The sequence below is a fragment of the Microchirus variegatus genome (assembly GCF_963457635.1).
Source record: "Microchirus variegatus genome assembly, chromosome: 5".
Classification (NCBI taxonomy): Eukaryota; Metazoa; Chordata; class Actinopteri; order Pleuronectiformes; family Soleidae; genus Microchirus; species Microchirus variegatus.
Genome location: NC_139806.1, coordinates 4,816,579 through 4,877,526, shown reverse-complemented (window position 1 = coordinate 4,877,526; position 60,948 = coordinate 4,816,579). Strand labels below are relative to the sequence as shown.

General features: G+C 38.0%; 6 protein-coding genes and 1 pseudogene across 7 annotated transcripts; 4 read left to right on the top strand and 3 right to left on the bottom strand.

Annotated features, from left to right (window-relative positions):
• Nucleotides 1-6,995: 6,995 nt before the first annotated feature.
• Nucleotides 6,996-7,406, bottom strand: LOC310927494 (histone H3.2; the record flags this gene model as incomplete). The annotated part of the gene is made up of 1 exon (XM_083889795.1): nucleotides 6,996-7,406. One exon carries the CDS (start codon nucleotides 7,404-7,406, stop codon nucleotides 6,996-6,998), a length of 411 nt encoding a protein of 136 aa, XP_083745921.1.
• Nucleotides 7,407-15,804: 8,398 nt separating this feature from the next.
• Nucleotides 15,805-16,179, top strand: LOC310927504 (histone H2B-like; the record flags this gene model as incomplete). Its single annotated transcript, XM_083889805.1, has 1 exon — nucleotides 15,805-16,179. One exon carries the CDS (start codon nucleotides 15,805-15,807, stop codon nucleotides 16,177-16,179), a length of 375 nt encoding a protein of 124 aa, XP_083745931.1.
• A 2,631-nt stretch (nucleotides 16,180-18,810) lies between these two features.
• On the top strand, nucleotides 18,811-27,013 carry LOC310927492 (annotated as a pseudogene). Its single transcript has 2 exons — nucleotides 18,811-19,451; nucleotides 26,701-27,013. The product of its transcript is annotated as an uncharacterized misc_RNA (transcript).
• Nucleotides 21,170-21,556, bottom strand: LOC310927158 (histone H2A; the record flags this gene model as incomplete). Its single annotated transcript, XM_083889442.1, has 1 exon — nucleotides 21,170-21,556. The coding sequence occupies one exon, from the start codon at nucleotides 21,554-21,556 to the stop codon at nucleotides 21,170-21,172; it is 387 nt and encodes a 128-aa protein (XP_083745568.1).
• On the top strand, nucleotides 21,939-22,349 carry LOC310926656 (histone H3.2; the record flags this gene model as incomplete). Its single annotated transcript, XM_083888840.1, has 1 exon — nucleotides 21,939-22,349. The coding sequence occupies one exon, from the start codon at nucleotides 21,939-21,941 to the stop codon at nucleotides 22,347-22,349; it is 411 nt and encodes a 136-aa protein (XP_083744966.1).
• On the top strand, nucleotides 23,172-23,546 carry LOC310926946 (histone H2B-like; the record flags this gene model as incomplete). Its single annotated transcript, XM_083889162.1, has 1 exon — nucleotides 23,172-23,546. One exon carries the CDS (start codon nucleotides 23,172-23,174, stop codon nucleotides 23,544-23,546), a length of 375 nt encoding a protein of 124 aa, XP_083745288.1.
• An 813-nt stretch (nucleotides 27,014-27,826) lies between the features above and the next one.
• ankrd45 (ankyrin repeat domain 45) lies at nucleotides 27,827-31,689 on the bottom strand (the record flags this gene model as incomplete). Its single annotated transcript, XM_083888894.1, has 4 exons — nucleotides 27,827-27,973; nucleotides 29,170-29,255; nucleotides 29,345-29,512; nucleotides 31,422-31,689. The coding sequence occupies 4 exons, from the start codon at nucleotides 31,687-31,689 to the stop codon at nucleotides 27,827-27,829; spliced, it is 669 nt and encodes a 222-aa protein (XP_083745020.1).
• Nucleotides 31,690-60,948: the final 29,259 nt, after the last annotated feature.

Genomic DNA, 60,948 nt, shown 5'->3' with positions numbered 1-60,948 from the left:
AACCTAAAAGACCTCAGTGTTTTGAATTTGAATGTAGAAACAAATCCGTGTGTGTTTATTTTCTACCTTACTACTTTAGCAGAATGACACACATTTTGGCTAATTTGTCGTCGACTGTTCTATTTCATTCAGGGATGGTTGTTCATGTGTGCTAATACGTTTTTAAATTGCTGTCTTTTGTAGGGTCTTTATGACCTATTTGTACCTGGCAAATACTCCATATGACAAAAAAACTAATACTAAAACAAATTAAAACTAAAACGATTGAAAAATCACCCCTTAAAAATAGGCGACATGAAACAACATGTTCCTTTCACAGTTTAGTACTATTATATTATATAAATACATCTCATGTGTGACCTTGTCGTTTAACCCTTGAACACCGAGTGTGTTGCCAATGACGCCTTTGCATAAGCGCACTTTGCATTTCTGTAATTACGTGACGGTTTGTGCTCTCGTGCAGTAAATTGCAAATAATTGTCAGATTGTTCAAAGTTATTCTGAACATTTTTTTTGTTGGAGGCCATGACTATGACTACATTGGACACAAAGTCCCTCCCTGTTTAACTCCTCCTCTCGTCCTGAGTCAAGCTGTTAAATAAGATGAACTCTTATGTCTCATCATCACTCTGGATCAACACACTTTCCAGAAGCAAGAATGTCTCTTTATCGTGTGGCCTTCGTGGTTCTCATCGCTCTCCTGCTGCTTTACGGTGAGATTAACAGAGAACAAATTGTATAAATTAAAGGATTTCTTGTGCACACAAATCAAATGTTTTATAATTTTTTTATGACAGTTGCAGAGACTGAGGCTTGCCGAAGACCTGGAATATGTAGATCCAGGTGTGGCGTTTATGAAACAAAGTCAACAAGATTTTCCTATTGTCCATCTCGCAAAGTGTAAGTTGAGATGCAGCATTCCAATATTGTCTACATTTATTTGTTTGTATAGTGTGATTATAAGAATGGGTTTTGTTTTGTTTTTTAACACCAGATGCTGTCATAACTGGGGCTAATTCGTCTGTTCGACAACAAGACTCACCTGGAATCAGATGTCGTTGATTCTTGTAGGTCAAATGACTAAAATGGAATAAAAAATAAATATTCCCTTAACATCTTTGGATTTGTGTGGCAATATTTGGTTGACATCACGCATGTGTTTATCTGTATGTTTGTAGCTGCAGTGTGATATAATGTTGTTTATGAATCAAATCAGATACAAATTGAGGGATAAACACACACACACACACACACACACACACACACACACACACACACACACACAGAGGGAGAGACAAGAAAAGAGTTGATGTTCAAATGCACCAAAAAAAGTGGAATTCAATGAGACTTCAGGAAAAAGACTGCAATCAATGAAATGCACTGACAATAATATAATATAATGCCAACTTTATTTATGTAGCACCTTTAAAACAAATACATGTCAGTAACACGTACAAACAAATCAATATGGAAATATATAAGGCGACAAAATAGAGAGTAGCAGCAAAATAGAAGTAATAATAATAATAATTATTATTATTATTTTTTATATTTTTATATATATTATTATTATTGTTGAGGCCAATAATGAATTCTCAGTTGGGTAAAAAAAACAAAACAACAACAATATATATACATAACCTTAGTTAGATAATAATAGTAATAATATAATCATAATAAAAATCATTATATTATACGATAAAAATAAAGCACAACAGAGACTTCATGTCCTCAGGGTGATAGTGTGGAGGCTCATAAGGCAGATCTGGGCCCTTCCCAGAATCAACATCAATGCAAATAAGTACAAATTGTGCACGCTTTTATTTTAAAGCATCATTTAATTAAAGAAAAAAACAAACAAAACAAAACAAGGCCATAATGTCTGCAGAAAAGATCACTGTCTCCTGGAGGAACCCCCCCCCCCCCCCACTAACCCTTTGAAGCGTTGCTAGGTGACAGAGCTGCCAAAACACAAAACCACCAGATTCAGAGGCAGTTTCTTCCCCGCAGCCATCAGCTCATCGAATAAACCAGTTTTATGACTTTGGTTTTTAACATTTAAAAGAGATGTGCAAATGTCAGACCGTACGTAACTCAACGGGCTATCCAGCTCCTAGCACAGGCTCTGGTCATCAACACCCTGCTAACAGGCCTCCCGACCTGTGCTGTGAAACCGCTGCAGATGGTCCAGAACGTGACGCCGCGCCTGGTCTTCAATCGGCCTGAACGGGCGCTTGTCACCCCTCTGTTCATTGAGCTCCACTGGCTACCCTTAGCCGCCCACATCAAATTTAAATCACTGATGCTAGCCTACAAAGTGCTACAATGGCTTATGTTACCCCTCGACTACTCCGTTCATCAAAGGATTGTCGTCCAGCTTTTCACGCTGGTGGTACGAACTACCGAGAGCTACCAGAACAAGGGCGTCCCAGTCTGTCTCCAGCTCTTCCAAGAAGAGCATCTTCTGTCCTAGCACTAACCCTACCCAGACCCCTCTGCTCTGGAGAACTGAGAAAATACCCTCAACATGAACAGCAAGATCACGACAAAGATCTAACCAGGAACACTCTGCAGACAAATGTGGGGGAGCCAGGATTGCACGGACTCTCGTGTCTCATAATCACAGTTGCAGATCCGAGAATGTCTCTTTATCGCGTGGCCCTTGCGGCTCTCTTCTTTCTCCTCTGCTGTTTTGTGGCAAGTTTAACGGATTTTGCATGTATTCCTGGTTTCCCACGGTCCAAAGAGTTTGTAGGTGATCGTAAAAACTAACTGCAGCAACTCATTAAATTAATAGCTAGCGCTGCTGGTGGTGCAGATACCTGGCAGGAGCAGTGACACGTATTATATCATAATACCCTGGCAACATTCTTTCCTTTTCTGTAATGGTTTAAACATCATCTACGATCTGGAAAACCAGTCTGTGTTTGTGTTGTCGGGGTGTGAAAGTTGAACAGTGGGCATAGAATATGAGCTATTTTGAATTTGAACCAAATGTTCATTTTTATTTTGTCTGATACGCTTAGCCAGGTCGTAATAAGATCATAAATAAGATCATTTGTTCTGTCATCGTCCTCCTCTTCCTCACATACCTCTCACACTGGTCAAGGCCACTTTTGTGATTTCCCTGCCCTCTACAAGAGTGACACAGGTTTAGTGTAAATACCAAGAAATCCTAAATTCTGTCGGGGAAACTTAGAGCACAACTGTATTAGAAATGTCACAATTCTCCAAATCCTGGATTCGATTTCATTTTCGATCTTTTCCCCCCTCTCTTTTAGCACAGATGGGTCTGCCATTTTTAGACCCATCTACTTTAGAATCATTGGCTCGATGTCGTCAAGTGTCCTCTTTCTCATACGACGATGAAGTTAAAAGAGAACAACAAATAGAAGTGAAGGATGTGGACAGAATAATATTATTTTTATGATCCTCAGGCTGTTGTATCATCGTTCAGGCACCAAAGTCAACGTGTCACTGTCACTGCCAGGTATCTGCACTGGAAGCAGAATTAGTTATTATTCAATGAAGACATGAGTGTTTACTTTTGTTGAATCTGCACGTCTTTGGACTGTGGGAAAACACACACACACACACACACACACGCACACACACTTTTTTAACTTTAGAGGGCAGTAAGATCACAAAATTGGCCTTGACCAGTGTGTGAAGTCTACTTATTGCTCGGTCTATTTACACCACTCTATTTTAACGTGGTTGATAACGGTCGTTAACATCGAGAGCTCAATATTTTCTCCGGTGACACTTGGTGCAAAAAGTTTCAGAACCACTGCTTTAGTAAAGTCAAAGAGACAGCAGAGGTGTTTTCATGTGAATCAGGTGACAGAGAACGAGCAGCACAACGTACAATATACACGACAATTGTGTGTAGAATAGAATAGAATGCCTTTATTGTACAATGAGATTAAAAGCAGCTCCAATAGCAGCAAACAGAAAAAATATGGCACTGCACTGTAAAAAAGAAAAAGTTGAGAAAACTCAAAATTTCAAGGCAACTTTCTGCCATACATTTTTTAGTTAACAGCAAAAGATCAAAACAAAAGATCTCAAGAAGTTCCATCAACTAATATTATTTTGTCAGACAAACTTGTAAGTTAGAGTTGTGCCAACTCAAAATTCAAAATGACATTTTTTAATTCCATTTTCAAATGATCTGAACATGATTAGTTAGCCAAACTGTTTTTGAAAACAGAATTTTACAAGTTTGTCTAACAAAATAATATTAGCTAATGGAACTTTTTCAAAAGCTTGAGATCTTTAGTTGGGCTGTAAACTCAAAAAATGATTGCATTAAGTTGCCTTGAAACGTTTTTTTTTACACTGTATATACAGTGTTTTATTGCACATGATCCTTTTTGCACAGTGGTATGTTATTTTCCAGTGGTGGGTCTCTGTAATAAGTGCATATTACAGTTGAGGGTGGCCATTGCTTTGCTGTTTTTGAATCTGTTTGTTTTCGTCCTGATGCGCCTGCAGCGCCTCCCTGAGAGCAATGGGTCAAACAGGTAAACGCCAGGGTGGAAGCTGTCTTTGGTTGATGGTTTTAGCTAGTTTTATGACGTGTAAATGTCCACCACTACTCTCTGGAGCCTGTGTGACACAGTATGTCATGGATGAGCGGTAGAAGGTTGGAGTTTAGGTTGTGCTTCTTGAGTTCTCTGAGGAAGTGTAGACGCTGCTGAGCCTTCTCGATGACTGCCGTGATGTCCTGGAGGAGAGGTTGGGGTCAAGTCTCACAGTCTGGGGTCAGTTGGTGAGAATGTCCTTTATCCAGGCACATGTGAGAGAGTGTCCAGTTTTGTCATGACTTTGTCCGGGATAATAATTGTGTTAAAGCGGAACTAGGCCGGAAATTCCGATTAACGCTGTTTTTTGGTGTGTATCTGCGTCATTACCTTGTTTATGAAGCCCTGAAGGTTCAAAACAAACATTTCAGCCACTGCTGAGAACGTTGTGTTTTATTGTAATCTCGGGGCTCAACGAGATCACCGAAAATCCTGTAATAGTTACGTAAGCAGCGGTTCTCCTGAACAACCGATCGTCCTGCTCCGGGCACTAGTCCGGGCACATCCGGTTGCGTACATTGAACCGCAGAAGAAGAAGAACGTCCGTTGTGAAGGTGTTTCACGAGCAACAGTGTCTTCTGACTCTGGGTCTGACTCCGGTTTAAAGTCATAGAAGGGACTGCGGCGGGGAGTCGTGACGATGCTACACTGTTAAAACAATGTTTTGATAATGAGGAGCAGTGCATCCACCGTTCCAGAGGGGGGCGTTGCGCTTCTGAGAACGGATGTGCTGGATAGTACTGGCCAATCACAAGACTCAAGGATTTCTATTGGCTCGTTTACACCAACTAGGAGGTTTTTGAGCATAAAAACAAGTTAATATATGTAAGTAGACCTCCATAACTAACATATATGTGCAACAGGACCATTCTATGTGAGCTTTAAAGGCTGAACTGTGATCCACAAAGAGCATCCGGACGTAGCTCTGCTGCTGCTCCAGGTGGTTCAGCCCAGAGTGGAGAGCTACGGCGATGGCGTCCTCTGTGGATCTGTTTGCACGACACGCACGTGTACGTGTTTTAGTTAAACGTGAATTCATCATTCAGATGAGAAACAAAGTCTCTCCTCTCACCCGTTTAAACTCCACCCGTCATCAAAGTCGAGCAGTTAAGGTAGAACAACTCTTGTGTCTCATCATCATCATCACTGTGGAGGAGCAACAGTTCCAGAAGCGAGAATGTCTCTTCGTCGTGTGGCCGTCTTGGTTCTCGTGCTTTATGGTAAGTTTAACGCGCACACACACACACGAATGTGTGTTTTGTGTATTTTTTACTACAGCTCATAAATTGCACAACAAAAAGTCAAAGCTTCTGTTTTATGTTTTGCTTTTGTGATTTTTTTTCGTGATTCCAGTTGCAGAGAACGAGGCTTTTATAATATGCACTGGTAATGAACAGTGTGAAGAAGGTGGTTGCAAGGAACATCAGTTACCCATACAAGCCTTTTGCCCATCCGGCAAAGTGTAAGTAGAGATGTTCAGCAGTTGCACCATAACAATAATCTATCTATTTATTTGCTTGTGTAATGTGATTATCTTGTTTTTAATTATCATTATTATTATTTGATTTGATTTAAACCAGATGTTGCGGAAACATGTATGGCTAATTCAGCCGTGACTGGACGACAAGACTCACCTGGAATCAGGATTTGCCTCTGAACTCTGCTGACCTGAGAATGTTCAAATAAAGTCTTGTGGCAGAGGTGGAATAAGAATTAATATTCCCTTAACGTCTTTGCCCTTTTTTTTAATTTCCATGTTACTCTGGATTATTTGTTAGAATATGACTTAATTTACAGTTTATAATGGAAACTGTTACACAAAGGCAGATTCAGTTCTAAATTCTCACACACAGTGTGACACTGTCCTTTTATTCTTCTGTGGCGCCCCCTGCTGGTTGCACGAAAACCAAAATGATTAATGGTGCAACGTATGATCCAATTTATTCACTTAACATACAAACTTCTCTCGACCTACCTGGCTTTTCCTAAATTATTTTTATAATGAAACTAAACACTTTATTACCAAATTAACGGATGATTCATGGTTAAATGTGCTTTCTTACACCCCACATCATGTATTAGATAAACTAGTGTTATTTGTGGTCTGTTTGATCAGTTTTCTGTACCCAATAATTTTCCTTCAAGTAGAAATGGGTGTAGATTTTTATGAGATGATGTAAAACACTTACAGATGGCATTTAGTAAATAAAGGAACACGACTTTCTAATGAAAATTATAGCTTTAATCTTCATGATAGTGTAACTGTTCGTAATGGAAGACATACCTGTAAAGGAACTTCTATCTAATATTGTTTAAATAATGTTAAATCAGCAGAGGTTTCTTGTCTATAGTTCAGAGTGAGGTGGCTCTTAAAAGAGCCTTTTGTTTAGTTTGTTGTTGTTGTTTACTTTAAGCTCTCTCTCCACGGATGCGTCGGGCCAGCTGGATGTCCTTGGGCATGATGGTGACCCTCTTGGCGTGGATGGCGCACAGGTTGGTGTCCTCGAACAGGCCGACCAGGTAAGCCTCGCTGGACTCCTGCAGAGCCATGACAGCGGAGCTCTGGAAGCGCAGGTCGGTCTTGAAGTCCTGAGCGATCTCTCTGACCAGGCGCTGGAAGGGCAGCTTGCGGATCAGCAGCTCCGTGGATTTCTGGTAGCGACGGATCTCTCTCAGAGCCACGGTACCGGGCCTGTAACGGTGAGGCTTCTTCACGCCGCCGGTGGCAGGCGCGCTTTTACGCGCAGCCTTGGTGGCCAACTGCTTCCTGGGAGCTTTACCTCCGGTAGATTTACGAGCGGTTTGCTTGGTTCTTGCCATGTTTTTACGCTTCTTGTTTCACTAACAGAAGAATAAGTGAAGCAGACACGAGCGACTCTCTGCTCTTAAACTGTGGGAGCAGCTGTGAGACGGTGACGCTGCTTCAGTCCTCCGGCTCCTGATTGGTGGTGAGCGGCTCTTCCTGGAGCGCAGCGCCGCCCAGAGGAGCCTGAAACCTCGCTGCTTATTGGACAAAAGTCCCCTCCCTCTGCTGCTCTGCTCTGGTTGGTCTGGCAGGAGTCTCCCGCTCTTTCTTGGACATATAAAGGAGGCTTTGAGCTGTTTGAGTCACAGACAAGCACAAACTTCTATTTAGTCACAGTTTCTCTGATTTTGTCCGAAAAATCCTATAAAAGTCACGATGTCCGGAAGAGGGAAAACCGGCGTTTTGTCCCATGTTTAACTGCAGCGATGATGAGACACAACAGCACCTTTTAATAGACTGTTATCGAGCACAGGAAGTCTGGGGGAAACTTAAAGGCAATGGTTTTAATATAGACATCAACTACAAAACAATCATTTATTCACTTATCGATAACAAAATAAACCAGAAAAATAAAGAGCTCATGCAGTTAATCATCTGCATTGTAGGCTCAAAATTATGGAAAACAAGCTGTGCAATGGTCATTAAACAAACGATTATAGACAGTAATACAGTATATAAACAAGTTTTAACAGAACTCAGGAGGAGAAAATCTCTTGATAGAGATCAGCTGCTCCCATGGGAAAATTTAAATCTTTAAAATGTGGTTCTTTATATGTATTTAGCACTGTTTTGCAATTTTTTATATTGTTGTTTGCACTTTATACACTGTCTTGTCTTTTACTGTTTATGTATGTTTGTTTTTGCATCTCCGGTTACTCATGTGACGTAGAGATGTGTCATGTGTTTTATTGTGTGAAGACGCAAACAACAACACAGAGGTGTCCAACATATGGACGAAAGGTCTATCAATAATATCTATAGGGGAAAATAGTGCGGATGGTGTGGGTATCTTTTTTAAATCCATGGACGTTACTGTTATTAGGAGACGTGACTTTATCCCGGGCAGATTGATAATGGTTGATTGTTTTTATAAAGGAGAAAAATGTAGGATTATTAACGTGTATACTGCCCCTGAAAGAACCAATAAGGTTCAACTTTTTAAGAGACTCAGGGAAGTATTAGGGGTTGGTTATAAAATAATATTGTGTGGCGATTTTAATACAGTAACAGAGCCAAACGATAAAGTAAGCTCAAGAGCTTTTAAACTCGGCACAGAGGGCAGATTGTTAATGGATATTTGTAAAGAAGCCGAGCTGACGGATGTCTGCAGACGCATAGATCCTGTCGGTATTCAGTTCACACGTTTTGACTCTCAAACAAAAACACGTATCGACAGGATTTATGTGTCCAAACATTTTAAAGTGGTTCAGTACAACACCATTTTAAACAGTCTCTCTGATCACCTGTTGGTTAAAACCTCTTTATCTTCAGGATCCTCTGAAACCAGAGGATTTTGGAAACTCAACACTCATTGTCTCACAGATAAGAATTTATTAGTAGAGTTAGAAGAAGAAATTCATAAAATAACACAACTAAAATTATTAACTAAATCTAATATCATATTATGGGAACTGTTAAAACATAGAATTAAAGATTTTTTCAAATTTAAATGTAGAGAAATAAATAAATAAAAAAACATTAAATATAACAGATTAATGGAACGATATATAGATTTCAAACAAATGAAAAAAAGATCAAACTCTGAGGACGAAATCATGTCAAAAATAAAAACAGAAATAGATCAATTAAATCATGAAATATTATATAACATGTATAAACAAACCAATATTGATAATAGAGGAAATCTGATCCATACCCTTAAGGCGAATCAGAAACAAACTCAGAGTAAATTCATCAAATCAATTAAAAACCGTGACGGCGATGAAGTTTACGAAGAGAAAGAGAAAAGACAAGTGATCAAAGAACTCTGTGCTGAAGATTATAAGAAAATTGAAATAGACACTGAATGTACAGATATTTTACTAGAAGAGATTCCATCCTACAGTTCTCTGGACTTTTCACAACTCGTGGGAAAAATAAAAAATGACGAAGTAAAACTAGCGATTCAACAACTGAACGTGGGTAAAAGTCCCGGCCCTGACGGTCTGCCCACTGAATTCTACCAATTATACATGGATGACGTCATTGACCTGCTCACGTCCATGTATAATGAAGGTTTGACCAGAGGCTGTATGGGGGAATCTTTTTATATGGGAATAATGAATTTAATGTATAAAAAAGGAGAAGATAACGATATAGAGAATTACAGACACTTAACGTTAATGAACACTGATTATAAGATTTTAGCTAAAATAATACTGAACAGATTAAACGATGTTCTGGAGGAAATCATAGAAAAAGAACAAACCTGTGCCGTTAAAGGTCGACTCGTGGGATAATCTCTGCACCTTGAGAGAGACAATCTATAAAAACGAAAAGGACAATTTTTATATCATCGGGCTGGACCAAAAGAAGGCATTTGATTACATCTCTAGAGACTATCTGTGGGCAGTCATGAAGTCTTATGGTTTCCCAGAAGCATTTATACATTTAGTTAAGTGTCTGTATCAAAAATCAAATGTTTGCGTAAATGTTAACAGGGTTTTAACAGACTCTTTTATAGTAGAACGTGGAGTAAAACAGGGCTGTCCTCTGAGCGCCTCTTTATATATTTTAGCGATAAATCCTTTAATCAAAAGCATTAATTCTGACAGACTAATATCTGGTACATGTGTTGGTCGTTCCCTGAAAGTCAAAGCCATGGCATATGCTGATGACGTCACTGTGGTTATAAAAAACCAATTGGAGATGGATGTTTTAACAAATATTTTAAGTCTGTACGAACTCGCCTCTGGAGCCAAACTAAACCATAATAAAACAGAGGGAGTTTGGATCAGGGAAGAGTATAAAAAGACTGATATTAACATCAAAGTAAAAGACGAAATCAAAATTTTAGGCCTGACCATCTGCAATAACGACTGCAGTGGAAAGAACTGGGAGAAAAAACTGGGTGAAATTAAAGAAGAAGTAAAGAAATGGGAAAATAAAAACACTAATTATAAATCAAGAGTTAACATAATTAAAACCTTCATCCTATCAAAACTCCTTTTTCTGGCCAATATTTTCCCTTTATTTAGTTTGGGTAACAACTAGAGAATGCACGAAAAGAGAATTTCTTTTTAAAAGTAAAGAGTACGGAGGTCTAGGAGCTGTGGAGATGGGCACAAGGCTTTGTGTAGCTTTTGTTAAAAATGTGTCCGTCTCCATCAGCAGAAATGCTCTGTGGGTTGGTGAACTCAATCACTGGAGGAAGAAGAGAGGAAGAGCCAGAAATGGCCCTGAACACAGACTCATATATGGTGACTTTATTGATAAGTATAAACATCTCAACATAGACTGGAGCGGCCTTCCGGCTAAAATGATTTTTAAGAAGATAAATGACTCCACATATGGTGGTTTTATTAACTATAAGCATTTAAAAAGTGAAGAAACACCAGAGCTTTTGAAAATGTTTAAAAACCAGCATTTATCAGAGAGTATCAGAGACCAGAGATGGCTTCTGTCTCTGAACAGACTCCCTGTCAGAGCTGTTGTGTCTTGGAGCTGCTTTGTTAAAACTAAACAATGTCCGATGTTTAACTGCAGCGATGATGAGACACACCAGCACCTTTTAATAGACTGTTATCGAGCACAGGAAGTCTGGGGGAAACTTAAAGGCAATGGTTTTAATATAGACATACTACAAAACAATCATTTATTCACTTATCGATAACAAAATAAACCAGAAAAATAAAGAGCTCATGCAGTTAATCATCTGCATTGTAGGCTCAAAATTATGGAAAACAAGCTGTGCAATGGTCATTAAACAAACGATTATAGACAGTAATACAGTATATAAACAAGTTTTAACAGAACTCAGGAGGAGAACATCTCTTGATAGTGATCAGCTGCTCCCATGGGAAAATTTAAATCTTTAAAATGTGGTTCTTTATATGTATTTAGCACTGTTTTGCAATTTTTTATATTGTTGTTTGCACTTTATACACTGTCTTGTCTTTTACTGTTTATGTATGTTTGTTTTTGCATCTCCGGTTACTCATGTGACGTAGAGATGTGTGTCATGTGTTTTATTGTGTGAAATTCAATAAAAGTCTTTAAAAAGCAAAAAAGAAAGCGCGGAAAAGGTCTCGGTAAAGGCGGCGCTAAGCGTCACTGCAAAGTTCTCCGTGATAACATCCAGGGAATCACCAAGCCCGCCATAAGTGAAGCAAATCTCTGGCCTGATCTACGAGGAGACTCGCGGTGTGCTCAAGGTTTTCCTGGAGAACGTGATCCGTGACGCCGTCACCTACACCGAGCACGCCAAGAGGAAGACTGTGACCGCCATGGACGTGGTTTATGCTCTGAAGAGACAGGGACCCTGCTGAAAAAAACAGCTTAGACCAGCTTAGGATGGTTGATGGTTTTAGCTGGTTTTAGCTGGTCTTAGCTGGTCATAGCTGGTCTTAGGCTGGTTTAGTTGGTTTACCAAGCTGGACAAGCTGGCCAGGCTGGTGTGTCAGTCGCTGGCCAGCTGGTATGGCTGGTCACCCAGTCAGGCTAAGCTGGTGTCAACCTGCCTGACCAGCAAAGCCCGGCTGGTAGGCTGGAGTCAGCTGGTCTGTCTAGCTTGTCAGCTGGACAGACCAGCAAAACCCGGATTTACCATCCGGGCAAGCTGGTTGGATGGCCAGCCTCTTAGACTGACCAGGCTGGACTGGGCAAGCATGGCTCATAATTGTCATGATATGTATAAATAATACATCCTGATATATATATATATATATATGCATGTATATATATGTATATGTATATGTATATGTGTGTATATATATATATATATATGTGTGTGTGTGTATATATACACATATATATATGTGTATATATATGTATATATATGTGTGTGTGTATGTGTGTGTAATAGGGAAGCCACAAGGCAGTGCTGGTTAGTAGATTAAAAGTTATGGCTAAAACCTATGGCGGGGGGGGGGGGGGGGTGTAAGGGGGGTATGTTTCGGCGTTGATGGCAGACTAAGTGCAGTGTTGGGAAGGCTGAATATTATGTATGTATGTGTATATTACATATATATATATATATGTATGTATATATATATATATACAAGGGGTATGTTTCGGCGTTGATGGCAGACTAAGCGCAGTTATGGGAAGGCTGTATATTATGTATGTATGTGTATATTACATATATATATATATATATGTGTATATATATATATATATATACACATGTGTATATATATGTGTATATATATACATATATACGTGTATATATATATACACGTATATATATATATACGTATATATATATATATATGTAAGGGGGTGTGTTTCGGGGTTGATGGCAGACTAAGCGCAGTCTTGGGAAGGCTGTATATTATGTATGTATGTGTATATTACATATATATATATATATACGTATATATATATATATATGTGTATATATATATATACACATATATACATGTATATATGTGTATATATGTATACATGTATATATATATATATGTGTATGTGTATGTGTATATATATATATATGTATATATATATATGTATATACATATATATATATATACATATATATATATATATATATACATATATACATATATGTATATATATGTAAGGGGGTGTGTTTCGGGGTTGATGGCAGACTAAGAGCAGTGTTGGGAAGGCTGTATATTATGTATGTATGTATGTGTATATTACATACATTTATATATACATATACATATATATATATATTTTCATATATATGTATATATATATATATATATATATATATAGGGCGAGAGGGAGGATTGGTTTCTTTCACACACAAACAAGCTTGTTATCTTCACATTGGATTACATTCTGCTGCTTGAATGCATTGCTTTTGGCATGGTGATATCTGAATAGTTAATATAGAGCTGAAACAATCTATTGCTAAATTAATCGTCAACTATTTTGATAATCGATGAATCGGTTTGAAGCTTTTTTCATTATTAAAACAAGGTTTCTGATTGTTTTAGCTTCTTAAATGTGGATATTTGCTTTGTTTCTTTGCTCCACATAACAAATAAATCATTAAAACTGAATTGTTAAGGTTTGTGGAAAAAAACAAGAAATTTTAGAGCATCGTCATTTCCAGGTTTGACAAACACTGATCAGGTTTTCTGTCATTTTATGGAGCAAACAATTTCTTTTTGCGTTTGTTTCAGATCAATCGCGCATTGTCACCAACACTCTGACAGAGTGGCAACTGGCAGAGCTTATAGTAATATTTAAAGGTAAGAAATACCATTTTTTCCCCCATCCACAGCATATCAATTCTGCACTACTCATAGTGATAATTTGGATAGTTATGGAGCTGACTGCATTCCTTTTTTGTATAAATTCTTATTAAATATAATTTCCTTTTTTTTTTTTTCCCATAGGTGGGCTGCACACATTTTCAGAACATGTTTATTGTTATGATAGACCCTCAATCAATTTGTGGCTTCTTAAGTCAGTTCAGGTCTGAATCCTTTATTTAATGGTTTTCTATAATGTGAGCTATATGCCATAACCATTAAGACAAACAAAAAAAGTTTGGAATATTTTGTTATGTGCAGTGAAAGGTAGACTATTAAAGTTCAACTTTTTGAATTATAAATGCACTGAATCTTTTCCAAATAGTAATCCTAACAAAGACTCATTGTTCTTGTGGGCACCAGGAAAATGGTCCTCACAATGTCTAGTTTTAATTCTACTATAACATCCCAGCTCAGGCTGGTCAGGCTGGCAGACCAGCCTAAGCTGGGATGGTTTGCTGGTTTAGAGGGGTTTTGGACACTTTAGCTGGTTAAGCTGGTCACAGTGGTCCAGCAAACCATCCCAGCTTAGGCTGGTCAGGCTGGTCTGCCAGCCTGACCAGCCTAAGCTGGACCATTGTGACCAGCTTAACCAGCTAAAGTGTCCAAAACCCCTCTAAACCAGCTTAGGCTGGTCAATCTAAGCTGGTTTTTTCAGCAGGGGAAGAACTCTGTACGGCTTCGGCGGTTAAACTCACTTCACTTTGGCCTCAAACAAAACAACAACGGCTCTTTTAAGAGCCAACCACTTTGTCTCTGAGAGATTACAGTCCTAAATATACATTCACGTGTTTTTCTATATGTTCTAATCCTTGTAATTTCCATCAATGATGACGGTGTTAGTTTATAGAGGTCAGGTTTAGGGGACGCATTATGACTATGCTATCATTGATTGGAAACTACTAGCTATATTTAAGGTTAATGCTAAGTTTATTTCTAATGAAGTGATTTGGTAATTTCAAAGATAATGAAATGATAATGTAATTTTAAGAATAGTTAGATAATGACAACCAAGTCAAGTCAAAAACAAGTGCTGCACAGTTATTAAAATACAATATAATCACAGACAATATAATAATAAATAAAAACAACCAAGGAATAGTAAGAGCTCAATTTAAAAGCTAAAATTAGAATAAAAACAAATAAAAAGTAAAAAAAATAACTTTAAGAAACAAATCTGTTCCTAAACAGGTTTGCTGTATGAAAAGTTAACAAAACTGTATAAATACATACTAATGTCTACTTGACTTAGATTGTATGTAATAATAATCATGAAGATACTGAGGCAGGAAAATGTTCAATGATTTCTGTCCGAATAAACAATTTAACGATAATTAATGAAATATATAACGTCTCTTTTATACAAAACCTGATAAAATGACTGTAAAGCATTCTTTCTTCCTCTTGTTCGTCATGATTTAGTTTCCACTTGATACAAAAGCAGAATTTTTTTATTTAAAATAATATTTATGTCTTCAATTTTTTCTTATTTGTTTATTAATAAAATATATCATGTAGTGCTGGGAAAAAAAACTACTCAATTATTAATCGATAACTAAATCAATTGTCAACTATTTTGACAATCGGTCAATTGGTTTAAGCTTGGATCAGAATAGTGTTTTATCTGGTTGCTTTGCTCCATGGAACAAATAAATCATTCAAACTGAATAGTTTTTGTTATTTTGGACAAAACATTTTATGGACTTCAATTAACCGAGACAATAATGAACAGATTTTAAGAAAATAATCGTCAGTTACAGCTCTAGTATCATGTATGTTTTCTTAAATGTCTCCAGTCTGTTTCTAACAAAGACAACAGTCTCCTCCTCATTCAACCGCAGTGAGAGATTCAACCAATCACAGGAGGGGGATCACACAGTAGTATTTGCATGGAGCCTGAATAAGAAGAGTCTCCTCCGCCGCCTGTAGTCACACATTCATTTATGTGTATTAGTGAACTCTCATAATGCCTGAAGCCGCAAAGTCAGCGCCCAAGAAGGGCTCCAAAAAAGCCGTGACAAAGACCGCCGCTAAGGGCGGAAAGAAGAGGAGAAAGAGCAGGAAGGAGAGCTACGCCATCTACGTGTACAAGGTGTTGAAGCAGGTCCACCCCGACACTGGCATCTCGTCCAAAGCCATGGGCATCATGAACTCGTTCGTCAACGACATCTTTGAGCGCATCGCCGGTGAGGCGTCTCGTCTGGCTCACTACAACAAGCGCTCCACCATCACCTCCAGGGAGATCCAGACCGCCGTGCGCCTCCTGCTGCCCGGTGAGCTGGCCAAGCACGCCGTGTCCGAGGGAACCAAGGCCGTCACCAAGTACACCAGCTCCAAGTAAACACGGGACTCCACGACAACAAGAACAACACAACGGCTCTTTTAAGAGCCACACACTTGATCTAAGAGAGTCAATATAATCTTTTATACTCCGAGATTGTTATGTAGCTTGTCTAAAATATTAGTAACATTTTTTTTATTGTGTGATTTCCCAATCTACATACCTGCAAATGACCCTAAATAAAGTGTGGTATCTGAATACTTTTGTTGATCCCTGGGGGGATTGTTTTTGTTCTGTGCAAATGGGTAAGAAATGCAACATGAGGAAAGGATGGCTAAATATACAGATCTAAATAAAAACGGCAGAATAGGCTGTTTATGGCGTAGTGTCTTTGCGCCCTTACTCCCTTAATTTCTGTAGACTGACTGTTTAATCCTAGATATACGGTATCACGGAAGTGACGTTTTCTTTGTTTTCCCGCTGTCGGATGTTATGACTGTTGTTCTGCTACTAGCGTCAAGACTGAGAGCCTGCACGATTTTGTGTTGTCCTTTTCCGCTGTTATGAAAATATGCCAAGTGGCTAAAAGACAAAATAATCTTATCGTATGCAATAAAATAATTTGAAATTTGAAAAAGTCCAAACATGAGTAATATGAGGCATGTCCGTGTCGACTTTGTTATTCGGGGCTTTTATTTTGAAGGCAGTTTTGTGTGACTGTACTACGCCAGAGAAAATGAGACGGCAGTGAAACGCTGTACCGGGTAAAATCATACTAAGGTTGCGGAACCCCACAGCTCTATCGTCTGACTGGAAGTGAACAAGGTTTGACTTCTGTTTCTTTGACAATAAATGTGATGCACAACATATTTGTATCGTTCTGTGTTAGCGTAACGGCGCTAACGCTAACCGCGTTTAGCGCTAATGCTAGTCGCGTGGGGCTGCTAATTTAGCTTAGCCCTAACAGTGCGTGTGTGCTTGTGGGTTTGTCACATTATTACAGTTGTAAGGTGGGCTGTGTTGCCTGTGACTGTCTGTTTTTGGTTTAGTGTCGTGTATTGTTGATCTTTATGGCTATTTTATTATTTTTTCTGTCATCAGACATTTTCAGTCTTGTGAGAGTATTTGTTTTCCCACTCGGCTCTAACGGTGTGTTTATGATTACGGCTGTGAATACAATCTTAATGAACCATTAGTTTGAGAGTTGACCGTTGCTCGAGCTGGAGATTCTACACGACCTGATGACCTATACGTTGAAATCAACACCCTCCCTTTTACCAAACTATAAATATATACAACATGGATCAAACATTAGATTAATCGTTTATTTTTTCCTGGCAGAATTTAAAAAAAAGTATGGAGTACATGTAAGGCTAACATAATTAAACATATTGTAATGTATAGCAATAGATACTTTGTTGCTCGGATGTGATGAGAACAAAACACTATATATAAAAAAAGAAGCTATTAAATAATTATTAAATTAAAATAAAGGCATGCACCAGAATATATTCTGAAAATGCAGCATCATGACTACATTGTGTATGTTCATGTTTCTTTTTAACGTCTACAGTAATAAACACCTGGATCGGCAACAATGTTGCTTTGAAAGACATGAATGAAAAAGATTCTACTGAGAGTCAGGACTATACAATGTAAAGAGTATTTGTGTTTACTTATCCATTCAATTATTTCAGGTCACATTTGAGTAATAATAATAATAATAATCCCATGAATTTCAATAGGTCCTGGCACCACATGGCATTGTTAAATGTTCATTGGGAGAACGTTGTTAACTATATTTATCTAAACAATTGCCTCAATTACTTCAATAGTTGCATGATATTGTATTTATAATAGAATAAGAAGGAAAGCAGAGATTTGACACAAATCACCGAACGCATGAAGACATTTTTCCTCATCTGAATGACGTCTATTATGCTGAATTATTTGCAGTCTCTTCAATACAAATACACTGTTGTTGTTTTGCTGTGTGTGAATGAGGCTGAATGGAGATTGTTTTTTTAATTGATTTTATTTTGTAAACAGCTGTAAACAAATGTCTTGTATTGAAACAGTGACATAAATAAAGTGTGTGTTTGTAAATGTGTCCAATAATAAGCTCAGCATGAACGGAAGTGTGTGTGAGCTTCACCATCATCAGTGTGTGTTTGCTGCTGCACAATAAGTGCACTTTATTACACAGTGATCATCAGCAGCTGCTTGTTTGGACTCGGACTCTGTGAACAAACGAGTGCAGCAGCAGAGAAACACGTTTGTGTCAAGTTGTGCTGTTTTTCACCTGCTTTTAGGAGACAAACGAGTGAGAAAAGCCGCCGAGCAGCGCTGCTCACCGCGGTGAACAGCTGAGGTTTGTTCGCTCCACAGAGAAAACACAGAGAACATCAGAGCTCTTCATGACTTGAATATGAAGACAGACGAGTCCTCTATGGACTCCGTTCACTGTGAGCCTCCAGCTCCTCTCACACGCTCATCTGGACTCTTTTGAGAGTGAAAAGAAAACACAAATGTCCCGGTGTTCACGCTGCACACAGGAGCCGCGGCTGCACTGAGTCTCCACGGTTCTCATGGTGCCTTCAAGTACCGCCTCCTCTCTCAGAACTCTCCAATAATCCGCTCTCTTTCACTGCGATCGTTGTCAGTCTGAGCTCAACTTAGAAACCACCAAACATGGCAGAAGTAGCTCCAGCTCCAGCCGCCGCCGCCGCCGCCGCTCCGGCTAAAGCAGCCAAGAAGAAGGCGGCTTCCAAGCCGAAGAAGGTCGGCCCCAGCGTCAAGGAACTCATCGTTCAAGCCGTGGCCGCGTCCAACGAGCGGAGCGGCGTGTCAGCGGCCGCTGTCAAGAAGGCTCTGGCTGCCGGAGGCTACGATGTGGACAAGAACAAGGTCCGCGTCAAGACCGCCATCAAGAGCCTGTTGGTCAGCGAAACTCTGGTCCAGACCAAGGGAACCGGAGCCTCCGGCTCTTTCAAGATGAGCAAGAAGGTGGAAGCTAAGAAGCCAGCAGCGAAGGCCGCTCTTAAACCCAAGAAGTCCGCAGCTAAGAAACCCGCAGCGGCCAAAAAGACCAAGGCAGCGGTAGCTAAGAAGCCAGTAGCTGCTAAAAAGTCTCCTAAGAAGGCGAAGAAACCTGTAGCGGCCAAGAAAGTAGCCAAGAGCCCCAAGAAAGTAGCAAAGAGTCCCAAGAAGGCGACCAAGAGCCCCAAGAAGGTGGCGGCCAAGAAGGTGGTGAAGAAGGCTCCAGCAGCCAAGAAATCCCCCGCTAAGAAGGTCGTTTAACCCAAAGTGAAGAAGACAGCAGCCAAGAAGAAGTGAGCTGTCCTCACTGTGAGACATGTCCATCCTGTTCAAAGGCTCTTTTAAGAGCCACACACTTGTCCTCAAAGAGCTCAACCATCTTCTCTCAGAATTATAATTATATTTTCAAACATTATTTTTTAACATTTACCAACATGATATAAAATGCATGTGTCTCTTTCTATATTCATTAAATATGTAGCACAAATGATGAGGCATTTTAATATTTATGACATATTGTTGATGTGTGATGTCACCACCACATTTATTACATCGTAGTCACTTACGCTGATTTTGTCCACATCGTGCGTCTATGGCCGTTTTTACATTTAATCGAACCACACTCTGTAATGACAGTTTAGATAGCCATGATAGCATTTCTCCTAGTCAAAAATTGTATTCTCACTAGTCAGAATGGTAACTATATATAAGATATAAGATATCCGCAATAACATTCCTATGAGTAGAAATGTTATTTCAAGATATCTACAACTTTGATTGTACTAGTCAAAACTACATTTAAGATATCTAGAAATCCTTAAAAAGTACAAGTGGCCGTTTTAACATTTAATGACTAGACTGGATAAGTATTACATATATCTGTCATTCGATTCCTAGTCAAAAAGAACATTTCAGATATCCACAATGTCATTCTGGATATCTAGAACGAACATTCTGGATATCTGCAATAGAATTCTTACTAGGAGAAACTCCCATTTCAGATATCTTCAATCCAATTGTTACTGGACATACTTTTAATTTCAGATATCCAAAATGATAAACTATTCTAGATATCCAGAATGTCATTTTGAATATACAAAATACACATAAATGGCAAAAGTGACGTCATTTGTCCTAGGAAGAATGACGTGGATATCTGAAATGTTCTTTTTGATTAGGAAGAATCAGATGACAGATATCTGTAATACATATCCAGCCCAGCGATTAAATGTTATAACATCCTTTATTCAGACCTCAGATCAATCCGACTTTGTGTTAAACTAAAGAGACAAAGTAATATTTGTTTTTATGTTATTTGATGTATTTGTATTTGACAAACAAGGAGCGGCCTTCATGTGTTCATAATCAGACATTTGAAGGATCACATAATGATTGAATCACATGTTCATGTTTATATTTGAACTAAACTACAGTATTATAGTAGAATGGATCATGGTCATCACTAAAGAAACACAAGTTAAAGGCATAACATACAGTTATTAATCATTTACTGTGACTGTTAATATGTTGTTTATCATTATAAATACAACATAATTACACCTGCAGATCAACAGTGATTCAGACAAAATCACAATGTTTTAAAACAATGAATGAAAAACCTTTAATAGAATGATATTGATACTGACGTTTGTTAGTTTTCAATGAGTTGTTGATATGTTTTAAAAGGTTTCAGTAGTTAAAAACCTGCATTGTTTTTGAAGAAATAATTTGTTGCGTTAGAAGATATGCTTGGAAATATTAAGATTTTCTTCCTTATTCAGAGGTTCACAACAGGTTTCAGTTCGGCTTCACAAAAACAATGGATTTCATCTGGTTGCCTTTGTAAAATAAGATATCGAAGCAAGTGAGCTTTACTGCTCATATATATATGTATCTATTGACATTATTTTTTTTTAACGAGCAGGTTGAGGAACACATGAGGATGAGCTTCCCAGAGTGAGTGTGTGGCTCTTAAAAGAGCCTTTTGTTTTGTTTGTTGACGTGTTGTTGTTTACTTGGACTTGGCGGCCTTCTCGGTCTTCTTGGGCAGAAGAACAGCCTGGATGTTGGGCAGCACGCCGCCCTGAGCGATGGTCACTCCGCCCAGGAGTTTGTTGAGCTCCTCGTCGTTGCGGACGGCCAGCTGCAGGTGGCGGGGGATGATGCGGGTCTTCTTGTTGTCGCGGGCGGCGTTTCCAGCCAGCTCCAGGATCTCAGCGGTCAGGTACTCGAGCACAGCCGCCAGGTAGACGGGGGCGCCGGCTCCCACACGCTGAGCGTAGTTGCCTTTGCGCAGCAGTCTGTGAACACGACCGACCGGGAACTGGAGTCCAGCACGAGAGGAGCGGGTCTTTGCCTTAGCGCGGGCCTTTCCGCCGGTTTTCCCTCTTCCGGACATCGTGACTTTAACGGGATTTTTCGGAAGTATCAGAGAAACTGTGACTAAATCAAAGTCTGCGCTTGTCTGTGTCTCAAACAGCTCAAAGCCTCCTTTATATGTCCAAGAAAGAGGGGGAGACTCCTGCCAAACCAACCAGAGCAGAGCAGCAGAGGGGGGGTTCACCCTGTGCTTTTCAAAGGGACTTTTGTCCAATAAGCAGCGGGGCTTCAGGCTCCTCTGGGCGGCGCTGCGCTCCAGGAAGAGCCGCTCACCACCAATCAGGAGCCGGAGGACTGAAGCAGCGTCACCGTCTCACAGCTGCTCCCACAGTTTAAGAGCAGAGAGTCGCTCGTGTCTGCTTCACTTATTCTTCTGTTAGTGAAACAAGAAGCGTAAAAACATGGCAAGAACCAAGCAAACCGCTCGTAAATCTACCGGAGGTAAAGCTCCCAGGAAGCAGTTGGCCACCAAGGCTGCGCGTAAAAGCGCGCCTGCCACCGGCGGCGTGAAGAAGCCTCACCGTTACAGGCCCGGTACCGTGGCTCTGAGAGAGATCCGTCGCTACCAGAAATCCACGGAGCTGCTGATCCGCAAGCTGCCCTTCCAGCGCCTGGTCAGAGAGATCGCTCAGGACTTCAAGACCGACCTGCGCTTCCAGAGCTCCGCTGTCATGGCTCTGCAGGAGTCCAGCGAGGCTTACCTGGTCGGCCTGTTCGAGGACACCAACCTGTGCGCCATCCACGCCAAGAGGGTCACCATAATGCCCAAGGACATCCAGCTGGCCCGACGCATCCGTGGAGAGAGAGCTTAAAGTAAACAACAACAATCTAAACAAAAGGTTCTTTTAAGAACCACCTCACTCTGAACTATAGAAAACAAACCTCTGCTGATTCCAAGTTAATTAAATCAATTAAGTTTAATAATAGATAAATATGTGGTAAAAATATCGCATGAAATCACGGGCCAGCATTTAATACATGTTTTAACACGTCATTGTTATGCACTCGTTTTAACTGATCATTTCAAAACCAATTTAGTGTTGGGAGATTATACTGTTAAACTGCAATAAATTGTTATGATTATATCCCATTTTCTGCCTTAAAATAGTTTATTTTCATTCTGCAGTGTTAACTATTGAAATCGATTAATGAGAGTATCATTATCGAACAATAACAACTCTCATAACAACCGAGGTACAGAATGACGTCAAATGAAAAAAAAAAAATCAGTATAAATGAAACGCATAAAAACAAAACATTTAAGACGATACAGATCAAAGTAAAACGCATACAATCTTCATGGTAATAATTTTCAGAAGATACTGAGGCACAAAATTGTTACATGTTTGTCTGAAGAAATAACATTATATAATACGATAATAATAATAATAATAATAATAATAATAATAATTGTGATTTGTTTCTATAAAAAAAAGTATCATGTGTGTTTTCTAAAATGTCTCCAGTCTGACAAAGACAACAGTCTCCTCCTCATTCAACCACAATGAGAAATTCAGCCAATCACAGGAGGGGGATCACACAGCGGTGTTTGCATGGAGCCTTTATAACAACAGTCTCCTCCTGCTGCAGCTAATTCATTCGTTCATCACTGTGGTCAGTAGTGAACTCTCAGGATGCCTGAAGCCGCAAAGCCAGCGCCCAAGAAGGGCTCCAAGAAAGCCGTGACTAAGACCGCCGCCAAGGGCGGAAAGAAGAGGAGAAAGAGCAGGAAGGAGAGCTACGCCATCTACGTGTACAAGGTGTTGAAGCAGGTCCACCCCGACACTGGCATCTCGTCCAAAGCCATGGGCATCATGAACTCGTTCGTCAACGACATCTTTGAGCGCATCGCCGGTGAGGCGTCTCGTCTGGCTCACTACAACAAGCGCTCCACCATCACCTCCAGGGAGATCCAGACCGCCGTGCGCCTCCTGCTGCCCGGTGAGCTGGCCAAGCACGCCGTGTCCGAGGGAACCAAGGCCGTCACCAAGTACACCAGCTCCAAGTAAACACGGGACTCCACGACAACAATAACTACACAACGGCCCTTTTAAGAGCCACACACTTGATCTAAGAGAGCGAATATATTCTGATATATTTTTACTTTCTCTTCCATGCACACAGCCTTAATTGGCATATAATTTTTGTTAAAAAGAGAAAATAACATGACATTGGGAATTGACACAGTATTTACTAAACTGTTACTGTGTAGAAGTTTTAACTGGGTCTGGTCATGACAACAGCTTTAATTCACTTTTTACAAGAACTGATTCCAGATCAAATGTGATTATGTCGTCCAAAAAGCAAATCGAGAAGGAAAACATTTTGAACGACAGTATAGTATGACTTACTGCATAGTATAGAATGACGTTTTTGTCAAGTTTTGGACCAAAAAAATGGTCAGATTTTGGACGACATATTATAGTATAGTATGTCCATCCATCCATTATCTACCGCTTCATCCTCCCCCAGAGGGTCGCGGGGGGTGCTGTGCCTATCTCAGCAGACATTGGGCGATAGGCGGGGTACACCCTGGACAGTAGTATAGTATGTCGTTTTTGTCAGATTTTGGACCAGACTTCTTTTTTTCGAAAAATGGTCAGATTTTGGATGACATAGTATAGTACAATGTACTACATAGTATAGTATTACGTTTTTGTTAAGTTTTGGACCAAAAAAATGGTCAGATTTTGGACGACATAGTATAGTATGTCGTTTTTGTAAAATTTTGGACCAAATTCATTTTTTCAAAGAATGGTCACATTTTGGACGACATAGTATAGTACGACGAACTACATAGTAAAGTATGACGTTTTTGTCAAGTTTGGGACCAAAAAAATGGTCAGATTTTGGACGACATAGTATAGTATGTCGTTTTTGTAAAATTTTGGACCAAATTCATTTTTTCAAAGAATGGTCACATTTTGGACGACATAGTATAGTATGACGAACTACATAGTATAGTATGACGTTTTTGTCAAGTTTTGGACCAAAAAAATGTGTTTCAAATAAATGGTCAGATTTTGGACGACATAGTATAGTATATATCGTTTTTGTCAAATTTTGGACCAAATTTCTTTTTTCAAAAAAATGTCACATTTTGGACAATATAGTATAGTATAACATACTTCATAGTATAGTATAACGAACTACATAGTATAGTATGACGTTTTTGTCAAGTTTTGGACCAAAAAAATGTGTTTCAAAAAAATGGTCAGATTTTGGACGACATAGTATATAGTATGTCGTTTTTGTCAAATTTTGGACCAAATTGTTTTTTTCAAAAAATGGTCACATTTTGGACGACGTAGTATAGTATAACGTACTACATAGTATAGTATGACGTTGTTGTCAAGTTTTGGACCAAAAAAAAGTGGTCAGATTTTGGACGACATAGTATAGTATGTCGTTTTTGTCAAATTTTGGACCAAATTTCTTTTTTTTCAAAAAAATGTCACATTTTGGACAATATAGTATAGTATAACATACTACATAGTATAGTATGACGTTTTTGTCATGTTCTGGACCAAAAAACGTGCTTTTTTTTCAAAAAATTGTCACATTTTGGACGACATAGTATAGTATAACATACTACATAGTATAGTATGACGTTTTTGTCATGTTCTGGACCAAAAAACGTGCTTTTTTTTCAAAAAATTGTCACATTTTGGACGACATAGTATAGTATAACATACTACATAGTATAGTATGACGTTTTTGTCATGTTCTGGACCAAAAAAACGTCTTTCAAAAAAATGGTCAGATTTTGGACGACATAGTATATAGTATGTCGTTTTTGTTAAATTTTGGACCAAATTCTTTTTTTCAAAGAATGGTCACATTTTGGACGACATAGTATAGTATGACGAACTACATAGTATAGTATGACGTTTTTGTCAAGTTTTGGACCAAAAAAATGTGTTTCAAATAAATGGTCAGATTTTGGACGACATAGTATATAGTATGTCTTTTTTGTGAAATTTTGGACCAAATTCTTTTTTTCAAAGAATGGTCACATTTTGGACGACATAGTATAGTATGACGAACTACATAGTATAGTATGACGTTTTTGTCAAGTTTTGGACCAAAAAAATGTGTTTCAAATAAATGGTCAGATTTTGGACGACATAGTATATAGTATGTCTTTTTTGTGAAATTTTGGACCAAATTCTTTTTTTCAAAGAATGGTCACATTTTGGACGACATAGTATAGTATAACGTACTACATAGTATAGTATGACGTTGTTGTCAAGTTTTGGACCAAAATTTTTTTTTTTCAAAAAAATGGTCAGATTTTGGACCACATAGTATTGCATGTCGTTTCTTGTCAAATTTTGGAGAACATAGTATAATATGTGGTATTTGTAAAAATTTGGACCAAAAACACTTTTTTCAAAAGATTCTGGACAGAGTATAGTATGTCGTTTTTGTAAAATTTTGGACCAAATTTCTTTTTTTCAATAAATGTCACATTTTGGACAATATAGTATAGTATAACATACTACATAGTATAGTATGACGTTTTTGTCATGTTCTGGACCAAAAATGTTTTTCAATAAAATTGTCAGATTTTGGACCACATAGTATTGCATGTCGTTTCTTGTCAAATTTTGGAGAACATAGTATAATATGTGGTATTTGTAAAAATTTGGACCAAAAACACTTTTTTCAAAAGATTCTGGACAGAGTATAGTATGTTGTTTTTGTCAAATTTTGGACCCAACGATTTTTTTCAAAATATTTTGGACGACAGTATTTTGTAAAATTTTTCGCTAATTTATTTATTTTTTAATCGTCAAATTTGGACGAAAGTAGCATATGACGTTTTAGCCAAAGTTTGGGAGACAGTCTAGTATGACTTTTGAAAGCAGAGTTACGGCAATTGCAATGAGCACAGTTCCAAATAGAACTTCTACACAGCAAGAACAGTTTGTTATTAAATTCTGTGTTGATTCATAATGTCCTGTTTTTATTAATTATATTCAAATTAAGGCGGTGTATTGTGCACGGAGGGGAACGTTAAAATAAATCAGAATATAGTCACTCTCTTAGATCAAGTGTGTGGCTCTTAAAAGAGCCGTTGTGTTGTTGTTGTTGTTGTTGTTGTGGAGTCCCGTGTTTACTTGGAGCTGGTGTACTTGGTGACGGCCTTGGTTCCCTCGGACACGGCGTGCTTGGCCAGCTCACCGGGCAGCAGGAGGCGCACGGCGGTCTGGATCTCCCTGGAGGTGATGGTGGAGCGCTTGTTGTAGTGAGCCAGACGAGACGCCTCACCGGCGATGCGCTCAAAGATGTCGTTGACGAACGAGTTCATGATGCCCATGGCTTTGGACGAGATGCCAGTGTCGGGGTGGACCTGCTTCAACACCTTGTACACGTAGATGGCGTAGCTCTCCTTCCTGCTCTTTCTCCTCTTCTTTCCGCCCTTTGCGGCGGTCTTTGTCACGGCTTTCTTGGAGCCCTTCTTGGGCGCTGACTTTGCGGCTTCAGGCATTATGAGAGTTCATTAATACACATAAATGAATGAGTGACTACAGGCGGCGGAGGAGACTCTACTTATAAAGGCTCCATGCAAATACTACTGTGTGATCCCCCTCCTGTGATTGGTTGAATATCTCACTGGGGGTTGAATGAGGAGGAGACTGTGTTGTCTTTGTTTGAAACAGACTGGAGACATTTTAGAAAACATACATGATACTTGGGCTACGATTATTTTCTTAATACATTAATACGTCTATTATTTTCTCGATTGATCAAGTAATTCTTTGGTTCATTAAAATGTCAGAAAATATTGATCAGTGTTTCTCAAACCTAGAAAGGAGGATGTTCTCAAATAATGTCTTGTTTTTTTGTTTCTTTATTCTATGGAACAAAGAAACTAGACAATGCCTATAAATGTCACTTTTTTTTATCCCAGCATATGTCAAAAAATGTCTAGGTATGTCAAATGAGGTGGTCAAAAATGTCAACTGTCAAATATAAATTGTTTATATTTAAATACACGTCTTACAACTTCTTCCATAATTGAGGAGCTTTATTCTGCTTCCATATACACAATAAACACAGAAAAAGGGCTCATTAAAACCCTGTATTTACAACACAGCACGTCCACTCCTTGTGGACAATCCTTGACCACACCCCTCCGATTCAAAGCTTCACACCTGGATTAGCAAGCGGAGAAGCTTCGACGCTGCAAAGACAAACAACATTTGATTATTATGATAATTAATAATACAATAATTATTATTATATTATATAATAATTATAATCGTAGCAGGTACTCACCAGCTCATGGTGAAGGTGCCGACAGCTTGTTGAGGATCGGCTGTAGAGTTTCCTCCATGTCTTCCCTTTGGGCCGTAAAGTCTGACACCGTCGGGCTCTTGATGCACTGAATCCACTCTGATTTGATGCTGCACACTCGCATACAGGTGCTCTAACATACACAGATCATAACATAACAGACAATTCAGTGTGGTTTTTGAATTTGTCCAATCCACGGCGTCATTGAACAATAACTGAAAGTCATTTTAAATGGCATTGTAGAGGATTAAAAGGTGTAAAGCGGAAGCGGGATATCCAAGTGTGCTAGAGGATCTAGGTAGCCTATAATTAGCATCAAACATCTAAAGGGATGTTTCATCCTTTTTTCCCCCACTATTTTTGTCATATTTTGGACGACATAGTATAGTATGATGTTTTGTCAAATTTTGGACAACACAGTATAATGTTTTTGTCAAATTTTGGATCAAAATTTTTTTTTTTTAAATGTGTCAAATTATGGACGACATAGTATATTAGTATAGTATGACGTATTTGTAAAACTTTGGACAACATACTTCAGTGTGATGTTTTTGTCATATTTTGGACAACATAGTATAACGTTTTTGTCAAATCTTGGAACAAAATTTATAGTTTTTTTTGTTTTTTTAAAGATTAAATTTTGTAGTGTGAAATTTTTGTCCAATTTTGTACGACATGATGTTTTTGGCAAATTTCGGACCAAAGTTTTTTTTGGCAAATAAAAAGTCTGATTTTAGACGACTTTTTTAGAATGACTTTTTTGGGGAACTGTAACTGACGACATACTAAATTTACTTTTCTTTGGTCAAATGAAGAATACACTTAAAATCATTATGATGCTGCTGAGTTTTATTTAATCCACATTATTTTACAGAGTTGGAATCAATTTGACCAGTTTTTTTTAAAATGTATTTTTTTTTTCAGATCGTTTACTCCAAAAACATTCATAAGAGCAGTGCAGGGCTTTTATTTTGTTTGAAGGAAGTGACTGATGTTGACTTTTTGCCCATTTTAGAAAAAAACAAACAAACTGGATTTTAGATCCAGTGTCTGAGGATCAAATTTATCTCTGGAAATTTGTAAAAAAAAAAAAAAAAACTTTGTCTATTGTAGGCTAAAGTAAACACATGGTCCAAAATGGCGTCCTCTGTAGAGCTGACGCGGCTCTTGATTCACATATAAAAGACATTCTGGGCTCGTGAAAACTGACTGTAAGCGTGGAGAATCCCAACTTCAGCTAACTCCTTAGCTTCCAGTCAGTTGTTGTTGTTGTTCAGTTGAAACTAACTAAACCTTTATGGCAACGTTAGCATTTAAAGAGACACATACCTTGTCCTCCTTTGAGAGTTTCTTCTCTGAATCGGAAATGGTGTCCTTCACAAAGGCGACGTACGACTCAAAGTCCTGTTTAGCATCTGTACAAACATCAATGTACACAAACGTGTTAACACATCTGTGTAATGTCGCCTCCCTCCCTCCGTCCGTCCCTCTGTGCCTTCCTCACCTGCCAGGACCAGACGGCCAATGCAGTCGGTCCTGGAGTATCTCCTGGCCAGGTCCAGTGGTCTCTCTCCTCTGAAGGTCTTGGCCTCGATGTCAGCCTTCAGTTCGAGCAGCGTCTTCACCGTCTCCAAGTGTCCCCAACAGGTAGCGAGGTGCAGCGATGAGTAACCTGCGTGACGAAGAGAATCCACAATATGGGATGAATGATTTCACCTGAGATCACAGAGGCCACAACAGCACACACATCCTGGCCGCACGGAAAACATTAAAGCGGAACTAGTCCGGAAGTTCCTATTATCGCTGTTTTTTTAGTGTGTAGCTGCGTCATTATCTTGTTTATGAAGCCTGACGGTTGGAAAACAAACAGTTCAGCCATTGCGTTGTGTTTTATTGTAATCTCGGGGCTCAACGAGATCTCTGAAAATCCCGTAATAGTTACGTAAGCAGCGGTTCTCCTGAACAACCGATCGTCCTGCTCCGGGCGGTAGTCCGGGCACATCCGGTTACGTACATTGAACCGCAGAAGAAGAATAACGTCCGTTGTGGAGGTGTTTCACGATCGACAGTGTCTTCTGACTCTGGGTCAAAGGTCGTCAAAGGGACTGCGGCGGGGAGTCGTGAAGAAGCTATTTTTAAACACTGTTAAAACAATGTTTTGATAATGAGGAGCAGTGCATCCACCGTTCCAGAGGGGGGCGCTGCGCTTCTGAGAACGGATGTGCTGGATAGTACTGGCCAATCACAAGACTCTGTCTTCTGGGGGTGAAAGTTCACTCTGAAATCTCGCAGCAGAAAAGAGGATTTCTATCGGCTATTTTACAGCAACTAGGAGGTTTTTGGCCATAAAAACAAGTTAATGTATGTAAGTAGACCTCCATAACTAACATATGTGCAACAGGACCACTCTATGTGACCTTTAACACATTTTTCAGGTAAAGTAAAATGTCAAATATTATTGTCATTAATTCAATGAAGTAATTCTTGGGCAGAAAAATACATTGACATGAGGAGCTGTAAATGACTTTCAGCAGCTAAGTTGTGCATCATAGTGGTGATGTGGGTGCATGAACAGTCTTTTGCACATTTGACATCATTTTCAGACAAGTATGACGATGTGTTACAGTTTGATTTTGTGTTTTTTTTAAGTATTATTTATTTATAATTTAAGTATTTTATAACTTCCGGTCCATTGAGCTGTCGATCCATAACTCAGTAGCCAATCAGCAGGCAGCTTCCTAAGGCCCGCCCCCATGACCAGTTTATCTAATCCCTAAAGGAAAGAGAAGAAATGCTCGAGCCCGTGTCTAACCACGACTCCAACCATGTGGCAATGTATCGTCAAACAAATAAAATAATTTTAAAATATATTTTTTTAAATAGATCGATATTTAATTTGCAATGTGTTGTATTTTGATTTTGTGGTTCATTTATCAGGGTCTCTGCAGGTTCAACAAGTTAAATTTAAGACCGTAATGAATACAATAAGTCCAATTTCAAATCAATACTGGCAACAAAATTCAAAAGAAATGAAGGAAAATTGGAGGCACAAATCGTTGAACTTGCAACTTTGGCTTAGCTGTGGGCTTTCATTAAGTTTTCTCCGCTGCTCGTGCACAGCACACTAGCTAGTGGTGCTCGATAAATCCTCCCCGGGAACACAGGTGACCTACTTTAGTTCCGTGTTGTAGTTATTGTTGTTATCGCATCCTCAAAAATAGAAACATTTCAAAGCGAGACTGAAGTTTATGCATGTTTTAAATAAAAGTAACGTTGATAGATTTTTAAGACCATTAGATTTTAGGAGAATTTAAGACATTTTAAGGCCTCAAATTCAAACAATTTTTATTTAATTTGATTTAAGACTTTTTAAGACCCCGCGGATACCCTGTTTATGTTTGCTCAATTTGTAAAGTAACAACAGCTACAATTCTGCACATTTTCCCCCAGAAGCATCATCATGTACAATATATATATATATATACTTTACTTCATTATTGGCGCTCATAAAAGGCCCCACAATTTTAGCTTAGGGCCCCATGGAGGCTTGGTGCGGCCCTGTGTGGGTGGACCCCTCTCACCTCTGACGGTCTTCTCGTTCACCTGAGCTCCGTGTCTCACAAGCTCTCGGACGATGGCGCTTCTTCCCAACATGGAGGCGGTTAACAGGGCGTTTCTGCCGAGTTCGTCCTTCCTGCCAAAGACGTCGCCCTCCCGCGGCACTTTGCTCTTGGACTCGGTCTCCAAACACCTGGTCAAACCCCACAGGTCTGCGGTCAACACGCGACTGAAGACGTTTTCCTGCACCGACGTCATTTTGTGTTCGCTGTCGGAGTTTGGCGTCGTCATGGTGACGGCGTCGCGCGCTGTCTCGTGCGTTTGCGGAGGTTTCCTCCATGTTGTCACTGGTTAGAATGAAAAACATCAAAGCTTTAGAAGCGGCTCGTATATAAAATTGTCTTTAGTATCAAAGACACAGAGGATGTGATTCTGTTCGTCCATTATGTTAATAATCTAATCCAGCATGGTTTTCTAATTCAATTATTATTGTTATTATTTTTTTTTCTTTTTAAAAAGTAATTATATTAAAAAAAATAAATAAATAAAAGTAATTTGTACGGAAGCTTATTGCATTCACTTGAAAAAAACTTAATTAATTTTCGGTTTGATTTTTTGAATACTTTTTTTTCTGTTTTTCTGACTAATTTCTTTTTCTGTTTTTCAGAGTAATTTTTTTTTTCTGTTTTTCAGAGTAAATTTTTTTTCTGTTTTTCGTGCAAATTTTTCCCCGTTTTTCTGAATTATCGAGAACTCTTGCTATGGTACACACGCCAGCGAAGGCTATTCCGGCGCCTCAGCTGCACACCGTGTGCATCCAATATTTTCAGCAGTCTCCTGATCGTCTCTTGAGCCTGAATGCCTTTCAAATGCATCATCTTGTATCCATGGAGCCATATCTGTCCAACTGATCCTGGAGAAAGATTGCTATGTCTAGCAGATCTGAATGGGCTTTTCCTTCTGAACAACCGCAAAGTCCTCAGGTGCCTAAAGATAAAACCATCTATGTGACTTAAAGACAGGACTATCTCCCAGTGTCTTAAACCCAGATCAAAGTAAAACTTGATTAAACTTAACAAGATGTCCATGTTGTTCTAAAAAAAATTACTCCGAAAAACAGGAAAAAAAATTACTCCGAAAAACAGAAAAAATATTATAACGGATTCTTGTTCAGGGCATGCTTGACTATGACTGTGTACAATTTCAAGACATTCCAAGATACTTTTGGGGTCTTTTTTGAATAAAAAGTTAAGTCACTGCCTAAGTGCACAGACTTTCATCATTTTCAAAAATTCATTAAAAATATTCTGTTGGAGCTATTTATTTAGTTGTAGTACTTAGTGCTGTTTAGTTTATTATTTTGTTTAGTGAGTATTTAGTTTTTGGTTATTCTCAGTCAATTTGCTTGATTTCATTATGATTAGATTTCTATTAGTATTCTAGTTTATTATTTGTTTACTTTAGGTGTTTCTTGTTTATTATTTGTGTTTTGTTTCATTTGGGCACGGTAGGGGGGCACCTGAAGTTATATAGGTAGGCTGTCGGTAAGGGACCAGCATGCACCTGGGTGGGCAAATGGTTTTTTACCGGAGCGGGAGAGGCACAGGAATTTTCTTTGTTCTTTGTTTGCTCGCTGTTTGGTTAAATAAACCACGCTTTTTGTTGAAACTGGACATCTGTTTGGACATTATGTTTTTCCCATCCGCGTACACCACAACCCATGGTGCAACAGTGGCCCTTTGATTAGTATAATTTGAAGTTTGATTTGATACTTTTATCTGTTTGACAATCGGCTGCTACATAAGTAAAAAACCTGCCCTTGGACTCAAAGGAAATAAGCTTCAACACTGGACTTGTTGCATTGTGCGCATTATGGACGAATGGAAAGCAGAGATTGTTTAATCACCTTTTGGACTCAGCCACGGCGCGCATGCTGCTTCTGGCCCAGATCGACAAGACGTTCAACCTTCTCAAAGAAACCGGTATGTGATATAACTGTAAAAAGCTGTAATGGAAAACGGCCAAACGAGTGGAGTTTGACACAGTATCTCACAATACATGGAGTTCAATGAGTGCATGGTTGAATCGCTACATGTCTACTTTTACGCACGGCCACGGCGCATTCATTCATTCATAAAAAGCCGGCCGCAGTGTGTGTTTGTTTGATGAAGAGGATCTGTTGGTCAATAAGCATCGTGTGTTTGCAACTTGCTCTTATGTGCGTTTGTGGACTGTCATTGGTGTAATAAAAAAGGAAAGAAAGCAATTAAAAGAAACGGAAAAATGTCTGATGTTGCTGCAACGGAGGCTGAAGAGCCGTCATCAAAAAGAGTTGTTAAAATGTCTTCTAAAGGAATGGAATACAGTGTGATAAGGTATCAGGAAAAAAGGAGTGCAAAATGCAAACAAGCTAAAAGATGCATGGAACATATGAGTGCGTTGATGGCATCAATACAAAACGTTGATTCAGTAAAGAATGAGCTTGCTGTGTTCATGCAATGTTACCAAGACGCAAATGAATCCCATACATCTTTTATGAGTCTACCTTTGCCCAAAGATGAAGTTGAAAGGCAAAGCAAATACTTCTTGGAAAAAATGACAATGTTTTGTGATTTCACTGACAACGTAAAAGGCTGGCTCTTTGATGCGGGTCATCCATATGTTGAAACAAATAAAGACGATCCTGACAATCAATGTGTTGCTGATGGAATACATCCTGAAGATAGTGCCTCCAATGTTGCAAGTATAAAATCAAGTTCGCTAAGATCACACTCCCGACTATCACGGAGTTCATCAATATCATCTGCACGCATCAAAGCTGAGGCCGATAAGGCAGCGCTTGTGGAGCGCATCGCTGCGCAAAAAAGGAAACATCAAATAGAAGCGCAACAGGAAAAACTGAGGAGAGAAAAGGAACAACTTGAGCTTGAAACGGAACTGGCAGCAACAAAGGCAAAGCTTCAAGTCTTGGAAATCCGTTCACAGTGTGGCTCAAAACATTCAAACGGCATGAACTCTTATTTTGAAAGTAACAACTCTCATGGTGCGAGTGAATTAAATCCCCATGCCAACACCTTTGTGCCTGATAAAATGAATAAAAAAGATCATGCTCTTGGTTTGTCTGCTCCTGAACTCCAACCACCAGTGGTTAAGCCTAAACAAAAACAGATTAAACAAATGGATGAAATGACATTAAAGGTTGAAGCTCCAGTTCATGTGATGCAAACTGTAAATGGAACTCAAATGGGACATGCTCACCATCAAACTGCTCTGACTGACAACCATCAAAATGACATTGTGAACATTATGCAAAGACAAAATGACATTGCTGCGTTGCTTGTCCAACAAAATCTGTGCTCTAACCTCCCATCTAGGAATATCCCTGTTTTTGATGGAGACCCACTCCAATACAGGTCTTTCATCAGAGCTTTTGAAAATGGAGTGGAGGAGAAAACAGACAATTGGAGTGACTGTTTGCACTTTCTTGAACAGTACACCAGGGGGCAGCCAAAAGACCTGGTGCACAGTTGTCAGCACTTGCCTTCAGAGCAGGGATACCACCGAGCCAAGAGTCTTCTTGCGGAGCACTTTGGAAATGAACACAAAATTGCAGCTGCATACATGGAAAAAATACTTACCTGGACACCTGTAAAAAGTGAGGACATTAAAGGGTTGCAATCATTCTCTTTGTTTCTACGTGGATGTTCAAACTTAACAGAGCAACTGATGAACATGAAAGAGCTGGACTTACCATCTAACATGAGGAGCATCATTGTGAAACTTCCTTACAAGTTAAGGGAAAGATGGAGAAATGTTGCTTGTGATCTGCAAGAACGAAGAGGTAACAGAGCAATGTTCGCTGATCTTGTTGGTTTTATTGAAAGACAAGTCAAAATTGCTTCAGATCCAGTTTTTGGCAACATTCAAGACCCACAGCTCACCAACTCCAAAGCTTCCACTGTTAGTCACTTCAAACAAAGGAAAAAGGGAAGCAGCTTTGCTACTAACGTCACTACAGTAAAGGATGGAGTCATAACTCAACATACAGGAAACAAGATCAAGTCCTCCACTCTCAACTGCCTGTTCTGTTCACAAGTTAATCATTCAATGGACCAATGCTCACAGTTCAAGATGACAGTACACAGGGACAAGATTAATTTCATTAAAGAAAAAGGAATCCGTTTTGGTTGCCTGAAAAAAGGCCACACTAGCAAATACTGCAGGAGTCGTTTGGATTGCAACGTGTGTCACCAAAAGCACCCAAGTGTCCTTCATATAGAGCGTCAGGATAAAGCCACACCCTCTGATCAACAGTCTGTGAGCTCTTCAAATGTTTCACCTGCAGTGTTTCAGACCTGTGGCCATATTGGGGCCGGTCATGAAGATGCCTCCATTTTTTCTATTGTTGCAGTCAAAGTCAAGAGTCAGAGGAGCAACAAAACTGTGCAGACGTATGCTTTCTTGGATCCTGGGAGCTCAGGAACATTTTGTACGGAGAACTTGGCAAGAAAATTGAATGTGAGAGGTAAAAGGACAAGTATTCTGTTAAGAACAATGGGTCAAAAGAAGATAGTAAATGCTCATGTGTTGTCAGGTCTGGAAGTGTCTGGTCTGAATATGAATGACTTTATTGAGTTACCTGATGTTTTAACACAAAAGAACATGCCTGTCTCATCACTCAATATTCCACGACAAGAGGACGTTGATCAGTGGTCGTATCTCAAGGCTGTTCAACTTCATGACATTGAGGAAGGTGTTGATCTGCTCATTGGAACTGATGCACCAAAAGTGATGGAGCCTTGGGAGCTCATAAACAGCCAGGATGAAGGACCTTATGCTGTCAGAACCAGGGTCGGTTGGGTCATTAATGGTCCACTTCGTGGTGGGAGCAACAAGAATAAAAGTGACTGCTCTGCTGTAACATCCAACCGGATCTCTGTTGAACATCTTCAAGAAATGCTGGTTAAACAGTTTAACCATGATTTTAATGAGAGGTCATCAGATGAACAGATTGAAATGTCCAGAGAGGATGTCAAGTTTATGAATGTTATGAATAACACCACAAAGTTAATTGGAAGCCATTACTGCATTGACTTACCCTTCAGGCAGGAAAACCCTCTCATGCCAAATAATTGTCATGTTGCAGAACAGCGCCTCCAGAGCCTGAAAAGAAAGTTTGCCAAGAATGGTCAATTTAAAGGAGAGTACATCACATTTTTAAACAACATGGTGGCTCAAGGATATGCTGAAGTGGTGCCTTCTGATCAACTTAAACAGAGTGATGGAAATGTATGGTATATCCCTCATCACGGGGTTTATCATCCCAGAAAAGGCAAGCTGCGAGTTGTTTTTGACTGTGGAGCAGCATACAAAGGGACGTCACTGAACTGTCAGCTTTTACAGGGCCCTGACTTTACCAACTCTCAAGTTGGAGTCCTTGTTCGATTTAGACAAGAGCCCGTTGCAGTAATGGCCGACATCCAAGCAATGTATCACCAAGTTCATGTTTCTGAAAAGCACATCAACTTTCTCCGCTTTCTCTGGTGGCCTGGGGGAGACGTTTCACAGGCTCCAGTGGAACATCGCATGAAAGTTCATTTGTTTGGAGCTGTGTCGTCACCAAGCTGTGCAAATTATGCATTGAGGAGAACAGCAGATGACAATGCCGAACATTTCCCCCATGAAGTGGTCAATACAGTAAAGTGTAATTTTTATGTCGATGATTGCTTGAAATCAGTGGCCTCAGAGGAGGTGGCAGTGCAAGTGGTCAAGGATGTGACTGCGCTTTGTCACAAAGGAGGATTTAATCTTTCCAAATGGATCAGCAACAGCCGAACAGTGCTGCTGTCAATTGCTGAAGACTGCAGAGCAAAGGAAGTGATGGAGCTGGATTTGGATGTGGACCAGCTTCCGATGGAGCGAGCTTTGGGGCTACAGTGGTGCATTGAAACTGACAAATTCAAGTTTAGAACCTCAGTGCAAGAACAGTCACAGACAAGAAGAGGTATTTTGTCAGTGGTCAGCTCACTTTATGACCCCTTAGGTTTTTTGTCCCCATTCACCATTCCAGCCAAGCTGTTGTTACAGGAGCTTTGTAGGAGAAGCTTGGGGTGGGATGAAGCTATTCCCCATTCTCTCTCCAAGAAGTGGTTTGAGTGGTTGGAGGATCTTCAGAAGGTGGCTGAATTCAATGTGGATCGCTGTATGAAACCCAGAGACTTTGGAGACCCTGCCACTGCACAGCTTCACCACTTCTCTGACGCCAGCCAAGTTGGATATGGAACAGTGTCCTATTTGAGACTGGAAAAGGATGACAGCGTTCAGGTTTCATTTCTGTTGGGAAAGGCCAGAGTTGCTCCACTTAAGCAGACAACAATTCCTCGACTGGAACTCACAGCAGCAGTTCTTGCAGTTCGAGTTGACAAGATGCTTCAGAAGGAGTTGCAACTTAAGCTGGAAAAGTCAGTTTTCTGGACCGACAGCACCACTGTTCTTAAATACATCTGTAATGAAACCAGACGATTTCAAACTTTCGTGGCAAACAGAGTCTCCTTCATCAGAGGAGCATCAGATACTGATCAGTGGAGATATGTTTGTTCTAAGGAGAATCCAGCAGATGATGCATCAAGAGGAATGACGGCAGATAATTTCCTGACAGGCAGGAGATGGATAAATGGGCCGAAGTTTCTCTGTGAGCCAAAGGAGGTTTGGCCTAAATTGGATGCTGATCTTCATGTTATTCCTGCAGATGACCCAGAGGTCAAAAGGGAGTTGACTGTAAATTCTGTTGTTGTGGATTCTGAAAGTGCCACAGATCGCCTGCTCTGTTACTTTTCATCCTGGACGAGACTAAAAAGGTCTGTTGCCTGGTTGCTGAAGGTCAAGAGAACTCTTGTGTTATTGGGACAGAAGAGAAAGGAGCTGTGTGCCTCTAAATATCTCAGCCAGGACAAGCTGGAGCCAAAAGAGCAGGAAGTGAAAAGGAAAATTCAGAGCTTTAAAGCCACACTCAAAGGACAAATCTTGACTCCTGAAGATCTGGAAAAAGCAGAACAGTCAGTCATTCAGTATGTACAAGAACACAAATTTAAAGCTGAAATTTCCTCATTGAAGAATGGTTGTAAAAATGTTGCAAAAGGGAGTCCTCTGTACAGACTGGATCCGGTGATGGATAATGGAATCCTCAGAGTAGGTGGTCGGCTGGATAAATCAGCATTACCAACAGAGTCCAAACATCCAGTCATTTTGTCCAAAGATTTGCATGTATCCGTACTGATTCTGCGTCATATTCATCATCAACTGGGACATGTAGGAAGAAATCACATGCTGTCCAGGCTGCGGCAGAGGTACTGGATCATCAATGCAAACTCTGCTGCAAGGAAAGTTATATCTGACTGTGTTGTTTGCAGACGCAACAGAGGGAAACTCATTGAACAGAAGATGGCGGACTTGCCTGAGGAAAGAGTGGTGCCTGATAGAGCCCCTTTCACAGATGTTGGAGTTGACTATTTCGGGCCCATTGAGGTTAAAAGAGGCAGAAGTCTTCTTAAAAGGTATGGAGTGCTTTTCACCTGTCTGACTAGCCGTGCTGTGCATTTGGAGGTGGCACATATGTTGGATACAGATTCCTGTATAAATGCTGTCCGGAGGTTCATCTGTAGACGAGGCCCAATCTCCACCATCAGGTCTGATAACGGCACAAACTTTGTTGGAGCTAACCGGGAGCTGAAGGAAAGTCTGGCTGGTTTAAATCATGGCAAAATTCAGAGAGCGTTGGTCCAGGATGGCATAAAATGGAGCTTTAACACACCAGCAGCTTCCCATCATGGTGGTGTTTGGGAGCGCCTGATTCGCTCTGTGAAAAGTGTTCTGACTTCAGTTCTCAAACAGCAAATTCTCGATGATGAAGGGCTCCAAACTGTTTTTTGTGAGGCTGAGGCCATATTGAATGACAGACCCATCACTAAGGTCTCTGATGACCCGGATGACCTGGAGGCACTCACACCTAACCACATTCTGATGTTAAAGGGCAAGCCAATCATGCCACCAGGACTGTTTGATCGCAATGATTTGTACATCAGGAAAAGGTGGAAGCAAATACAATACATGGCAGAACTGTTTTGGAAGAGATGGATTGCTGAATACTTACCAATGATGCAAGAGAGACAGAAATGGACAAGACCAAGGAGAAATCTCGTTCCTGGAGACATCGTCCTCATTGCAGACACTGCAGCCCCAAGAGGATCTTGGCTGATGGGGAGAATCTTGGATGTGAGAGCAGATGCAAAGGGCCTGGTACGCTCTGTGCGCCTTCGGACCAGGACCAGCATTCTGGAGAGGCCTGTGACGAAGCTCTGCCTGCTGTTGGAAGCAGGAATGTGACACCATGGACTTTCTCTCTCTCTTTTTCTCTCTCTCTCTCTTTTGTTGTTTCAGGTACATCATAAAGAAGAAAGTGAACTGAAGCTAATGCATGAACTGTCTAGTCATAGATTGGGTGGAGGGAATAGCTCCTTTGATAAATTAAAGTAATTGTGATTTAGTGCACAATTAGGGGCCGGAGTGTTGGAGCTATTTATTTAGTTGTAGTACTTAGTGCTGTTTAGTTTATTATTTTGTTTAGTGAGTATTTAGTTTTTGGTTATTCTCAGTCAATTTGCTTGATTTCATTATGATTAGATTTCTATTAGTATTCTAGTTTATTATTTGTTTACTTTAGGTGTTTCTTGTTTATTATTTGTGTTTTGTTTCATTTGGGCACGGTAGGGGGGCACCTGAAGTTATATAGGTAGGCTGTCGGTAAGGGACCAGCATGCACCTGGGTGGGCAAATGGTTTTTTACCGGAGCGGGAGAGGCACAGGAATTTTCTTTGTTCTTTGTTTGCTCGCTGTTTGGTTAAATAAACCACGCTTTTTGTTGAAACTGGACATCTGTTTGGACATTATGTTTTTCCCATCCACGTACACCACAACCCATGGTGCAACAGTGGCCCTTTGATTAGTATAATTTGAAGTTTGATTTGATACTTTTATCTGTTTGACAATCGGCTGCTACATATTCCTTAAGAGATATGCAAATATTTTCAATGGATTCTTGTTCAGGGCGTTGTTGACTATGACTGAGTACAATTTCAAGACATTCCAACATACTTGGAATGTCCAAGTGCATGGATCGCTTTCCTGATTTTCAAAAATTCATTAAAAATATTCTTCAAGAGATATGCAAATATATTCAACGGATTCTTGTTCAGGGCATGCTTGACTATGACTGTGTACAATTTCAAGACATTCCAAGATACTTTTGGGGTCTTTTTTGACGAAAAAGTTAAGTCACTGCCTAAGTGCATGGATCGCTTTCCTGATTTTCAGAAATTCTTTAAAAATATTCCTTAAACGATATGAAAATATTTTCAACGGATTCTTGTTCAGGGCGTCGTTGACTATGACTGAGTACAATTTCAAGACATTCCAACATACTTGGAATGTCCAAGTGCATGGATCGCTTTCCTGATTTTCAAAAGTTCATTAAAAATATTCTTCAAAAGATATGCAAATATATTCAACGGATTCTTGTTCAGGGCATGCTTGACTATGACTGTGTACAATTTCAAGACATTCCAAGATACTTTTGGGGTCTTTTTTGAATAAAAATTTAAGTCACTGCCGAAGTGCACAGACTTTCCTCATTTTCAAAAATTCATTAAAAATATTCCTTAAGAGATATGCAAATATTTTCAATTGATTGTTGTTCAGGGCGTCGTTGACTATGACTGAGTAAAATTTCAAGACATTCCAACATACTTGGAATGTCCAAGTGCATGGATCGTTTTTCGGATTTTCAAAAATTCATTAAAAATATTCTTCAAGAGATATGCAAATATATTCAACGGATTCTTGTTCAGGGCATGCTTGACTATGACTGTGTACAATTTCAAGACATTCCAAGATACTTTTGGGGTCTTTTTTGACAAAAAAGTTAAGTCACTGCCTAAGTGCATGGATCGCTTTCCTCATTTTCAAAAATTCATTAAAAATATTCCTTAAGCGATATGCAAATATTTTCAACGGATTCTTGTTCAGGGCGTCGTTAACTATGACTGAGTACAATTTCAAGACATTCCAACATACTTGGAATGTCCAAGTGCATGGATCGCTTTCCTGATTTTCAAAAGTTCATTAAAAATATTCTTCAAGAGATATGCAAATATATTCAACGGATTCTTGTTCAGGGCATGCTTGACTATGACTGTGTACAATTTCAAGACATTCCAAGATACCTTTGGGGTCTTTTTTGAATAAAAAGTTAAGTCACTGCCTAAGTGCACAGACTTTCATCATTTTCAAAAATTCATTAAAAATATTCCTTAAGAGATATGCAAATATTTTCAATGGATTCTTGTTCAGGGCGTCGTTGACTATGACTGAGTACAATTTCAAGACATTCCAACATACTTGGAATGTCCAAGTGCATGGATAGCTTTCCGGATTTTCAAAAATTCATTAAAAATATTCTTCAAGAGATATGCAAATATATTCAACAGATTCTTGTTCAGGGCATGCTTGACTATGACTGTGTACAATTTCAAGACATTCCAAGATACTTTTGGGGTCTTTTTTGACGAAAAAGTTAAGTCACTGCCTAAGTGCATGGATCGCTTTCCTGATTTTCAAAAATTCATTAAAAATATTCCTTAAGCGATATGCAAATATTTTCAACGGATTCTTGTTCAGGGCGTCGTTGACTATGACTGAGTACAATTTCAAGACATTCCAACATACTTTGAATGTCCAAGTACATGGATCGCTTTCCTGATTTTCAAAAGTTCATTCAAAATATTCTTCAAGAGATATGCAAATATATTCAACGGATTCTTGTTCAGGGCATGCTTGACTATGACTGTGTACAATTTCAAGACATTCCAAGATACTTTTGGGGTCTTTTTTGAATAAAAAGTTAAGTCACTGCCTAAGTGCACAGACTTTCCTCATTTTCAAAAATTCATTAAAAATATTCCTTAAGAGATATGCAAATATTTTCAATTGATTCTTGTTCAGAGCGTCGTTGACTATGACTGAGTACAATTTCAAGACATTCCAACATACTTGGAATGTCCAAGTGCATGGATCGCTTTTCGGATTTTCAGAAATTCATTAAAAATATTCTTCAAGAGATATGCAAATATATTCAACGGATTCTTGTTCAGGGCATGCTTGACTATGACTGTGTACAATTTCAAGACATTCCAAGATACTTTTGGGGTCTTTTTTGACGAAAAAGTTAAGTCACTGCCTAAGTGCATGGATCGCTTTCCTGATTTTCAAAAATTCATTAAAAATATTCCTTAAGCGATATGCAAATATTTTCAACGGATTCTTGTTCAGGGCGTCGTTGACTATGACTGAGTACAATTTCAAGACATTCCAACATACTTGGAATGTCCAAGTGCATGGATCGCTTTCCTGATTTTCAAAAATTCATTAAAAATATTCCTTAAGCGATATGCAAATATATTCAACGTTCTTGTTCAGGGCATGCTTGACTATGACTGTGTACAATTTCAAGACATTCCAAGATACTTTTGGGGTCTTTTTTGACAAAAAAGTTAAGTCACTGCCTAAGTGCATGGATCGCTTTCCTCATTTTCAAAAATTCATTAAAAATATTCCTTAAGCGATATGCAAATATTTTCAACGGATTCTTGTTCAGGGCGTCGTTAACTATGACTGAGTACAATTTCAAGACATTCCAACATACTTGGAATGTCCAAGTGCATGGATCGCTTTCCTGATTTTCAAAAGTTCATTAAAAATATTCTTCAAGAGATATGCAAATATATTCAACGGATTCTTGTTCAGGGCATGCTTGACTATGACTGTGTACAATTTCAAGACATTCCAAGATACCTTTGGGGTCTTTTTTGAATAAAAAGTTAAGTCACTGCCTAAGTGCACAGACTTTCATCATTTTCAAAAATTCATTAAAAATATTCCTTAAGAGATATGCAAATATTTTCAATGGATTCTTGTTCAGGGCGTCGTTGACTATGACTGAGTACAATTTCAAGACATTCCAACATACTTGGAATGTCCAAGTGCATGGATAGCTTTCCGGATTTTCAAAAATTCATTAAAAATATTCTTCAAGAGATATGCAAATATATTCAACAGATTCTTGTTCAGGGCATGCTTGACTATGACTGTGTACAATTTCAAGACATTCCAAGATACTTTTGGGGTCTTTTTTGACGAAAAAGTTAAGTCACTGCCTAAGTGCATGGATCGCTTTCCTGATTTTCAAAAATTCATTAAAAATATTCCTTAAGCGATATGCAAATATTTTCAACGGATTCTTGTTCAGGGCGTCGTTGACTATGACTGAGTACAATTTCAAGACATTCCAACATACTTTGAATGTCCAAGTACATGGATCGCTTTCCTGATTTTCAAAAGTTCATTCAAAATATTCTTCAAGAGATATGCAAATATATTCAACGGATTCTTGTTCAGGGCATGCTTGACTATGACTGTGTACAATTTCAAGACATTCCAAGATACTTTTGGGGTCTTTTTTGAATAAAAAGTTAAGTCACTGCCTAAGTGCACAGACTTTCCTCATTTTCAAAAATTCATTAAAAATATTCCTTAAGAGATATGCAAATATTTTCAATTGATTCTTGTTCAGAGCGTCGTTGACTATGACTGAGTACAATTTCAAGACATTCCAACATACTTGGAATGTCCAAGTGCATGGATCGCTTTTCGGATTTTCAGAAATTCATTAAAAATATTCTTCAAGAGATATGCAAATATATTCAACGGATTCTTGTTCAGGGCATGCTTGACTATGACTGTGTACAATTTCAAGACATTCCAAGATACTTTTGGGGTCTTTTTTGACGAAAAAGTTAAGTCACTGCCTAAGTGCATGGATCGCTTTCCTGATTTTCAAAAATTCATTAAAAATATTCCTTAAGCGATATGCAAATATTTTCAACGGATTCTTGTTCAGGGCGTCGTTGACTATGACTGAGTACAATTTCAAGACATTCCAACATACTTGGAATGTCCAAGTGCATGGATCGCTTTCCTGATTTTCAAAAATTCATTAAAAATATTCCTTAAGCGATATGCAAATATATTCAACGGATTCTTGTTCAGGGCATGCTTGACTATGACTGTGTACAATTTCAAGACATTCCAAGATACTTTTGGGGTCTTTTTTGACGAAAAAGTTAAGTCACTGCCTAAGTGCATGGATCGCTTTCCTGATTTTCAAAAATTCATTAAAAATATTCCTTAAGCGATATGCAAATATTTTCAACGGATTCTTGTTCAGGGCGTCGTTGACTATGACTGAGTACAATTTCAAGACATTCCAACATACTTGGAATGTCCAAGTGCATGGATCGCTTTCCTGATTTTCAAAAGTTCATTAAAAATATTCTTCAAGAGATATGCAAATATATTCAACGGATTCTTGTTCAGGGCATGCTTGACTATGACTGTGTATAATTTCAAGACATTCCAAGATACTTTTGGGGTCTTTTTTGACGAAAAAGTTAAGTCACTGCCTAAGTGCATGGATCGCTTTCCTGATTTTCAAAAATTCATTAAAAATATTCCTTAAGAGATATGCAAATATTTTCAACGGATTCTTGTTCAGGGCGTCGTTGACTATGACTGAGTACAATTTCAAGACATTCCAACATACTTTGAATGTCCAAGTGCATGGATCGCTTTCCTGATTTTCAAAAGTTCATTAAAAATATTCTTCAAGAGATATGCAAATATATTCAACGGATTCTTGTTCAGGGCATGCTTGACTATGACTGTGTACAATTTCAAGACATTCCAAGATACTTTTGGGGTCTTTTTTGAATAAAAAGTTAAGTCACTGCCTAAGTGCATGGATCGCTTTCCTGATTTCCAAAAATTCATTAAAAATATTCCTCAAGCGATACGCAAATATTTTCAACGGATTCTTGTTCAGGGCGTCGTTGACTATGACTGAGTACAATTTCAAGACATTCCAACATACTTGGAATGTCCAAGTGCATGGATCGCTTTCCTGATTTTCAAAAATTCATTAAAAATATTCCTTAAGCGATATGCAAATATATTCAACGGATTCTTGTTCAGGGCATGCTTGACTATGACTGTGTACAATTTCAAGACATTCCAAGATACTTTTGGGGTCTTTTTTGAATAAAAAGTTAAGTCACTGCCTAAGTGCACAGACTTTCCTCATTTTCAAAAATTCATTAAAAATATTCCTTAAGAGATATGCAAATATTTTCAATGGATTCTTGTTCAGGGCGTCGTTGACTATGACTGAGTACAATTTCAAGACATTCCAACATACTTGGAATGTCCAAGTGCATGGATCGCGTTCCGGATATTCAAAAATTCATTTAAAATATTCTTCAAGAGATATGCAAATATATTCAACGGATTCTTGTTCAGGGCATGCTTGACTATGACTGTGTACAATTTCAAGACATTCCAAGATACTTTTGGGGTCTTTTTTGACGAAAAAGTTAAGTCACTGCCTAAGTGCATGGATCGCTTTCCTCATTTTCAAAAATTCATTAAAAATATTCCTTCAGCGATATGCATATATTTTCAACGGATTCTTGTTCAGGGTGTCGTTGACTATGACTGAGTAAAATTTCAAGACATTCCAACATACTTGGAATGTCCAAGTGCATGGATCGCTTTCCTGATTTTCAAAAATTCATTAAAAATATTCCTTAAGCGATATGCAAATATATTCAACGGATTCTTGTTCAGGGCATGCTTGACTATGACTGTGTACAATTTCAAGACATTCCAAGATACTTTTGGGGTCTTTTTTGAATAAAAAGTTAAGTCACTGCCTAAGTGCACAGACTTTCCTCATTTTCAAAAATTCATTAAAAATATTCCTTAAGAGATATGCAAATATTTTCAACGGATTCTTGTTCAGGGCGTCGTTAACTATGACTGAGTACAATTTCAAGACATTCCAAGATACTTTTGGGGTCTTTTTTGACGAAAAAGTTAAGTCACTGCCTAAGTGCATGGATCGCTTTCCTGATTTTCAAAAATTCATTAAAAATATTCCTTAAGCGATATGCAAATATTTTCAACAGATTCTTGTTCAGGGCGTCGTTGACTATGACTGAGTACAATTTCAAGACATTCCAACATACTTGGAATGTCCAAGTGCATGGATCGCTTTCCTGATTTTCAAAAATTCATTAAAAATATTCCTTAAGCGATATGCAAATATATTCAACGTATTCTTGTTCAGGGCATGCTTGACTATGACTGTGTACAATTTCAAGACATTCCAAGATACTTTTGGGGTCTTTTTTGACGAAAAAGTTAAGTCACTGCCTAAGTGCATGGATCGCTTTCCTGATTTTCAAAAATTCATTAAAAATATTCCTTAAGCGATATGCAAATATTTTCAACAGATTCTTGTTCAGGGCGTCGTTGACTATGACTGAGTACAATTTCAAGACATTCCAACATACTTGGAATGTCCAAGTGCATGGATCGCTTTCCTGATTTTCAAAAATTCATTAAAAATATTCCTTAAGCGATATGCAAATATATTCAACGGATTCTTGTTCAGGGCATGCTTGAATCTGACTGTGTACAATTTCAAGACATTCCAAGATACTTTTGGGGTCTTTTTTGACAAAAAAGTTAAGTCACTGCCTAAGTGCATGGATCGCTTTCCTGATTTTCAAAAATTCATTAAAAATATTCCTTAAGTGATATGCAAATATTTTCAACGGATTCTTGTTCAGGGCATGCTTGACTATGACTGTGTACAATTTCAAGACATTCCAAGATACTTTTGGGGTCTTTTTTGACGAAAAAGTTAAGTCACTGCCTAAGTGCATGGATCGTTTTCCTGATTTTCAGAAATTCTTTAAAAATATTCCTTAAACGATATGAAAATATTTTCAACGGATTCTTGTTCAGGGCGTCGTTGACTATGACTGAGTACAATTTCAAGACATTCCAACATACTTGGAATGTCCAAGTGCATGGATCGCTTTCCTGATTTTCAAAAGTTCATTAAAAATATTCTTCAAGAGATATGCAAATATATTCAACGGATTCTTGTTCAGGGCATGCTTGACTATGACTGTGTACAATTTCAAGACATTCCAAGATACTTTTGGGGTCTTTTTTGAATAAAAAGTTAAGTCACTGCCTAAGTGCACAGACTTTCCTCATTTTCAAAAATTCATTAAAAATATTCCTTAAGAGATATGCAAATATTTTCAATTGATTCTTGTTCAGGGCGTCGTTGACTATGACTGAGTAAAATTTCAAGACATTCCAACATACTTGGAATGTCCAAGTGCATGGATCGCTTTTCGGATTTTCAAAAATTCATTAAAAATATTCTTCAAGAGATATGCAAATATATTCAACGGATTCTTGTTCAGGGCATGCTTGACTATGACTGTGTACAATTTCAAGACATTCCAAGATACTTTTGGGGTCTTTTTTGACAAAAAAGTTAAGTCACTGCCTAAGTGCATGGATCGCTTTCCTCATTTTCAAAAATTCATTAAAAATATTCCTTAAGCGATATGCAAATATTTTCAACGGATTCTTGTTCAGGGCGTCGTTAACTATGACTGAGTACAATTTCAAGACATTCCAACATACTTGGAATGTCCAAGTGCATGGATCGCTTTCCTGATTTTCAAAAATTCATTAAAAATATTCTTCAAGAGATATGCAAATATATTCAACGTATTCTTGTTCAGGGCATGCTTGACTATGACTGTGTACAATTTCAAGACATTCCAAGATACCTTTGGGGTCTTTTTTGAATAAAAAGTTAAGTCACTGCCTAAGTGCACAGAAATTCCTCATTTTCAAAAATTCATTAAAAATATTCCTTAAGCGATATGCAAATATTTTCAATAGATTCTTGTTCAGGGCGTCGTTGACTATGACTGAGTACAATTTCAAGACATTCCAACTTACTTGGAATGTCCAAGTGCATGGATAGCTTTCCGGATTTTCAAAAATTCATTAAAATTATTCTTCAAGAGATATGCAAATATATTCAACGGATTCTTGTTCAGGGCATGCTTGACTATGACTGTGTACAATTTCAGGACATTCCAAGATACTTTTGGGGTCTTTTTTGACAAAAAAGTTAAGTCACTGCCTAAGTGCATGGATCGCTTTCCTGATTTTCAAAAATTCATTAAAAATATTCCTTAAGCAATATGCAAATATTTTCAACGGATTCTTGTTCAGGGCGTCGTTGACTATGACTGAGTACAATTTCAAGACATTCCAACATACTTGGAATGTCCAAGTGCATGGATCGCTTTCCTGATTTTCAAAAGTTCATTAAAAATATTCTTCAAGAGATATGCAAATATATTCAACGGATTCTTGTTCAGGGCATGCTTGACTATGACTGTGTACAATTTCAAGACATTCCAAGATACCTTTGGGGTCTTTTTTGACGAAAAAGTTAAGTCACTGCTTAAGTGCATGGATCGCTTTCCTGATTTTCAAAAATTCATTCAAAATATTCCTTAAGAGATATGCAAATATTTTCAACGGATTCTTGTTCAGGGCGTCGTTGACTATGACTGAGTACAATTTCAAGACATTCCAACATACTTGGAATGTCCAAGTGCATGGATCGCTTTCCTGATTTTCAAAAGTTCATTAAAAATATTCTTCAAGAGATATGCAAATATATTCAACGGATTCTTGTTCAGGGCATGCTTGACTATGACTGTGTACAATTTCAAGACATTCCAAGATACTTTTGGGGTCTTTTTTGATGAAAAAGTTAAGTCACTGCCTAAGTGCACAGAAATTCCTCATTTTCAAAAATTCATTAAAAATATTCCTTAAGAGATAATGCAAATATTTTCAATAGATTCTTGTTCAGGGCGTCGTTGACTATGACTGAGTACAATTTCAAGACATTCCAACATACTTGGAATGTCCAAGTGCATGGATCGCTTTCCTGATATTCAAAAGTTCATTAAAAATATTCTTCAAGAGATATGCAAATATATTCAACGGATTCTTGTTCAGGGCATACTTGACTATGACTGTGTACAATTTCAAGACATTCCAAGATACTTTTGGGGTCTTTTTTGAATGAAAAGTTAAGTCACTGCCTCAGTGCACAGAAATTCCTCATTTTCAAAAATTCATTAAAAATATTCCTTAAGAGATATGCAAATATTTTCAATAGATTCTTGTTCAGGGCGTCGTTGACTATGACTGAGTACAATTTCAAGACATTCCAAGATACTTTTGGGGTCTTTTTTGACAAAAAAGTTAAGTCACTGCCTAAGTGCATGGATCGCTTTCCTGATTTTCAAAAATTCATTAAAAATATTCCTTAAGCGATATGCAAATATTTTCAACAGATTCTTGTTCAGGGCGTCGTTGACTATGACTGAGTACAATTTCAAGACATTCCAACATACTTGGAATGTCCAAGTGCATGGATCGCTTTCCTGATTTTCAAAAATTCATTAAAAATATTCCTTAAGCGATATGCAAATATATTCAACGTATTCTTGTTCAGGGCATGCTTGACTATGACTGTGTACAATTTCAAGACATTCCAAGATACTTTTGGGGTCTTTTTTGACGAAAAAGTTAAGTCACTGCCTAAGTGCATGGATCGCTTTCCTGATTTTCAAAAATTCATTAAAAATATTCCTTAAGCGATATGCAAATATTTTCAACAGATTCTTGTTCAGGGCGTCGTTGACTATGACTGAGTACAATTTCAAGACATTCCAACATACTTGGAATGTCCAAGTGCATGGATCGCTTTCCTGATTTTCAAAAATTCATTAAAAATATTCCTTAAGCGATATGCAAATATATTCAACGGATTCTTGTTCAGGGCATGCTTGAATCTGACTGTGTACAATTTCAAGACATTCCAAGATACTTTTGGGGTCTTTTTTGACAAAAAAGTTAAGTCACTGCCTAAGTGCATGGATCGCTTTCCTGATTTTCAAAAATTCATTAAAAATATTCCTTAAGTGATATGCAAATATTTTCAACGGATTCTTGTTCAGGGCATGCTTGACTATGACTGTGTACAATTTCAAGACATTCCAAGATACTTTTGGGGTCTTTTTTGACGAAAAAGTTAAGTCACTGCCTAAGTGCATGGATCGTTTTCCTGATTTTCAGAAATTCTTTAAAAATATTCCTTAAACGATATGAAAATATTTTCAACGGATTCTTGTTCAGGGCGTCGTTGACTATGACTGAGTACAATTTCAAGACATTCCAACATACTTGGAATGTCCAAGTGCATGGATCGCTTTCCTGATTTTCAAAAGTTCATTAAAAATATTCTTCAAGAGATATGCAAATATATTCAACGGATTCTTGTTCAGGGCATGCTTGACTATGACTGTGTACAATTTCAAGACATTCCAAGATACTTTTGGGGTCTTTTTTGAATAAAAAGTTAAGTCACTGCCTAAGTGCACAGACTTTCCTCATTTTCAAAAATTCATTAAAAATATTCCTTAAGAGATATGCAAATATTTTCAATTGATTCTTGTTCAGGGCGTCGTTGACTATGACTGAGTAAAATTTCAAGACATTCCAACATACTTGGAATGTCCAAGTGCATGGATCGCTTTTCGGATTTTCAAAAATTCATTAAAAATATTCTTCAAGAGATATGCAAATATATTCAACGGATTCTTGTTCAGGGCATGCTTGACTATGACTGTGTACAATTTCAAGACATTCCAAGATACTTTTGGGGTCTTTTTTGACAAAAAAGTTAAGTCACTGCCTAAGTGCATGGATCGCTTTCCTCATTTTCAAAAATTCATTAAAAATATTCCTTAAGCGATATGCAAATATTTTCAACGGATTCTTGTTCAGGGCGTCGTTAACTATGACTGAGTACAATTTCAAGACATTCCAACATACTTGGAATGTCCAAGTGCATGGATCGCTTTCCTGATTTTCAAAAATTCATTAAAAATATTCTTCAAGAGATATGCAAATATATTCAACGTATTCTTGTTCAGGGCATGCTTGACTATGACTGTGTACAATTTCAAGACATTCCAAGATACCTTTGGGGTCTTTTTTGAATAAAAAGTTAAGTCACTGCCTAAGTGCACAGAAATTCCTCATTTTCAAAAATTCATTAAAAATATTCCTTAAGCGATATGCAAATATTTTCAATAGATTCTTGTTCAGGGCGTCGTTGACTATGACTGAGTACAATTTCAAGACATTCCAACTTACTTGGAATGTCCAAGTGCATGGATAGCTTTCCGGATTTTCAAAAATTCATTAAAATTATTCTTCAAGAGATATGCAAATATATTCAACGGATTCTTGTTCAGGGCATGCTTGACTATGACTGTGTACAATTTCAGGACATTCCAAGATACTTTTGGGGTCTTTTTTGACAAAAAAGTTAAGTCACTGCCTAAGTGCATGGATCGCTTTCCTGATTTTCAAAAATTCATTAAAAATATTCCTTAAGCAATATGCAAATATTTTCAACGGATTCTTGTTCAGGGCGTCGTTGACTATGACTGAGTACAATTTCAAGACATTCCAACATACTTGGAATGTCCAAGTGCATGGATCGCTTTCCTGATTTTCAAAAGTTCATTAAAAATATTCTTCAAGAGATATGCAAATATATTCAACGGATTCTTGTTCAGGGCATGCTTGACTATGACTGTGTACAATTTCAAGACATTCCAAGATACCTTTGGGGTCTTTTTTGACGAAAAAGTTAAGTCACTGCTTAAGTGCATGGATCGCTTTCCTGATTTTCAAAAATTCATTCAAAATATTCCTTAAGAGATATGCAAATATTTTCAACGGATTCTTGTTCAGGGCGTCGTTGACTATGACTGAGTACAATTTCAAGACATTCCAACATACTTGGAATGTCCAAGTGCATGGATCGCTTTCCTGATTTTCAAAAGTTCATTAAAAATATTCTTCAAGAGATATGCAAATATATTCAACGGATTCTTGTTCAGGGCATGCTTGACTATGACTGTGTACAATTTCAAGACATTCCAAGATACTTTTGGGGTCTTTTTTGATGAAAAAGTTAAGTCACTGCCTAAGTGCACAGAAATTCCTCATTTTCAAAAATTCATTAAAAATATTCCTTAAGAGATAATGCAAATATTTTCAATAGATTCTTGTTCAGGGCGTCGTTGACTATGACTGAGTACAATTTCAAGACATTCCAACATACTTGGAATGTCCAAGTGCATGGATCGCTTTCCTGATATTCAAAAGTTCATTAAAAATATTCTTCAAGAGATATGCAAATATATTCAACGGATTCTTGTTCAGGGCATACTTGACTATGACTGTGTACAATTTCAAGACATTCCAAGATACTTTTGGGGTCTTTTTTGAATGAAAAGTTAAGTCACTGCCTCAGTGCACAGAAATTCCTCATTTTCAAAAATTCATTAAAAATATTCCTTAAGAGATATGCAAATATTTTCAATAGATTCTTGTTCAGGGCGTCGTTGACTATGACTGAGTACAATTTCAAGACATTCCAAGATACTTTTGGGGTCTTTTTTGACAAAAAAGTTAAGTCACTGCCTAAGTGCATGGATCGCTTTCCTGATTTTCAAAAATTCATTAAAAATATTCCTTAAGCGATATGCAAATATTTTCAACGGATTCTTGTTCAGGGCGTCGTTGACTATGACTGAGTACAATTTCAAGACATTCCAACATACTTGGAATGTCCAAGTGCATGGATCGCTTTCCTGATTTTCAAAAGTTCATTAAAAATATTCTTCAAGAGATATGCAAATATATTCAACGGATTCTTGTTCAGGGCATGCTTGACTATGACTGTGTACAATTTCAAGACATTCCAAGATACCTTTGGGGTCTTTTTTGAATAAAAAGTTAAGTCACTGCCTAAGTGCACAGACTTTCATCATTTTCAAAAATTCATTAAAAATATTGCTTAAGAGATATGCAAATATTTTCAATGGATTCTTGTTCAGGGCATGCTTGACTATGACTGAGTACAATTTCAAGACATTCCAACATACTTGGAATGTCCAAGTGCATGGATCACTTTTCGGATTTTCAAAAATTCATTAAAAATATTCTTCAAGAGATATGCAAATATATTCAACGGATTCTTGTTCAGGGCATGCTTGACTATGACTGTGTACAATTTCAAGACATTCCAAGATACTTTTGGGGTCTTTTTTGACGAAAAAGTTAAGTCACTGCCTAAGTGCATGGATTGCTTTCCTGATTTTCAAAAATTCATTAAAAATATTCCTTAAGCGATATGCAAATATTTTCAACGGATTCTTGTTCAGGGCGTCGTTGACTATGACTGAGTACAATTTCAAGACATTCCAACATTCTTGGAATGTCCAAGTGCATGGATCGCTTTCCTGATTTTCAAAAGTTCATTAAAAATATTCTTCAAGAGATATGCAAATATATTCAACGGATTCTTGTTCAGGGCATGCTTGACTATGACTGTGTACAATTTCAAGACATTCCAAGATACTTTTGGGGTCTTTTTTGAATAAAAAGTTAAGTCACTGCCTAAGTGCACAGACTTTCATCATTTTCAAAAATTCATTAAAAATATTCCTTAAGAGATATGCAAATATTTTCAATGGATTCTTGTTCAGGGCGTCATTGACTATGACCGAGTACAATTTCAAGACATTCCAACATACTTGGAATGTCCAAGTGCATGGATCAATTTCCTGATTTTCAAAAGTTCATTAAAAATATTCTTCAAGAGATATGCAAATATATTCAATGGATTCTTGTTCAGGGCATGCTTGACTATGACTGTGTACAATTTCAAGACATTCCAAGATACTTTTGGGGTCTTTTTTGAATAAAAAGTTAAGTCACTGCCTAAGTGCATGGATCGCTTTCCTGATTTTCAAAAATTCATTAAAAATATTCCTAAAGCGATATGCAAATATTTTCAACGGATTCTTGTTCAGGGCGTCGTTGACTATGACTGAGTACAATTTCAAGACATTCCAAGATACTTTTGGGGTCTTTTTTGAATAAAAAGTTAAGGCACTGCCTAAGTGCACAGACTTTCCTCATTTTCAAAAATTCATTAAAAATATTCCTTAAGAGATATGCAAATATTTTCAATGGATTCTTGTTCAGGGCGTCGTTGACTATGACTGAGTACAATTCAAGACATTCCAACATACTTGGAATGTCCAAGTGCATGGATCGCTTTTCGGATTTTCAAAAAATCATTAAAAATATTCTTCAAGAGATATGCAAATATATTCAACGGATTCTTGTTCAGGGCATGCTTGACCATGACTGTGTACAATTTCAAGACATTCCAAGATACTTTTGGGGTCTTTTTTGACGAAAAAGTTAAGTCACTGCCTAAGTGCATGGATCGCTTTCCTGATTTTCAAAAATTCATTAAAAATATTCCTTAAGCGATATGCAAATATTTTCAACGGATTCTTGTTCAGGGCGTCGTTGACTATGACTGAGTACAATTTCAAGACATTCCAACATACTTGGAATGTCCAAGTGCATGGATTGCTTTCCTGATTTTCAAAAATTCATTAAAAATATTCTTCAAGAGATATGCAAATATATTCAACGGATTCTTGTTCAGGGCATGCTTGACTATGACTGTGTACAATTTCAAGACATTCCAAGATACCTTTGGGGTCTTTTTTGAATAAAAAGTTAAGTCACTGCCTAAGTGCACAGACTTTCATCATTTTCAAAAATTCATTAAAAATATTCCTTAAGAGATATGCAAATATTTTCAATGGATTCTTGTTCAGGGCGTCGTTGACTATGACCGAGTACAATTTCAAGACATTCCAACATACTTGGACTGTCCAAGTGCATGGATCGCTTTCCTGATTTTCAAAAGTTCATTAAAAATATTCTTCAAGAGATATGCAAATATATTCAACGGATTCTTGTTCAGGGCATGCTTGACTATGACTGTGTACAATTTCAAGACATTCCAAGATACTTTTGGGGTCTTTTTTGAATAAAAAGTTAAGTCACTGCCTAAGTGCATGGATCGCTTTCCTGATTTTCAGAAATTCTATAAAAATATTCCTTAAACGATATGCAAATATTTTCAACGGATTCTTGTTCAGGGCGTCGTTGACTATGACTGTGTACAATTTCAAGACATTCCAAGATACTTTTGGGGTCTTTTTTGAATAAAAAGTTAAGTCACTGCCTAAGTGCACAGACTTTCCTCATTTTCAAAAATTCATTAAAAATATTCCTTAAGAGATTTGCAAATATTTTCAATGGATTCTTGTTCAGGGCGTCGTTGACTATGACTGAGTACAATTTCAAGACATTCCAACATACTTGGAATGTCCAAGTGCATGGATCGCTTTTTTGATTTTCAAAAATTCATTAAAAATATTCTTCAAGAGATATGCAAATATATTCAACGGATTCTTGTTCAGGGCATGCTTGACTATGACTGTGTACAATTTCAAGACATTCCAAGATACTTTTGGGGTCTTTTTTGAATAAAAAGTTAAGTCACTGCCTAAGTGCATGGATCGCTTTCCTGATTTTCAGAAATTCTATAAAAATATTCCTTAAACGATATGCAAATATTTTCAACGGATTCTTGTTCAGGGCGTCGTTGACTATGACTGTGTACAATTTCAAGACATTCCAAGATACTTTTGGGGTCTTTTTTGAATAAAAAGTTAAGTCACTGCCTAAGTGCACAGACTTTCCTCATTTTCAAAAATTCATTAAAAATATTCCTTAAGAGATTTGCAAATATTTTCAATGGATTCTTGTTCAGGGCGTCGTTGACTATGACTGAGTACAATTTCAAGACATTCCAACATACTTGGAATGTCCAAGTGCATGGATCGCTTTTTTGATTTTCAAAAATTCATTAAAAATATTCTTCAAGAGATATGCAAATATATTCAACGGATTCTTGTTCAGGGCATGCTTGACTATGACTGTGTACAATTTCAAGACATTCCAAGATACTTTTGGGGTCTTTTTTGAATAAAAAGTTAAGTCACTGCCTAAGTGCATGGATCGCTTTCCTGATTTTCAAAAATTCATTAAAAATATTCCTTAAGCGATATGCAAATATTTTCAACGGATTCTTGTTCAGGGCGTCGTTGACTATGACTGAGTACAATTTCAAGACATTCCAACATACTTGGAATGTCCAAGTGCATGGATCGCTTTCCTGATTTTCAAAAGTTCATTAAAAATATTCTTCAAGAGATATGCAAATATATTCAACGGATTCTTGTTCAGGGCATGCTTGACTATGACTGTGTACAATTTCAAGACATTCCAAGATACCTTTGGGGTCTTTTTTGGATAAAAAGTTAAGTCACTGCCTAAGTGCACAGACTTTCATCATTTTCAAAAATTCATTAAAAATATTCCTTAAGAGATATGCAAATATTTTCAATGGATTCTTGTTCAGGGCGTCGTTGACTATGACCGAGTACAATTTCAAGACATTCCAACATACTTGGAATGTCCAAGTGCATGGATCGCTTTCCGGATTTTCAAAAATTCATTAAAAATATTCTTCAAGAGATATGCAAATATATTCAACGGATTCTTGTTCAGGGCATTCTTGACTATGACTGTGTACAACTTCAAGACATTCCAAGATACTTTTGGGGTCTTTTTTGACGAAAAAGTTAAGTCACTGCCTAAGTGCATGGATCGCTTTCCTGATTTTCAGAAATTCTTTAAAAATATTCCTTAAACGATATGCAAATATTTTCAATGGATTCTTGTTCAGGGCGTCGTTGACTATGACTGAGTACAATTTCAAGACATTCCAACATACTTGGAATGTCCAAGTGCATGGATCGCTTTCCTGATTTTCAAAAGTTCATTAAAAATATTCTTCAAGAGATATGCAAATATATTCAACGGATTCTTGTTCAGGGCATGCTTGACTATGACTGTGTACAATTTCAAGACATTCCAAGATACCTTTGGGGTCTTTTTTGGATAAAAAGTTAAGTCACTGCATAAGTGCACAGACCTTCATCATTTTCAAAAATTCATTAAAAATATTCCTTAAGAGATATGCAAATATTTTCCATGGATTCTTGTTCAGGGCGTCGTTGACTATGACTGAGTACAATTTCAAGACATTCCAACATACTTGGAATGTCCAAGTGCATGGATCGCTTTCCTGATTTTCAAAAGTTCATTAAAAATATTCTTCAAGAGATATGCAAATATATTCAACGGATTCTTGTTCAGGGCATGCTTGACTATGACTGTGTACAATTTCAAGACATTCCAAGATACTTTTGGGGTCTTTTTTGACAAAAAAGTTAAGTCACTGCCTAAGTGCATGGATCGCTTTCCTGATTTTCAAAAATTCATTTAAAATATTCCTGAAGCGATATGCAAATATTTTCAACGGATTCTTGTTCAGGGCGTCGTTGACTATGACTGAGTACAATTTCAAGACATTCCAACATACTTGGAATGTCCAAGTGCATGGATCGCTTTCCTGATTTTCAAAAATTCATTAAAAATATTCCTTAAGCGATATGCAAATATATTCAACGGATTCTTGTTCAGGGCATGCTTGACTATGACTGTGTACAATTTCAAGACATTCCAAGATACTTTTGGGGTCTTTTTTGAATAAAAAGTTAAGTCACTGCCTAAGTGCATGGATCGCTTTCCTGATTTTCAGAAATTCTTTAAAAATATTCCTTAAGAGATATGCAAATATTTTCAATTGATTCTTGTTCAGGGCGTCGTTGACTATGACTGAGTACAATTTCAAAACATTCCAACATACTTGGAATGTCCAAGTGCATGGATCGCTTTTCGGATTTTCAAAAATTAATTAAAAATATTCTTCAAGAGATATGCAAATATATTCAACGGTTTCTTGTTCAGGGCATGCTTGACTATGACTGTGTACAATTTCAAGACATTCCAAGATACTTTTGGGGTCTTTTTTGACGAAAAAAGTTAAGTCACTGCCTAAGTGCATGGATTGCTTTCCTGATTTTCAAAAATTCATTCAAAATATTCCTTAAGCGATATGCAAATATTTTCAATGGATTCTTGTTCAGCGCGTCGTTGACTATGACTGAGTACAATTTCAAGACATTCCAACATACTTGGAATGTCCAAGTGCATGGATCGCTTTCCGGATTTTCAAAAATTCATTAAAAATATTCTTCAAGAGATATGCAAATATATTCAACGGATTCTTGTTCAGGGCATGCTTGACTATGACTGTGTACAATTTCAAGACATTCCAAGATACTTTTGGGGTCTTTTTTGAATAAAAAGTTAAGTCACTGCCTCAGTGCACAGACTATCCTCTTTTTCAAAAATTCATTAAAAATATTCACCAAGAGATATGCAAATATATTCAATGGATTCTTGTTCAGGGCATGCTTGACTATGACTGTGTACAATTTCAAGACATTCCAAGATACTTTTGGGGTCTTTTTTGACAAAAAAGTTAAGTCACTTACCTAAGTGCATGGATCGCTTTCCTGATTTTCAAAAATTCATTAAAAATATTCCTTAAGAGATATGCAAATATTTTCAACGGATTCTTCTTCAGGGCGTCGTTGACTATGACTGAGTACAATTTCAAGACATTCCAACATACTTGGAATGTCCAAGTGCATGGATCACTTTCCTGATTTTCAAAAATTCATTTAAAATATTATTCAAGAGATATGCAAATATATTCAACAGATTCTTGTTCAGGGCATGCTTGACTATGACTGTGTACAATTTCAAGACATTCCAATTTACTTTTGGGTTTTTTTTTGAAAAAAAAGTCAAGTCACTAAGTGCATCAGGGCAAATGGATCGTTTCCTACGTCTCACCTGATATCCTGCTGTGTGATCCACGGTGTCCAAAGTTTGTTTCCAGCGACTGGACGACATGGATGAACTCCTGCTGCTTTAATTCTTTAAAAACAACCCAAAAACATCAAAAGTTAAGTCACTGCCTAAGTGCATGGATCGCTTTCCTGATTTTCAAAAATTCATTAAAAATATTCCTCAAGAGATATGCAAATATATTCAACGGATTCTTGTTCAGGGCATGCTTGACTATGACTGTGTACAATTTCAAGACATTCCAAGATACTTTTGGGGTCTTTTTTGAAAATCAATCAATCAATCAATCGATCGATCATTTTTTGTATAGCCCACAGTTTACAAAACATAGTTTGTCTCAGGGACTTCACAGGGTTGGTAACATCCTCTGTCCTTAGACCTTCGACCAGGGTAAGGAAAAACTACCAGCGAAAAAACTCTTCTAACGGGGAAAAGGGTAGAAACCTTAAGGAGAACCACAGTTGAGGGATCCACTCCCTGGACGGACAGACGTGCAGTAGATGTTACCAAAAACATACAATACACAATGACAAAGAATAAAAAGTGAAAAGTCTTTAAATGCCAGGATCATCTGTCACAGCCTGTCGTGAAGGCTGTTGTGGTCAGAGACTTGAAGATGACAGAGTCCTCTTTCCTGTCCTGACCTCATGTCGTTCACTGGTGTCAGCAGAACTGTAAGAGATTAAACATCAGTTAGAGAAGGTCTACATGTGAATTTATGGTCTACATGTGGATTTATGGTCTACATGTGGATTTATGGTGTACATGTGGATTTATGGTGTACATGTGGATGTATGGTGTACATGTGGATTTATGTGCTACATGTGGATTTATGGTCTAAATGTGGATTTATGGTCTACATGTCATGGGGGACATCGGGTAAGTGGTGAGGGTTGAGAAATTGAGGACGGGGTAGAGAAAGTGCGGCTCGTGCAAAGTCTGTGTGCTCATTCTAAGTGCATGATGGGAAATTCCTCCAGCAGTCTAAGCCTATGGCAGCATAAGATAGACTATTCTAATCAGGACATACCTGATCTAGCTTCGACTATAGTCTATGTTAAAAAGGTAGGTTTTCAGTCTCACCTTAAAGGCAGAGACAGAGTCAGACTGTCTGACTGAAAGCAGAAGTTGGTTCCACAGGAGAGGAGCCTGGTAGATAAATGTTCTACCACCGATTCTACTTCTAGTTATTTTAGGAATAACCAGTAGACCTGAGTTCAGGGTCTATTGGGTTGATATAAAGTGATTAAGTCACAAATATAAGAAGGTGCCTGATTATTCAGGGCCTTGTATGTGAGTAGAAGTATTTTAAAATCTATTCTACTTTTCACTGGGAGCCAGTGAAGAGAAGCCAAGACAGGAGTTGTATAATCACGTCGTCTGGTTCCAGTCAGTATCCGTGCTGCTGCGTTCTGGACAAGTTGAAGGCTTCTCAAGGACTTACTAGGACATCCAGACAGTAAGGAGTTACAGTAATCCAGCCTAGAGGTTATAAAGGCGTGGATAAGTTTCTCAGAGTCTTGTCGTGATATAATATTTCTAATTGTCTTAATGTTGCGAAGGTGGAAGAAGGCTGTTCTACATATATGCTTAATATGTTCATCCAGTGATAAATCCTGGTCAAAC